The sequence below is a fragment of the Anas acuta genome, chromosome 5, assembly GCF_963932015.1.
Source record: "Anas acuta chromosome 5, bAnaAcu1.1, whole genome shotgun sequence".
Taxonomy (NCBI): domain Eukaryota; kingdom Metazoa; phylum Chordata; class Aves; order Anseriformes; family Anatidae; genus Anas; species Anas acuta.
Genome location: NC_088983.1, coordinates 20,997,311 through 21,069,399, shown reverse-complemented (window position 1 = coordinate 21,069,399; position 72,089 = coordinate 20,997,311). Strand labels below are relative to the sequence as shown.

At 38.5% G+C, this 72,089-nt stretch overlaps 1 long non-coding RNA gene across 2 annotated transcripts; it reads left to right on the top strand.

Annotated features, from left to right (window-relative positions):
• The first annotated feature begins 38,959 nt into the window (after window positions 1-38,959).
• LOC137858163 (uncharacterized) lies at window positions 38,960-68,599 on the top strand. 2 transcript variants are annotated; one of them, XR_011097538.1, is made up of 6 exons: window positions 38,960-39,097; window positions 53,882-54,516; window positions 64,571-64,609; window positions 64,756-65,013; window positions 66,282-66,523; window positions 67,829-68,599. It is a non-coding gene; the product is annotated as an uncharacterized lncRNA (long non-coding RNA). The 2 variants fall into 2 exon arrangements; XR_011097536.1 differs by having other exon boundaries at window positions 64,571-65,013.
• Window positions 68,600-72,089: the final 3,490 nt, after the last annotated feature.

The following is a 72,089-nucleotide window of genomic DNA, read 5'->3' as shown; positions in this document are numbered from 1 at the left end:
CTGGAAAGCTTTAAAAAAGCCATCATCTTTACATTTTATAAATAAAGTTTTAATGTGTGTTTTCTTTTCTGTACTTCTTTAATATCTTTTGTGCTCTGTAGAGAGGATCTTGCTGTAAAGCCATAATACTTCCCTGTGAAAAATGCTGTTGTTTTCATAATGTGTAGTGTGCTTTTTATACCTACATATAATTGTGGCTGCCTGATTAGAAGCTGTATTATGGAAGAGGGACAATATTAAATATATAATTTCTATTTTATGTACTGTAACATAGAAGAAAAAGTGCTGAATTGTAAATGAAATAAAAATGGTTGAATTAACACAGTATCACGCCACCCCAAAAGTGGTTGTTAGATGTACTGCAGAAAGGTGGCTGTCTTGCATAGTCTTCAGAATATCAGATTCCCCTCCACCACCCAATGAGTACCGATTGTTAAATTCATTAAATATAAAATGAAGGTTAAATTGGTCTTTGGCACTCAGATCATAAGCATAAGCCATTATCTTCCTTTCTCACCTAAGAAGTGGATATTTTTGCCCCTAATTAGAGTAGGGGTTAATTCCATATTTTGGGCAGCATAGGGCTAGGAGAGGTAGTAGGGGGGATAGTATGCATTGAATAGAGGTCTCTTAACAAGTCAGGATTAATGAGGGATTTGATTCTTTTAAGTGACTTTTCCGTTAAATAAATGAGGAAAAGGTTAGAGATTTGGTGCTACCAAACCACCATCCTGCTGTCTCCCTTCCCATTTTCCAGTGCATAGACTCACCCAGCTTGTGATTAACGACTGTGAATAGTGTATTCAATAGGCATTTTCTATGCTAGAAGCTATCATACTACAAACTAATTTAAAGCACTTCATGTGCAATATAGCTTTTTTCCCATTGACATGAGAAAGGTCTGAGGGAAAGCAGTGACATGCTCCAGAGAATGGGAAAACCTTTTGAAAAGGTTTGTGATAAAACTAGTTTTAACGTTTTTCAGCTACTGTCTCATGAATATCACATCCAACTAAATAGGCTATAAAACAACACTGAGATGGAAATGAGTATTTCCCTCGTTTGTATGAATTTAGCGTAGCATAGCCATTCAAACACTTCATTTAAAGAATGTATTATCTCAAGCTGAATCTTAAAGCTTCTGAACTAGTTTTTGAGAGCCTTTGAAGTTCTGGGGATGGCTGTGCAAAGAAGGATGCATGGGTTACTCTGGCCTCACTTGGACTGCAGTGGCTACTTTGTTCATGAGAAGGATGTTTGTATTTGACACTGAGTTGGCAGTAGCTGCTCCCTCCTGTTTCCCTGCCTGTTCCTCAGGTAGGTTGTGTTACATTACTGGTATTTGAGTTAATTCTTTTGATTGTAGACACAACAGTGGTAAGAACTGAAGCCTTTATTGGTCTTTTTGGGAGAGAGCCTTTGGGGGGCTACACCGTAAGACACCCTCTGTGGTGAGGCAGCAGTCTCTTCTTTACATGTATTAACAATATTTTCCCATCCCACTTAAGTAAACGCAGGGCTTGATGCACACAGCAGGTATTTGTAAGGCTTCAGCATGACAATGCCACTGTTTTAAAACTAACTTTAGTATTGTTATTGATTTGTCAGCAGGAGAAAGCTGACAAGTGGAGATAGAATATTATTTATGTTGTGATATCATGTTTCCATTTATTTGTCTGCTTTTGTGAGGGATGCTATGATGGAGAATAGAATACAGTATCTATCTTCATTTACCTGAGCATAAAAAGTTGCATTTACAGATTCCACAGCAAGGCAATGCATTCTGTTCACCATCACTCCATAGCAATTTTGGGCTAACTCTAATGATTTCTAGAAGGCTTCTTGAGATGATAACAGAATAAGAGAGCTTAACCTGTCTAAGTAAGATGACAGTGGGATTTTTTCAGCATTCAAAACTTCCTTTAAAACTCAGAACTGTGTACAGTTCACGCTGAATTTGAGAGCGGTTGCATCAAATACAAATTAAATTGGGTAACTCTGTTAAATGTAGTCACATCAATATTTTTGTTGTCTGCAGAATTGGGCAAATAAGATAACCTCCCAATGTCTGCTACACAGACTGATAACAAGATACCAGGGACAACCACAACAAACACCTTGAGAAAAATGCCTAAATGAAAATGTTTATTCAGTTGCAGCCAACTCTTGGGAGCTATCTACAGGTGAGGGAAAACTCTGCCAAAAAGAGGTCACTGACATTTTTCATGGTTGTGTTTCAGACGTTGACAGTTTTATATATTTAACTTTAGAGCTATGACCTGCTTTCAGCCTAGCATGACAAGAGGTCTGAGCAATGTTAATTGCCAACAGAAAAGAGATGATCAATAAGGATCTGTGCCCACAAACTCCCAGTACGTGTGTTTATCTCCATCAGTGGGAGGGTCCATTTAAAATCAATGAACCAGGAGCAACTGTAAACCCAAGCAGATACATGCCTGAGAACCTCTGAGATTCTTCTTTTTGGTCCTACATTTCTGTGAGGCTTATATGATGTTTGGTCCACAGATTCATGATACATAACAGCCTAGACTTTTTTTTTTTTTTTTTTTTCCTTCAGTACTTATATTTAAGTACAGATCCAACTCCCAGGATGAATAGGATTTGGTCAGTAGTGGAATTGCAAGTCTCTAAAGAAGTCTAAGAAGGTATAATGGTGCTGGGCTGTTGTACCTCTTAGCTTAAGGTGACAATAGTGTTCTATCTAGAGTGCAGCTCACCTGTTGGGGAACAGACAGCCCTGAGAGCAAGGTGAAAGCCTAGCCCTTTAAAAGGCATAGATTTGTTTTTCTGTGAGATGCAGAATTGTCAGACTGCCTTTTGCAATGCATTTCTCTTTGTTTTCTTGCCTCTCTGACTTCCCACTCTTTCAGGTCTGTGACAGCTTAGAGGAAACCTTTAACTGATAAAATAGAAGTAATTTTTATAAATAGGAAAGTTTAGGAACAAAGCTACCAATGCTTCTCAGAAGTGGAAAACTGTGGAATGATATTTAGAATAAAGTGAAGCTCAGATAGGTGCTGAGAGGTAAACAGGCTACAGCACAGCTGCGTTTGCAGCAGAGCAAAATAATCACAGAGGTCCAATGGCCATTTTCAGGTCTGAGGAAGCAACATTTTTGGGGGAGAGAGAGCAGGTAATTTCATTTTTGTTTCTATTTTTTTTTGGTGTTAATTTGAACTCACTGTACACCCTTCACTGAAAGTGTTTAAAGTTTTGGCAGTCTTTGTTAACCATTGGAAAGGCAGAAACATTGATTTATAGTATGTGTAAAAGGATCATTTTAGTCATCAATGAATTGCATCCATTTCTGGAGATAAACACAGCAGGTGCTTCTCTGAACACAGCAATTCTAAGCAATAGCATCAGATAAGATCAAGAGCCTGTCATATTGTAGAAGAGCAACAGAAAGAATGGTAGTAAGAAAGAATTAACAATTGGGGATAGCCCTTTATTTCTAAGAAAAGCATCATTGTGAGACACCGTAAGTGCTCAGAATATATCAGCAGAGTGCACCTTACAATCAAACTGTTAGTAACTTGGAAGAGTGTGACCTTTGTTGAATTTATGAATTCATAAATTCATTGAACCTGAAACCAATTCATATTAGAGGTAGCTTTGAAAATGTCAAAATTGAATACCAGGAGAGAGGCAGAAGTAGATGGCTATATGACATCGGCCTTCCTCTTTTTTTCTGTATTCTTTTATAAGTGCATTCACTTTTATGTAAATGCGGTGGGGAAAATAAATAAAAATACCCAGTACACACACAAACATAAGCTGATAAATGAAACAGCAGAGGCAGAGCAAAAAAATCACTTCAAAATTCGGAATGCCCTAAATATCTTGATTATAGTCCAGCACAGTAACATTTTCTTTCACCACAGCTTGAAGTGGATCGCCAAGGGTTTTTGATCACCCTGAATTGCCCTGTGTGTCATAGTTCCAGAAACACCTGCAAGAATCCCTCTTTGCTGATTTTTTGTTACAATTCACAGTGTTCAATGGTCCTTGATTTGTTTCATTCCTCATGGCAGATGTGATGGTCTAGTGGTTGTGCATGGGGTAACAGTATACAGCATGTAAGCATAAAACACATTTTTTCCTGCAACTGTAACTGTCGGATTTTAAAAGGGGAAAAAAAAGGCTTTTTTTTACCTTTTTTTTTTTTTTTTTAATTATCTGAAATAAGTGATGAACACTTATTTCAGATCTCAGATGCAAGCAAATACAAAAACTCAAACTGTGCAGAAAAGGAAATCCACAGAGATACTTCCATGGTGATGTAAAACATCTAGTGAACTGTCCAAAAGGCTTTCTATGACACATACTGTACAGGTATACACTGTGAATAGTCATCAGTGCAAGAAGGGATACTTTATAGTAGCTGGTTAATTCTGTTGGCAATTTTATTTGTGTAGATGGTTCATTTCTGTGTGGTAGCTCATTGCTACACAGTATTTTTTTCATTATTAAGTATCTGCATTAATTCTTTGGGATTGCATGTATTATGATCTGTCAGGCATTGCAGGTGTTACTAAGGAATGACAGAGGACCAAATTGTGTTCCTTTCTTACCTGTAAAATGGGACTAACAGTACTTTGCCCATCTTAATTCAAATTTCACATCTTTTGGGACATAGCCTCTCTTACACTGGATTTATTCTGCCTGCTGCAGGGAAGCATTGACTTGGACTTCAGATTCTGAGTGCTTCACTATTGTGGCTGCATTTGGCCCACCATCTTTCATTAATATGTTTTCTCTACAAAAAGAATTAATGGAAAAAAAATGCCATAGTTCATCTAGAAGACCACAACCATTTGGAACAAAACTGAGTTTAGTATCAAAACCTGTGCTTTAGCTGGAAGACTGCTCATTTTGAGAAACACTACTGCAATTATTCAAGGCTTATAGCAGTATAAATGATAACAAAATCATATCTCACATTGGGTATATCCCCCTTGGGAAGGGAAGGTTCCACGGTCATTTTGTTAAATCATCCTTGTATATCATCCCTGTAACCACGGGTGGCAATAGTTTTGCCAACCGTGTTAGGTGGAGAGGCAAATCTGGTATCTCCTGGAGGAGATGAAAGAAGAGAGAATGACATCCTGGGAATGCTCTGCCAATGTGGAAAGCATTTTGACTTCAATCACATTGCTATTATGAATTATTATAGTGTCATATTTATAGTGGCAATAGTTATAGTGTCAGGGCATAGTGTCAGCGTTACTATAAATTATCTTGAAGTATTTCTTTACATAATAGATTTTTGTGTAGAATAAAGATGATCACATTCCTAGATATGACATTCTGATGGAGTCATAGTACCAGAAATGTATGTTAGTCATACCGAAGACAGGATTTAATTGTATTTGAAATGATGTAGAAAAGTGCCCACATAGTGTAGCATAGCTATCAAAGATAAATGGTAAAATGAACAAAAAAATTATCTTAGCACTGTGCTTAGTTAAATCAGCTGAAAATTATTTAACCGTGCATTACAGGACAGGTAGTAAAGACAAGTTAGAGACTGCTAAACTACGCTGGCTTAAACACTGAGAACAGTCTAACAGGAGCTGCACAGAGAAGGGGAAAGGGTAATTTATTTTGTTTCTCAGCCCCTTGCAACTACTGTGTAGATTGGTAGTGCTAATAAAGACTGCTATATAGCATTAATAGGGAAGAAATACAAACTGATCAGGAAATCTGGGTCTGGCTTTTGCTGCCACCTGCAATGAGGAGTGTGAAATTCAGAGGTTATGAAATCCAGCACATCTCATGCTGGGTTGTAACAGACATGCTATCGTTCCACTGCCAACACTTGTCCTTTTCTTTCCAAAGTCAACCTTTCAAAACACATTCTGAAAACATGGTTTCCTTCTGATTTTCTTTGGAAATACCTGCAATAACTGAAGGCTTCTCTATTATCCAAGTCTTCCTCCACATGAATGGGATCAGGTGCAGGATTTCCATCATCAGCATCTGAAGCTATCTGCTCCTAAAACAGCTGTAACAGAGGTGAATGAATTAGGCAGCTTGGTCTTACCCCAGGATTCTTTTAATTCCTTAAGTTTCCTGCTGTGCAGGTCATTTCACCGTGTAATGGGAGCTGACCACAGCTGTCAGTCATGTCACTTAAACTAATAACCTTAAAGGCCTTAAAGGCCCTGGGAATAGGGTTAGGTCACTGCATGATAGAAAACTGGATCTAGGCGTGGGTTTCCCTTTTCCTTTGAAAGAAAGACCATTTTCATTTAGGACTCCCTCCTCAGAGTGTGGCTTTTTTTTTTTTTTTTTTTTTTTTAGTATATCTTCAATAGATAAATCTGTACTTGGGTTATAATCTTGTCTGTGACGCTTTCTCCCATCCCTTTCTCTCCTTGGAGCTATTTTTCCTTCACTGTCCAAAAATATTTCATGTCCTGACATCCCCTCCCACCCCCAGTCGCTTTGCCAGGACCCAGGAGGGGAGCTCAGCTCCTGGCAGTGCAGGTGACAGTAGGTGGCAGCAGCAGTCCACGATGGGAGCCCTGAGTGGCAAAAAAGTGATGGGAAGCAGAGGGGATCACAGAAGGCTGGCGTGTTAAATAGCATTTTTTTTTTTAATTTTTTTTTTCCCCTGGCATATCTCTGGTTCTGATTTTTCCCCCAGATCGCCTACGTGTTCTATAACAATTATCCAGAAGGGCTTTTCATTTTATTTGCTGTTACACTTCCACACATGGGTGATCGATAGAAGCCTTGGCCGCATACCCCTCAAAACATAAGCAAGAAGCGAATTTGGGAGGCTCAGATGATTTCTCTGCAAAATGCAGCACTCAGATTTATTCTTGGTTTTCCTAACGCTTCACTCCCCACATCCTTGCTTACAAAACAAGGTGCTTCTAAATGATTTATTTGGATCCTTGTGCCTCTGAAACTGCCATTGTGTACTGCAGCACAGAAGCCTGCTGAAACTGCTTTCTTCCTTCTGAACACTCTAGTTTTAATTGCTACCTCAGTAGCATGTCTTATAATGAAGGGAAAAAGTATTTTTTTTTCATTATGCCAGGAAGTAGGGTCCCACAGGACAAAATGATGGCCTTCTTCTAATCTTACATGCTAATATAAGGTTTTATATTTATTTAAGTGTGGTGGGTTTGCCCTTGTGAGTGACCTCAGTGGGCAGGGATTCAGCCGTACAACCTGCTGAGAGGATATTTCCTCCAGAAATAAGTTCCAGCATTGCTTCAGGCTTCAGGCCTGTAGGGAACTGCCTGAGGTGCAAACCCATGAGCATGGAGCTCACAGTGCCCTTTTTCCCAGCAGTAATGGTGATTTCTTCACACTCCTCTGTCACATCAAACACCTCCTTCCAAAAAGCAGCCTGTAGATTAACAGCTTCACAAGTCAGACATATGCAACAGCTACAACCAGACTGTCAGAGACACAGTAGATAGGATCAGAAGTCTAGAAAGTAACAGCATTTAGCCTACCAAACAAAACCAAATAGAGAGAGCATGTAACAAAGAGCAAAGTAACTGCAATCCCCTTCACTCCTGATGGATTCCGAGTGCTGTCTGAGTCCATGAGGGCAGGGTTATCCCTGCTTCATCAAACTAATTCTCTTGCCACTAGCATCTGCACAGCATTGAGCTTGTGAAAATAACTCCTTAGAACAGGATAGTTCCTGTCCTCCAGGCAGCGGCTCTTGCATCACTTGCCTCATACAATCATAGACCTTTGCTGCTGACTTTGTCAAAAATGACCCCTCCCTCACAAATTACTCTTTTGGGTGAGATCCAGCCTGCTCACTAGGGCTTGTATGCTTAAAAAGAGAGCTGCACAAATTACTGACACTTGCTTGTTAAGCTTTAGAAATGTTTGTTTCAGGGAGAAGCAGTGAGACAGAGGACAGCACTGCATATGCAAAATGGAGTCTGCAGGTTTTTGAGGAAACAGAAAGAGAGTTCATTATTTCGTATAGAAATCATAAATGGCATAAACATATTTCCTGTGGCTCTACCTGCCATATCATTACCTTTCAAGCTCTGTATTCTCCTGTTGTTTTCACCACTTGTCACAGGCTATCTTACACCTGGGGCAGGCAGCAGGGTTAAATGCAAACATCACTCGAAGAACTATTCAAATGATAATCAAATGATAATGTATATGTTGTTGTAACTGGTATGTCCCTTCCCCGTGTTTATGATTAGAAAAAAAAAAAAAACACTGTTTTTGGCTCTGGAGGGTAATTACATGCTGCCCTTAGGAGGCATATTTGAATGCTGAGCTGTGATATAGAAGAGAAAGAGCAAGCTGAGTATGTTTTGCCATTTTTGTGACTTATGTTGTATGCAAGATTAGAAGTGTTTCCAAGAACTGGATAATAATCTAGGAGATTATAAGGAACTGTTAGGTGACAACAGGAGTTGATGGCTTGAGTTTTCATTGAGTTACATAGTAAAAAAGAGCTAAAGCAAACCCCTTGGTTTTAGACTATTTGCATAACTTATAGTCTAAACACTACATGTAGTCTAAAATGGCATTAATTGTTTGGTAAGACATCTGCCACCTTGGATGTTGGAAGTCTGACTTCATGGCTTACTTCTGAAAGGCAGCATTTTCCTTTTACAGTTTGATTTGACTGGGATCCAGAACTGAGGAAATTAGTGTCCAGGCTTTCATTTTTTTGTTTTGAGATCATTTCTCTTGACTTGAAAAGAAATGTATACCTGATGTATGGATGGCAATAGAAGTGACGAGAGTAACTCAGGATTGCATTTGATGGTTCCAAAGGTTGGCAGGAACCTGGAGTTGTTCAGTTTCTGAACATTAACACCAGTTCTGTACTCAGTAGAAATTATGGTCCTCACAAACTTACTGTGATGAATGAAGACACACAGCTTGGTGTAAGTTTCTAACACTGTTCGCAGCAAGTTAGCAGTTGGAGACACTTATCTATTGTCTACTGCCAGGTGGTAAAGCATTTCAGTTACAGTAAAAGTTTCCAGAAGGATTATTAGGAACAACTTTGAAGGGGATTTGAAAGTAACATTAAACATTAAAAGGAGTCTAAAGTATTCCTTAAGGCAGAATAATCAGCATATCCCACTGCATTGTCCTAAGAATGGTGGCTGGACAGCCATCATTACTAGCCACACATCTTCATTATCGTGACTGTCTCTTACAGGTGAAAAGGTCTATTAAAACCCACTTTGAAGAAGTTTGTGAGAAGCAATAGTAATATCTGTGAAGGTTCTACTGGCCAGCTTGAGTGTAAAGAACAAAATTAGCCTCCCAGCAATGGCAATTTCCATCCTAAGACATTACTCCAGATAATTCATCCACAGAATTCTTCATTTACATAATTAAAAGGATAGCAGCCCCTAGTATTGAGTTTTCTTGCTGCATAGCAATTTGGAAAAAAAAGGGTTAAGAAGTGTTTTAAAATACACAAAAAGTCTGGAACTTTCCTTGGTATATCTGAAGTTGGTTCACAGATGTATAATGTTAACTATATTGTGCTGTCCTGGGAAGGAATTTTAGAAAATGATAAACACAAACAAGCATAAATGAGAGTGACAAAGAGATAGTTGAATCTGGAAGGAAAATGGAAGATAGAGTCTCCTTAGGTGATAAAAACTGCATTGAAGAAATCTTTAAATCTGCACAGGAATGGCTCAGCTACATTCACTGCAAAAATAAAAAAATAGTTTGCTTCTCTTAGATAATCTCTTCCTTTACACAAAGTAAAGATCTCTTTAGATAACTAGAGAATCTGTCCCTTTCAATAGCAATAGCAGTTCTATTTTTTAGACATGAAAAATAGGACTTAGATGTAGATGTTGGCTAAAACTGTGGTCAACATGAGTATTCTGGTGTGTATTTTAAAATTCTGAATATTTTGTGTCAACGAAGAGAGAGTGGGTTAGGATGAGAAGACATGGGGAGAATATAGGTAAATGTGTATTTGAGTTTCTAGAAGTGAGTGAAAAAAGCATTTATTGGCAAAACAAGCTGGTAAGTGCAGGAAAAAACAGGAATTGAAATCAAACTGAGCTAGGTCTTGCACAGGGCAGCAATGTGTTCTTCAAATATTTTTTAAAGAAAATGAGAAGACAGAACTCAAATCATTCTTCACTGAGGATGAGACTAAACTAATAATATAGCTAAATCTCTAAACAAAATTCTTTGCAGTATTTTTTGATAATGATGGTGATGTCAATATTAAGGGTACAGACAAAGACTAGTATAGGTGAATAAATGAAAGTGGAGAAGATTGTAGTGATTTAAAAGCAAAACTCAGGAGCATTATATGGTTTAGTTGAGGTATTGTACTCATATATTCTGAAGACTATGTTTCAAGTCCAGGATCAGAAAAGGTACGATTAACAGGGGTGGGGGGTGGGGGTGGGGGTAAGAATGCTGTATGAGCAATATATACAGCCTGTTAGTAAAAATATTATCCAAAACCATAATTAAATGCATGTAGGCAAGTGTGAGATGAGATAAAATGAGAGATGATTTTTATCACATGTATCTCATGCTGTTCTAAGCTAGATTTCTTTTTCTTTCCTTCTTTTTCTTTTTGGCAACAGAGGATTTGGGATTTTTGCTTTATGATGGCAGCAGTTTCAACTGAAGAAGAAACATGTTGGACATAGATACTTAGCAGACTTCCTCAAAGATTGGTCTTACAGCTAATCTTCTTTGATATCTATTTAATAGCTGCAAGAAAAATACAAGAATTTTTCTGATGAAACAATGCTTGTAGGAATATATTAGAGTAACATTTTTGGTCAGAACATCCCCAAAATGAGCGCATGACTAGAAGCAGGAAGAAACATGGAAATAAACTCATGGTCAAATGTGAGGATCAGTTAAGCTAGTGATATTGCTCAACCCATTTCCAAAAGAAGACGGAAAGCATTACTGCCATTGGAAAAGTTACTGATAAGAATTTGTATGGAGATGGTTGTGTAAGTTTCTGGCTCCCTCCTACAAGATTATATAAACTGGAACAAGGATTGAGCAAGCTGTTACAGTTAAAACAAAGGAAATGAAAAATAGGGAGAATAACACTGATGCTAGAAAGCAGATGCTGAAGGAGCCATTTAAGTTCTTAGAGGGGAAGTACAGTGGTTGGGCCTCCTAGGAGAAAAATCTTACAGAATGCCTGTTCATCTTTAGTTAAGATATTTAAAAGCAGTATCAATTCCCTCTCTGTCAAGCTGGCTAGTAATAATAGTGTAATAGGAAAAAAGGTTTCTCATGGAGACATTACTGAGTAGTGGTGTGTTCCGACATGTAACATGTTCTGCAGAAATTGTTGGTTCAAGGGACTGGTACCAGAATCATGGTACTGGTGAATGTGTGCATACAACAATCTGCTTGTATGCAAGGTAGGCCTACATAGCCCAGAGAATGGCTTGTTATGAATCATATTTGCTTAATAGTAGAAATACAGCAGTAATTCTGAAAGCACTCATACTTGAGCAACTACATGGATATTCTGGTGCTGATCTGCATCAAGAACACTGGACAACAAACAAACAAACAAAGACCAACCAACCAACCAACCAACCAAAACCACAAATGGGTTATGATGCTTTTCATTATCTATAATATTGAGAGGCAAAAAACTGGCATTCAAATGGGGCATGCCAGCTTCTCTGGTCTGTCCTTCAAGTGATTCTGCATGTTTTGATTGAGCCCACTGCTTGCACTTGATATTTAGAAGTATCAAATAGTAAAACAACAGAAAAATATAACAACAACATGGAAATAAGGCAAAGGTATAAAACCAGATCGAAGAGGGGAGGGTTCAGTGTCAACACGTGCTGGGCAGTTTCCAGACCTTGGAAGCAGAGGTGGCAGTAGGGGGCATGAGAGGAAAATGCTGTGACATTTAAAACAGACAGAAAAAGTTGAATTCACAAGGGAATCTTTTTCTCCTGAAGGCAATTATATTTTGTGAAGTCTTCATTCCTCTCAGTGCCTCACTTCCTTGAGATTATCTTAATTAGATATGAGCTTGCAGGGTAATATAGCAGCAAAGTAAATTTTGGAGCAGACAAGAGTGGAGCTGGCAAGTAGCTCTACTGAGACTGCACCTGGTGCATGGTGTTCAGTCAGGTTATACCTGAAAGACATTAAAAAACAGGAATATTCCGATTTCATGCCTCATGATACTTAACTTTATCCAAAAGGATCCTCATTATGTCAGGAAGCTTGCAAATATGTAGAAGGTATAGATTCTGACTTGGGTAGCAGCAGTCTAAGTGAAGAAGGCAGAAAAAGGAGTGGAGGGATTAAAAGTAAAAAAATATAAATCCTTAAGGTCACAGAAAAAATTCAGTGATTAAGCTAAAAAATGTAACCCACATTTTCCAACTTCTTAATCTCTAAAATACAAAAGGAGATTTTTTTTTGTGTGTGTGTGTGTGTGTGTGTGTGTGTGTGTGTGTGTGTGGTGTTTGGCCTGCAGGCTGCTTTGGGGTCAGTCTTGTCCCACTGCGAGGCTGGAAATGCCCACTGCCATGGCTGCTGCTGACTGTGGCAGCTCAGGAAGCATGTTGCTGCCCTGGAGTTGTGTCCCTTACAAGGGTCTTCCTGTTCAAGCCTTCTTTCTCTTCTGCTCGTTGTCTGCAATACCTGAAGACATCTGAAAAGTGAGGGGCAGTGGTGGGACAAGAGAGGTTGCTTAAAGCCAAAAGTTAAGGCCTCTTCCACTTAGCCTTACTTATTCCAGTCCACTTAACATTTCCCATTAACTACTGAACAAATTTACATTACTGATTTACATTACTGATTATTGTTGACTATGACATTATTTTCAGCTAAAATAATTTTTGAAGGGTATCGTGTGTTACGTATGTTCAGGTAATTATCCTAGCCATCCTGTAGTCTTGCAAATGAGAAACCTTTGACTGACTTGTTATGAAGGCCAGACAAGACAAATCTGCCAAAATGTTATGAGATGGTTGATTGCATGCTCAGACTGAGGATGTACAGCCACGTGCCCTGTGCCCTCTGTAATGAAGCCATGCATGTTTTTTTTTTTTTTTTTTTTTTTTTTTTTTTTTTTTTTTTTTTTTCCCGGCTGCATTTACTGTTTGGAAAGGCAGGGTCTGCACTCAGAATACCCTATGGTTGCACAGGTACCACTAGCATGCCTGCTACAGGCAAAAAGCTGGCTGTGGTAAAAGTGCAGTAAGAGCATCGTCTTTTTTGCTGCCCTTTAACTTAGTTACACTCACCGTGTCATTAAATCATGAGCATATAGTATCCATAACTGAAACATGTTTTGCTGCAAAGTGCCCTCATTACTGTCCGTTATTAGGCTGCTAGATTATTTGGGTGAAACCAGGAAGATCTGTCCAGTGTGACACCTGGGTTCAAAGTCCTGTGATGTTGCATGTTTTCTGGTGCATTAGGGAAACACTGGAGTTGCTGTAAAGGGAAATAAACAATCTCTGACTTCTGCCCCACTTTGAATTCTCAGCTCCCTGTGCTGCCTTTGTGTTGTGTTGCCTTCCCGCTTCATAGTGGTTCATAAGGTCTTGTAACACTGCAGAAACAGGGATGATGCAGGCTTCATGATAGATAATTTCCCTGGAAACTTTCACTTTGCTGAGGATTTCTCCCTAGCTGAACAGGGAAGGATCAGGAGAGTTGTTAAACCTTGCAGTTTTCACTTCAAAATCAATGAGAGATGTGAAATTTCTCTGCAAGTAAGAGGAGATCTACTGAAAACTCTCTCCCTTTTCAGCTGAATTCCCTGGAAGGAGCAACCTTCTCCAGGATTCAACCTTTCCTCATCTCCCATCCCCTGGAATACAGCCTTGATACTTCCTTTTCCTATGCCTTTGAGGTTTTGTAGCTGTCTGAGTACCTCAGTACCCAGCATTCATGCAGCGTTTTAGCATGTCGTGAAGATTAACAAATGTCTCCTCAGTGTGTCTGTGGTAAAGGGAAGCTCTATAACTTCATCTCATAAGTAAGCAACTAAGTTTTAAAGAGGTTAACACTGTGGCTGGACTGGGAATTGAGGCTCCATCCACTGAGTTTCAAATCCAGTGAATTAATTAAAAATTGATTCAGGCCTTGACAGTACTTTCTATCTTGACAGGAAGAAAACAAAACAAAACAAGAAACGAAACAAAACTGCACCCAAAGTAGAGTGAGATCTTGCCTGACAGTGCAGGTTACATTCTCATCTCACTCTGCAAAAAACCTGTAGCTAGGTGCTGTGCATTGTCTAGGTGCTTGTTTGCCATTCTGTGGCTGTAAAAACAGATGACATGTCAGATCAATAATCTTGTATCCTTGAGGTATTTATATCTCATCTAATCTCCATGTAACGGATTATACACTGTACTTGCACTAGGGGTTTGAATTTCATTATTCTTATTAAGATGTCATTTCCATAGCTGCTTCATTCATTTTCATTTTACAAAGGCCCGTGCTGAAACTTTGGTGGCTTTGCTAACCAATTACAATAATGTCTTTCAATTATGTTACAAATAGAAGACTCCGGTAGCTAATATTTAGAATGTGAAATGTTCGTCTTTTATTTGGCCTGACACTTGAGATATGCAAACATCCTCTGGTACTATTGTTATTCTAAAACATTTATAGAGTGGAATCAAATCACACACATTTTAGACACATAGAAAGAGACATGTTACCTGCCCCAAGGAGCTTATATTTTAAGATAAGGGAAGACAAATATAAAACAAGACACTTGACAACAGATCAGTTCAGAAAGTGTCTGGAGGAGGATGGAGAGAGGCAGGTTGGCAGATAAGCTCCAGAAAAATGTTTTAAATGTAAAGCAGCATGTGAGAAGGCACAACACCCGCAGTGGGAAGTGAAATCAGGTGCAAGAATTAGGACCTGTGACTGGAAGCAAGGGATAAAGGGACAGCAGCACTTTGCAACAAACTCCTATGTGGCCATCCTGTCAGGTACTGCTGCCAGGGTAGCTTACTTCACGAGTGAAAAGCAGCTGCATTGTCAGACAGGCAGGACATGGGGTAAGCCCAACTTTGTCAAGGCATTGAACCCAAAGTTCTTATGTCACCTTTCATTCCACGTGAATTTTCCTCCTATTACTTCTGCATTGGTTATGTAACCCAGGGACAAGTCCAGCAGGAGCTAGGAGTCGATACTGAGCCGACTTCTCTTTGTAGCTCATGACTTGATCGTGTCCACTTAGACCTGGAAAGCTGAAATCCCTGAGGCCCCTTGTTTGTTTTTGTGAGATAAAGAGAGGTCTAAGACAGCAACCATGGACTTTTATTCATTAGCTGCTTTGTGGCATGAGTATTACTAGTTTGAAGAATGAAATGGAGAGACAGACAGTAGTCAGAATCAGATCTGTGACCTTTGTGAGTCTTTGGGATGAATCTGTCTCTTTTTGATGCCATTTTTGAGTGAACAGCTCACCCAGGTGAACTCTCCAACCATATTATTGTTTCAAGAGTGCCATAGGTGTGACTGACAGTTAAAAGGCACAAGATGAGAACTGTATCCTCATGAGCTTGCAAGCTGTTGTTTCACTGCAAGTTTCTGCTCAGAAGCGACAACTCTCTAAGGAGAACTAGCTTATATTTTTGCATTATCTTTTATTAATTTGGCATGAGAGGATGACCTTTGTCTCAATTAAATGGGATCTGGGGAAAGAAAAGCTGCAGCAGGCTCAGCAACGCTTGCAGTCATAACAACTCTGCTGTGCTTATCCCACCTGCTGTCTTAAGGTCTGAGACCCTTACCTGTCATGGAAAGAAATGCTGGGTTTGGTTTTAACAGTCTCAGAGAACTTTATAAATGTTAGTAGTTCATGCTAAATGTCTCCTACCACTGAAGCTTGCAAGGGGGCTTACATTAAAGCTCATGGTGGCAGGGCTGTTAGGACAGTATGATTTGTGTTTGGGCCCTGTCAACTCCTCTTGTGCTGTTGGTGTAAGAAGACAACCCTGTTCTTTGATCATGGTGGAGAGTGTGACATTGAGCGTGGAGTGGGCTTTCTCTTTTTAGCTGAGGATGGATGGCTATTTAATTTTGGCTGGGGCTGCCCTCATAAGTGGTATGGCTCATGCTTCTGAATTTTAAACTGATTGGTTGAAGCAAAGGGAAAAGCATAAGTGGATTTATTAGCTACAGATCTGTGAAAGACAAGCTGCCCTTGCCTTCATTAATCATCTGCTGTCAGGTTACCTGCAGTGATTATTTTGCTAACCAAAAGCAGAGGAAGGAGAGGAAAGATGAGGAAGTTTTCCACATTGCATGTACAGGGAGAATGCTACATGGATAGACAAAATTGCAAGTGCTAGTGATACAGACAGGTACCAAATATTTCCCTGAGGACATCCGGATTATCAGAACGAGTACAATTACTGATGTTTTCATATGCCAGAGGTGCATGTTGGTTTCAGTGTGACGGTGAAGTTATAAAACGTACCATAACAGTGAGAGAGAAGTCAGATAAAGGCTATCACTTAAGAGATCTGGTTTCAAGTGTCTGCTTAGCAGCTTTCTAGAGCAAATTGCTAGAGCAAAATGCACCTGACCTACCTGTGAAACACAGATAACATTTGCAGTGATAGTAGGTGCATTAGAAATTGAACAGCCCTCCAGTGCTATGCTTGATAAGGGTTCATAAAATTAAGTCTGTTGGCCCAGGTGAGGTAACAGAACCCTGAAGGGATTCTTGTTTCACGAAAAACATAGCCTCCAAAAAAAAAACAACCAAATCTCTAATACATCATGAGGAGGAAATAAACAACATCTGATGTGAATTTGGAGCACATCATTGAGAATGATGAGATAACAGCTACCTCTAGCTAGGAATAGTAATTATCAGGGAATATTCAGCTATTACTACTTCTGCCACAAATATGCCACAGATAAAGACAAAGTTTTTTCTTCTGTTCTGGAAGCTTGTGGTTTTATGAGTCTCTGTTCTCTTTTGAAAACAGTACACTTCATTGTCTAGGAGAGAAAAGCCTGAGTTATTTTTCTGTATTTAAGACAACAGCCTTTAAGTATAAAGATATATATTTTTTGAGGAATGTGTATGCTACTTCAAAGAAGGAAAAAAACTGCAATTTCATAGCAAAATACACTTACAGGGGTGATGGGAGGTGTTAGTCAGATCTACCATCAGATCAGAGAACATTTCTGGGACTTTTCACATTTTCACACTGTTTGCAGTATGACTTGATTTACTTTAGAATAAGAAAATGCCTCCTTTAAATTTACCTACTTTCTCCTGCCTGCAAATCTCCCCAAATGGCTGCTGCAGTACTGGAGTACTGGTTATAACTGCTTTTACAATTACAGTTATATGTGTTCAGATAGAAAAATTGTATATACCTACCCTCACTAATCATTGTTTATATCTTGCTTTAAGGCTTTTCTCTCTAGTGGTGGAAGAAAGGAATCCTTAAGTAATTCATGAGGCAAGGTAAAATTGCCTTTAGCAATGCTACAGTTAATATTTTGTAATACTTTTCTCTGGAAAAGTATGCAGCTTGGAAGTATCAGTGTCATTTATTGCATTTCTCATATGTGACACCATACTAGCATTTTATTTGCTCATTAATCAAAAAACACAGAGTTTCTTTTCTGGAATGCCAAGGACCACCTGTGACTAAGACTGGAGTAGGAAGAAAAATTGCGAAAAACTTGCAGAAGAATCTTTAGAGGTTGTGTGTTTGTAGCCCTTGTGCTAACGCTGCATTTTTTGTTTGTTTGTTTTCTCTGCTATTTTATCTCAGTTAGCTCTGAATATTATAAAAATCAATAAATATTCAAGACAAATGCTAACCATATTGTACATCTTACAGTTTACAAGTCTATTTTAGTTGTGTAATAAAAGTGTAATAGTAACAGTTCTGGCAAAAACAGAACACCCTCAGGGTGCTGATAAGCTCAGAAGAAATAGAATAAGACATCAAAAAGGGAGAAGTCTCAAGTTTTGTGGACAAACATTGAAAAGACATGAAGTGAATATATTTTAGATATACTTGATTTTGAGCTTTCATTTTAAGATATTTCAGGACTTGATAACAAGCAATAGATATTTTTGCATGTGTGTGTTAAGTTTTTCAGGATTTCCAGTTTCTGTGCATACATTTAAGGGCTGAGGATAAGATTCCCATGACTCCCAGCTTAGCAGCTACTGCAAAATAGAAGGTTATATACAGCATGGTATTTGCTGTAATACTTGAGATATATCCTGATAAGCATTTGGAAAAAAAGAAAAAGATGATCAGGGTCATCAAACCTTATTCATAGTAGCAGTAAAGCGTCAGCAAGCCAGACGGTACAGCTTGTGCTTTGTGCAAAAGATATGAGATATGCTAAGTAAAGGGTGAAGGATGAGAAATGAAAATGGATGTTTTTTTTGACAAAATATTAACTTTGAGGAGGTATAAATAAATGGAGGCATCCTACCTGTTAAGCAGAACGAAGTCTAGAAGATTCAAATTGACACACAATTCATCTTTTAAACAGAGTAAATGCTTTGGTGATAGCCTCAGGAGGCAAACACTTTTCTAGAAAAAATAAAAGAGCAGGAGCTTGGCCATGAGGGACAGTAAAGCTAAGGAGTATTTGCTGACCAGAGCAAACAAACAAATGCACAAAAAACAAACAAACCAAAACAACCAAAAAAACAAAACCAAACAAACAAACAGGGAAGGCTCAGATGACATGTTAGAATAACATATCCGGGGAGAAGCTGAGGAGGGGATGCTCTGAAAATCCCTCAAAATGTCTCCCTAGTTGGTAATAATGGCAGAGAGCCTGATGAAGAGGGGAGAGGAGGTTTTTTTCCCCAGGGGAGATCCAGTTCCTCATGGAGACAGGAAAGTTTTGACAAAGTTGGTGAAGGTTTGTCTGGATGGCAGAGCTCAGAGGGCTTTGCTTAGAGGTGCGGTCTACTTGGAGGCCTGTAGCTAGTGGTGTCCCCCAGGGGTCAGTACGGGGTCCAGTGTTGTTCAACTTATTCATCATGACCTGGATGATGGATCAAAGCGCACTCTCAGCAAGTTTGCTGATGACACAAAGCTGGGAGGAGTGGCTGATAACCAGAGGGCCCTGCTGCCATTCAGAGGGACTTCAACAGGCTGCAGGATTGGGCCAAGAGGAACCTCGTGGAGTTCAACAAAGGCAAGTGCAGGGTCCTGAACCTAGTGAGGAATAACCCCAAGCACCAGGACAGGCTGGGGGCTGACCTGCTGGAGGGCGGTGCTGCAGAGAGGGACCTGGGAGTCCTGGTGGACAGCAGGCTGACCATGAGCCACCAATGTGCTCTTGTGGCCAAGAACGCCAAAGGTATCCTGGGCTGCACTCAGAAGAGTGTTGCCAGCAGGTCAAGGGAGGTGATCCTGCCCCTCTACTGGGCCTGGTGGGGCCTCACCTGGAGTACTGTGTCCTGGGCATATTGTGACTTGGGGCAAGAGGTTGGATATAATATGAAGAATATGGCTTTGTTGGTGTGAGGCATATACCGAACCAACTCCTTTTTGAAGCCCTAGACAAGGTGATATAACAATTTGTTATTGAATGATTGCAAGGTTATTTTCGACCATTTTATTTACCATTTGATAGTTTGATCTTTTCATTGAAAATAAATGAAGGGGGATTTTCTGACATTGATTTCTTCAGCTGGACCAGTAAACTGCTTTAGTAGAATAGAGGAATTCAACTCAGTCTGAAATTACATCTGCTTGTAGTTGAGGTTGCAGAGTTGTAAATCGTGTTCCCTCTAGCACATTCATCCACAAAAGGAGGTAGCATATAGCAGATCTAAATAACTTTCTTAGTGACCTGTGACTTTTGTGCTGTCCTGTCTCTTTCTGTTGGTGTCCCAATGGATGCAGAAATAGCAGCAAAATAGTGGTGGCAAAAAAGCTTCAGGAGTAGTCAGGACACTGGAACAGTCAGACTAAAAAGGCTAGCAATCAGCAGTGTGGCTGCATTTGGAAAATATTAACAGATTCAACACTGTGGTGGTTCTGTAAAAGGGGGATTTTTTACACCCTAAGACTTGTTCCAGTTCCGTACACGACAATCATAATTATAGATGTCTGGATGGGAATAAAGTTGTTTGGAGTAAAATGTGTTTGAGAGTCATGCCAACCACACAAGACTGTGTAGCCATAACTACATGTGCAGATTACAGTGCCATCTGTTTGAGCACAGCACATGCAAGCACCATAGATCTGCTTCAGCATGCTCTGTTGGTAGTTCGTTAGGTTATACATGTGAGTTTAAGTATCTGATAACCAGAGTAAAAGTTTTTGTTTTTTCCCTTATGGAGCAAGCAGCCATAACTGCCAAGGGAAGCATTATGAGCAGTTACAATTCACATGAGTGGATTCTTTGACGTAGTTCAGTGGAAAGGAATATTCTTGATGGCTTGATTATGGACAGAAGACAGGCAACATGTTTTAGCCTTTCTGAAGATCTTCATGGATCTGGAGCTCCAGAGATGCCCACTTTCATAGTGCATATGTTAGAGGCTCACCTGGCTCCTTCACTGCTGGAAAGCTGCTGAAGAATTTCACCTGTCAGAAGATCTGGCATACACAGAAGTACAGCTTCTCAGTGCTCTGTTTAGAAACTCTGAATTCCACCTGTGAAACTGTGCAGACTCCCCTACTTCTGGGATTTCAGAGGTAAATGAGTTGTTACTGTGTAGGAATGACAGATAGTAAAGTAAGCCAGTGGTAGGTTGGTTCTTTACCCTGTCTGAGGTATGGTGGAGCTGCTGTCAGTGTGTTTGGAATGATTCTGAGCTACCGTAGAATTGGCATCAATGTGCTGGAGAGGAAAAGTGGATTTCTTGAATGTGTTGGAATAAGACTTCTGGCTTGCATAATGAACTGGCCTTATAGTATGTAAGTTCTTTGTAAAAAGGAGCTAGAAATTTACACTGGTAAGATGATATAATAATCCTTTTCAGTTTGTCTTCATGGCTACTTAGAGTTTGGTCATGGAGCAACATAGTGCTTCTTCCTCAAAGCAGGAATATCAGACAAGGTATTCATTGCCATCTATTCACTGGTCACTGTGTGTTGAAGACAAAGAAAATATTAAGATATGGGTGTCAGGGTGAGTGATTGAAAGTGAGTATTTTTAGATGGTTATGCTGTAAGTAGACTGGAGATACAGAGCATTCCATTTAATATTGCTTATTTTCCAAGGCTGTGTCTCCTATTACTTGAAAACAGAGTGAAAACTTATAAGGGAGGTGAGATAATGCCCTTTTTTATTACAAGATACAGAAAAAGACAAGAATCAAAAGATGAGAATGTGCAGAAGAACAGCACAAGCATGGCTGGAACTGGGCTTGTAGATGGGGGATTTCGTGAAAAGACACTTCCTTGTTACAGGTACCTTAGTGCCCAGGTATGTACTGTCTGCAGAAAGGAATAATTATATCTTTCTGTGCTACAGAGATAAGCCTGGTGATGTCTTCTATTTGTAATTGTTTTGGTCCTCCATTTTTTTCTGTAAGCAAAATCAAGCAATATTATATTGGACATCTCCAAACTTTTAATGACATTTTCCCTTTCCTCTGTTATTTTGGGAATCAACAGCATTAAAATGTGAAGCATCTCTTTCCACTTGCATGATGAGAATGGCAGATGAATTTAATCAAAAAACTTAATCAGTGAGCCCCACTAAATGCCAGATTACTAAATTGTTCTAAAATTCTTCGTATAGTATAAGCATAAGCCTTTTCTTTTTCAGAACTGTCATTGATCCCAGTAAATGCTTTTACTGTTCTTCCTCCCAGTAATTACCAGGGTTCATTATGCCACTGTAGATATGATGAAATGGTTTGCCTGTCTTTGAAGCATGCCAAAGACAGTTACACATTAGTAATAAAAACATTTTCATAGCCCATTTCACCCCTGCTTACAATCACTTAGCACTTTTTTTATATAAAAGCAAGATCATTGCCAGTACCTTGACAGATGATTTGACATTCATGAATCACAAGGGAGACTGGAACCATCCAGTGGGTGATTATTATAAGGGAACTCATAAATGAGATCCCAGAAAATCAACACATCATGCAGCATGTGTCAAAGACCAAAAAAGTATGGGTAAATGTCAGGTAGAAAGGCCTGTGTAAAAGACAGAGGGGTTTCTCTGAATCAAGAAAGATCAATTTCAGCACTTTTGGATGGTTCAGTCTCAGGTTATGGTGCAGCTGTTAAGGGAAACAACTTTAAAAATGCTAGAGACTCTGCAGGTGTCCAATGTTAAGAAGAGCACTACCAGGCAGTAGAAACAAAAACACCTTAAGAAAAATCCTTAGTTCAGCAGTCTTCATAGGAGGCTTAAAACCAAAAAGATAAATCATAGTCTGATGGCTTTTGGAAGTTGGCAAACATTGGAAATACCCCTCTTCTGGAAATTGTCAGGGACCACCAACTTTGGTAAAAGATATTTCATTAAAAAAAAATAAAATATGGAATAATGCCAAGAGAACATTGCTAGGACTGAGAATAGAATAAAATAGAATAGAATATTGTAACAGTTGGCGACCTCTGTATAAAGACATGCTTTATAAATATCCTTTTATTAATACTATAGTGGACTTATCTTTTGTTCTGATTAGTCAGTTGTTCTTCAGCCATGAAATAAATATGAGTTACTGTAGATGATTTGCTGTAGTCTGCTTGTGAAAGTAATGAAATGAAGAATATCTTTATCAAGTATGTACACCACAGGAAACTGAATAGCAGGTGGGTAGGCAAGAACATTGTCCCTGGGAGAAAAAAAAAAGAGATAAAGTTTTCAGCATTAACTTGAACACAAGCTATATATTTATCTTTAAAAATTCCTGGGGTGAGGTGCAAATAACAGTTTCAAGCAAATTGAAGTATGCTGGTAGCATTTAGTTCTTTTTTGAAGATTTAAAAAATGCTCACCGAAACATTAAACATTGTGGTTAATTGCTTCTGGATATAGATGCCCTTGTACCAGAAGCTCATAGAATAAGAACAGAGCTCTTCCTTCAGATTAGCCAGTGGTCTGTATATTGAAAAGAACTACTGCTGGGTATAAAATGAACGTGTGGGAATAGAATCTTTTAAAGCCTGAGTCTGCTGAAGGAAAACATGTCCAGCTGTGTCAAGAGGAATATACCTCCCTTAAAACAACTCATCCAGTCTTTTTTTCCCCAAAGAGAAAGCTAAACACAGTTTGCTCTCAGATGATTGAATAGCAACCATTTCAGAAAGGTCCTGTAATATCTTAACAAGAAACATTCTTTTGATGGGACACAAAATTGGGGGTCCTTAAAAAAGGGTGACAACGATACAAAAAACCTGAAGAATAGAAAGCTCTCTCTTGAAAGAAGCAATGGCTGCTGAAACAGCTGGGGGGAAGTTTAAAACAGACTGTTACTAAATTTTGTTGTATTTTCTGCTTATTGGTTTTAATCTGAGACAGTAAAATGAGTACAGAGAACAAAACAGATCTGGAGTTCAGAGAGATCAAAGAAGGGATTTTTTTGCAAAGGGAGAAAATAGAACTACAGCAGCTCAGGTCCTGGCTGTGGAGGTGCAGGCTGTTTTCTAAGGACTAGGTTTAAGTGAATTTGATAAAGCAACACCTTCCTTCTTTATGCTTCAGAGATATCTGATGTTTGAATTAGGATTATATGGATAAAAGAAAGTTCAATATGTTTCCTCTAAAACAGGCATAAAGTAGGCATCCATACAGCTTCAGTATCTACCTTGTAAGTCAGAAAGCCTTGTATTTTTTAAAGAAAAAAAAAAAAAGGAAAAAATGTCTATTCAGGAAGATGCCCTGGCAGATGCGTTTTATCTCTGCATAATAAAGGGTTCTCTTGTTAATGGTTATAATATGCACAATTTAGTTTGTTGTGCCCTGCAGACTTGAGTCTGTGCCATTAAAACCTACCTAATTCTGGTGAGGCTTTTATGAAGCATGTGGGTATTGGCATGAAAGCAGTGCTCTGGCTGAGGAACTCATCTTCTGCCACAAGCAGCAGTGCTGAGAGGGTCATATTGGAACACCTGGAATGTCAACTGCATACTAAAATTCTCTGATATAGCAACTTCAAAGGTGAAAATTGGTTAAAATAATTGTCTTTTGTTGTTCTTTTTTTTTTATTTTATAATGATGTTTGTATTTACATAAACCTTTCCACTTTTCCTTAACATGTTCTCTGTTACAGAGGATTTCTGTGAGCATCTAAATACAAAACTGTTTTCCTAAGCAGCAGTGATTCTTCATTAAGGAGTGTGATAATCATAACCTTGCAAAGGCATGACTGGATTTGTTGAAATGTATTTTGAAATGACTGTCAAAAACTCACTCTCTGTAGTACATAGTGTATATATAGCATATGAAGTGTACATAATAGAAGCATTTACTGCAGATAGATTTTCTATCTCCATAGTATATGTATATATATGTATATATATGAGTAGCATCATTATTTTTTTATAATAATGGTCAGATTTGCATTGAAATGTGTTTAGAAGATAACCGTATTTTCTTGTGGTAGGAAAAATATGCAGGTAAAAATACACATTTTGTAATCTAGGCTGAAATATGGAACTCCCAGTATTCCTGTGTAAGCATTTCATAATCTTTCTAGAAAGCAGAACACTGAGAACAGGGTTGGGGGCAAAGGAAGTTGCTACTATCAGTCAAAAACATTTTGAAATAATGACTTTCGTATTAGAATTTGCCTGTGAAGTTTGAATTAGGTGGAACCCATTTTCACATGTCATCAAAAGGCATTTTCTTCTTTATACCATTATTAGAAACTTCATACATGACAACATAAAGCAGAGATTGATAAAGTTCTTAAGAAGTGTGTTTCTGCTCTAAAGTTCCACTTTTTAATAAGTGAATATGGCACACTGCTGATGGGCAGGCAAGACAGATATGATATGTCGTTTGGCAGACTCTTGCCAGTCAGTGAGCACAGTCAGATCTTGCAGTTATTTATATGTATAAATGCCACATGCCAGTTGCCTGTATCTTGTAGGACTGCCATCAGTCTCAGTCTGTGGAAGCGCTGAAGTGGTTGTTCTCCACCAATGTGACCAAATCTGTCACTGATGTGAAGAATATAATAGCATCTGTCAGAAGTTGAATGGATTTATAACAGAGTTTGTTCTAAAGCAATAATTCTCTGTGAATCTAGGAAAAACTCTTTTAAGCAACTGTCCCGAGAGTAAGTTTTCCCAATTACTGACATGACATACTTGCCAAATGGTTTCATCATTCTTCATCCATGAGATAGCTATTTAAGCAGCACCTGTACCTTCTTCATGTTTTTTGAAGAGAGGGAGGTGGGTATTGTTGCAGTTGACACGGACTAGCTGCAAGGTCACTCCTTTATAAAGTAGGTGTTTTAATGTGGGGTAGTTCGCTTTTCCCTGTCTTCCTGCTGTGTCTAGGCTGTCAGGTTGGCATGTTCCTCTAGAACCTTGCTTCTGCCCATCCTTCAGGGGGTTGTCAACCATTTACAAGGAGGCTAGTCAGAAGTTGGGTGACCAGGGTGTAACGGCTATAATTAAGCAGCAGCTTCTACAGAGGCTCTGTGGGCCTGCTGACAGGTGACTGGAGCTTCTGAAATGGCAGTTGATATCCTGCTGGCAGGAAAGCACGTGGGGAAGATTAATTTAATTTAATGCCAATTAAAGTGAAATGGTGAGAAGCAGAGACAAAACTAAAAACTTCCAAATGCCTTTCTTCCCAGACTCAACTAACTTCACTCCATTCCAACTCCTCTTCCTCCTTCGGCCCAAGCAGCACAGAGGGGTGGGTAATGGGGGTTGCAGTCAGTCCATAACACTTCATCTCTGCTGCTCTTTCCTCCTTATGCTCTTCCTCTGCTCCAGCGTAGGGTCCCTCCCATGGGATATAGTCCTTCATGACCTGCTCCAGTGGGTCACTGCCACAGGCTTTTGTTCTTTGGGAACAAACTGCACAAGCACAGGTCCCTGATATTTTGGTATCAGAGGAAAATGATAATCACTACCAGAAGACAGTTCCCAGGCAACTTTTCTGCTTGACAAACTTTATCAGGAACACTTCAGGAAATGTAGAGTGATTCATCTGTAATTGCTGAAGGGTTGAAAATAGCCTCATCACATGAATATATTCTTTTTCCTGTTCGAAAAAGAGATTTGAAAAGAAATTAGTTTACTTATACCCTTTCATCTGTAGGTGTGGGATATTTCTATCAAAACTTTCTTCAGGACTTTGGATTGCCAAAGATTTAACTGTAGAGGGAAATCACATCATAAAAGTCTTACAACAAAAGAGCAATGGGATTTTTTTGCAGCTGCATTTTGAAGTGTCATCTCTGAGATGTTTTTTTTTCGGTTGATAAGTTAAGCAAACCATGAAAGACCCTTAACTAGTTTGTCTTCTGTCAAGAGGACTTCAGTATGTTTATATGTTACATCAGTTTTAGGATAGGTGGGGTGTAGTACGGGATGGGTAATATGCCACACCTTTCTTCCAGTCTGAAGGCTTCTTCTGAACTAACAAAAGTGCTGTGCAGGCAGTAGGGGATATACATTACTATAATCTGTACAGTAAGGGATGGCATCAGGCTGGGAAGTCCAGGAATGGGATTTCTCTTATTGGTCTTACACTCATGTCACTTTTGTAATACTGAATAAAAATACTGATGTGAAATAGATACATTAACTATGCCTTTCCAGGCAGTTGGAGAGCTTAAAACTGGAAGTTGAACGCAGTCAGATCAAGTAAAGGCTTTAACTTAAGAATCAATGATTTAGAATATTTGGAAACAGTAGCTCTACTGTGTATTTTAAAAACTAAACTCCTCCCTCTTTGTGGTATCAAAACCATGCAGCTTGAATATGAAACACTCAGAATTCAGAAGTAGATTGCTTGTCAGTACCCTTTATAAATAAAGTGAGAAATAAGAACTTTTTAGTAATCGTAAGCATCTTAACTCATAGAATCATAGAATGTGTTGGGTTGGAAGAGACCTTTAATAATCATCATCAACTCATCAAAATTAATGAATTTAGAGCAAAGATTACTTGGACTCTGAGTTTATATATTCATTTGTCATTGGAAATGGGCTCAAAGTAGAGCCAGACATGAGGCATTGCAATATAGAACAGTTGAGTGCTGCCTTATGAGCTTACCTAAGAAATTTGTCTTTAGTTATGTTTTATTATTGTATGCGAAGTTCAATAATCAATGGTTTAGAGGAAGAAAGAATCACTCCTTGATGTGGCTTTTCAAAGGAGATATATTCTCTCTTACTCAGTGCCAGATCTAGGAGATTTACCATGGAGCAGGGATGAAGACAAGCATCACTAGGACTGAAGAGGGATGTCAGAGTCTTCAGGGTATATGGTATTTGCAAAAAAAGGGTAGAAGTTCAGGGGGCATTTATGTATTCATTTCAAAACCATTATGATACCAAAAAGTAATGTATGCTTTCATTTGGTAAGGGGCTGATAAGGGCCTTAGTTCAGCTTCTTGAGAGTTGTTTTCTCTTCATTTCCCATTCTTGATCAAAAATCTTGATTGAATGGAAGTTAAATTCCTTTTAGCTTCAGTGAGATCAGGACTTCCCTTATGATTGCCAAGTTTTATGTAAATTATAGTTCTCAGGCACAAAAGCTAGAAATTTTCTCTAATTGTGAGTGTACACCAGAATAGCCACAAATAAAAGAAGGAAAACTATCCCACTTATGTGAAGAGATCAGCTCTCCTCTCTGATGAAAAGACATTTTTCCTGCCTGCTACTGGAATCTCTTCAGTCTTAGAGACTACATCGACTGAAAATACATTCATCTTTCCACACCATTTAGGCCATTGCCTACTTAATGGAACATATAATGGGTTGAAATTGCCACCTGGTGGTTGAGACATGGGATGGTTCCCAAGGGTATAATTATATAGGCTGTTTTTTAATATTCCAATGGTATTGGTTATATAAAGATGTATTCCTGACTCTGAATTTAGTTAATATTATGGCTTGCAAAAATCAGTGGCATTATTTTGCTGTACATTTTCCATAACTGTTGGCCTGAAAAGTCTATTTCAAACTTGAATTAAATGTATGTATGAGCTCTGGGCTATGGAGCTCTGAATTGAAGTGTGGTTGAAGAAGCAGAGAACAGAGGGTAGTAATGAACAGTAACATATGAAGTTGGAAACAGCTAGTGTCAAATGAAGTGTTGCACTAACTTGGTTTTACACAAGACACACGAGCTGAATAACAGGTTTTTATTGAAATCTGTGGGTGCTGCCAACACATAGTATTAAAATAAACCCAGGTATTTGACAGTCAAAAAGCCCATCCCTCTTTATTTTTTGATAGACTACTAGGGCAAGAAAGACAAAATCTTAAGTGTTGAAGGAAAAATGAGAAAGAGGTGGAACAACACCTTCAGTTGTCTTTGTTGAACTAGTAGAGTAAAATTTGCAAGGCTGGTAAGATGATTAGGCATGAAGTCAATTACTAGGCATGAAACAGTAGGTCCATTTAAAAGGCACCTCAAGAGAGGCCATCACTTTCATAGATACATATCTTGACAGCATGAGTGGAGAAATGAATGGAGTTATCATGTAAGAGGAAAAAGAATCTGATGCACATAGTAGGAAAGAATCAAGCACATTATCTTAGAGATTCAAATCCCTGGGAAGGTGCAATGCGAAAAGATATGTCTAGTAGTAAGGTGCATCTGAAATTGCATCTGCGTATGATATGGCAGGATGTAGAAATGTTCATGCTGAATCATCTTGTCACAGAACAGAGAGGGTAACAGGCCAGACATCTGTAACCTGATTTTTGTTTAAGCACTGCTCTGAGAACTTCCACTGGTTTTAGGTTGATGCAACGGCTATTTGCATGGAGATGAATCATGGTGTATATGGGGACTGCAATGAAGTATGATGTTTCCTTTTTGTGGTCAGGAAGATGTGATCCTCAGAAGGATGAGAGGCTGGGAGAAGGTTACGGCTGAGCTGCTCCTATCATCAGGAAACTAGGGAGATGGAGGAAAAATAAAACTGCTGTGCTGTGCTGGGAAGACAGCTGTGAAGGGTCAGGTTTGCTGTTCTGGTGAGTGATTGATGGTGGGGATCTATCTTGTATTGACTGCTACTCCAAAACTTCTGTTCATATATCCTTAATTTTTTTGCAATTGGTGGTGGCAGCAGCAGCAGCTGGCCTGGGTAAAATAAGCAGAGTGGCTATTTGATCTTTGGCTGCTTCCTGACTACTCTGGGTAATAGTTTACTTTGCTTAGTTCTTACAGAAGATTGTAATTAAATTATATGCACTGATTTTTTAAGAAGGATTAGAGTCTTGATGCAAGGCCATGACAGAAACTTACTCCATATAATAAATGATAGCCCTTCTGGAGCTTCTTCCTTGCCAGCAGTAGACACAAAATATCCTCACAGAACTTGACAGAATCCTCCCCATATCAGATTCCTTAACAGGCTTTGTTCTTTAGTACTGTGTGTAATAAATTCAGTCTCCATCCCTTCTGTGTTACTTTTCCTAACCTCCCCTTCCTTTCCATTTCTATTTCTTCTTGAAATTGCTGGGTTAGAGAACATCCTTAGAGATTATATTTGTGTAGCATTCATGATACAGCAGCAGTGTTTCAAAAATAGCTAACGGCAATGAGAATCATTCCTGTGGCAAATGTGAAACTGCAAACACCAGCAAGGAGTGTAGGAGAGGGATGACTTTGAATTATCTGATGAAGTGGATCTTACGTGCAATAATTGTGAATAAAACTCAGAAAAGGTTAGACTGAATAGCACTGAGAGGAAAAAAACCCACTGTTAGTAGCAGTGAAGTCTGCTAGGTTCTGGAATTGTCTCCTGAGGAACTGCTCCAGTCACTTTAAAGTGTACTGAACACAGCCCTAAAGAATATACTGTTTTGTACTCGTCTCCAGGGAGACAGGCTAAGTGTAATCTAACAGGCCATTTTTATCTCTTCCTTATGTGTCTCTAGCAGCTCTAGCCATGCGCTTCATTACTTCGCTAGCTGAGTTCACAGAGTGCTATCAGCAATCAGCATTTCTCCTGCCAATCTGTGGGTTTAAGCACTCTGTTCACCGTCCTGCTCCCTCTTTTCTGAGGAGCAGAAATGTGAGGAAGGAGGGAGGGACGGGACAGGGAAGCTGCTGAGTTGAAGGCTTGTGGTTAGTATGCTGTGCAGACAGACAAATCAATCGGCCCCTGCCCAGGCATCTTAATCAGAAGCGTGTGGTTCACTGCAGTGGTTAAGTGCTACCGTGCTGCTGATGGCATCTTCTTCAGAGACACTATTGATTGCTCTTCTCTCTCTTCTGAGCAGAGATTCCAACTGTGTAGACAGCACCAGGGAGAGAGCTGGTGGAGAAGTGGCCTCTTACAGCTCTACAGGATTAGGATCGACGGTTTAATTTCCCGGGGGCAGGCAAACTGTCACTCTAATTCAGCCAGACTAGCGTGGGAAAGAGGAAGGAGGTGACTGATTGAAAGGTCCATTGATTATCTGAATAAGCCTGGTGTAAGGCCAAAGATGATGCAGTGCAAGAACCATGCAAACTGAGGCAAGTGAGCATGTGTTTGGGTAATCTCTTTTGAGGGAAAACCACTTTCAGAATGAAATGGAAGCGTGTTTCAGAGAGACCTTTTCTTGGACTGGAAGAGAAACCCAGAATTGGATGATGTTGAGGTGGGGATGTCATAATGCTCTTGCAATGCTAAAGTACAAGTGTGTTACCAAAAAAAAACAACCATACCATACCATACCAAACCAACCAACCAACCAGCCAAACAAACAAAAACACACACACAAAAAAAGCAACAAGCAAAACTCCAAAAAACAACCCAAACACATGAACCAGAACATGCAAACAAACATATATGATATTCAGTGTGGGAGTATCTTCTGGTGACTGCGTGTTTGACTGTATGTGCAAACATCTACTTATGTGTACTTCATTTTTGAAATACAAGTGTGCTATAACGAAGTGTGTGAAGCAGTGTTGACAATGTATTTTCAAGAAAGGAGGAAATGCAATGTGACCACACATGCCATTATACTGTTATGAGAAATTTCTTTAGACATTAAGTAAAGCCAAAACTTGCTTGTACAAAAACATTATATGCTGATAAGAAATGAAGTCTGCTCAATTACTTGTCTAATTTGGGCTATCCAATGTGTCTTCGACATCAGTATCCAGACTGCAAATCTTCTGGGAAGCAGATAGTATAGTCTTCTCTGCTGTGTTTCATTGTATGTTATCATCAAAGATGAAGACCGCAAGGGGGGCTTTATAGTTTCTGTTTTGAAGAGACTGCCCATGAACGCACTAATTAGTTGCCAGCTCTATGCAGATTTAGACCTGAGTTCTTGTTGCCAGTCACATTGCTGTGCTGAGACTGACCTTGTTATAATGTAGAAATCTCTCCCTGGTTTGTTTAGTTGCGAAATACTTGTTGTTTTCCTTTGGTAGCTATTGAGAGAGTTAGTTAGCCAGCTACATCTTTCCTGGGAATAGGAATTTTACCCAACATAGATCCCCAAAAATGCAGCTGGTGTTTCTAAACCTGTGCCCCCCACAAAGAAACCAGCATGGTGTGTCATGTAATATAAAAACAGGAGAAGCTAGGGTTTTAATTGGCAGACAGATGCAGTAAGTCACATTTATCAATGATTATCATGATGCAAGAGAATTGGGAAGGCTAGCTAGCAAGCACTCAAGTGAGCAGAACAATTGGCTGCCTCTTCACCAAACAGATTTGGTTCAAATTGAAGACATATCAGGAAATCTATATTTATCAAAACTACAGATAATTCTACACAGCTAAATTGTACCCATGTTCATTAAAACACTTCCACAAAGATACTGCTGATTTGCACTCATGTGAAGAGCAGCAATGTGTTAACTGTGGATGTACGTGTGAATATGTAAGTGAAAGGGAGTGCTATTTTCTTCACATTTATCGCTTTGTTAGCTTTTGTTTCATCCTCCACACCCGTAAATCAGCTGCCAGTCCTTGCTTTCATTGCTGGGTCCCTGTTGCCTCTGCAATGGCTAGCATGCACATGTCTGTGGGAGATCTCAGAGTATAAAATGCTGAGCTTGTCCTACCTAAATAACTTCTTGTTGAAGCTCTTGCTGTTTTAATGCAAGTGCAGAACAGTGAGGAAGCTGAAAAACAGAACTGCTTTTTGATAACTGATTGACTCTGATAAATGTGACTCCAAAGCGCAGCTCTTAGAGAATCCCAGTACTGGCACAGACACTGGTAGAATAAAAAGGTGGGAGTGGGGGAAGCTAGGGGAAGAAGCCCTTGTCCCAGCCTGTTTAGCTGAAGCTGCAGTGCATGATGATGTAAAAAATTAGAATTGTTCAGTAGTGGTCAAGCATGGTAATATATTAATTCACATGAGCTTAGTGAGAGGAGACATGATTGACCATTTTTCATAAGACTCTTTTAACTTCTAGGTGAAAAACAGCCTTTTAACAATTTGTTTCACTTAGCATCTTTATGGCCAGCATCTCTTTTTAGTGAAGCCTTTTCCAAATATATATCTGTGATTCAACCTCAGCAGTAGTTCCAGACCTCAGCACAACCATGTTGTTCGGAATGAAGAGGTGCAGATAGCTGTACCCAGCAACAAAATTAAACTAAACCAGGGAACAGCATGTGGAACAGGGAAAAACTTTTGAATACTGTCCAGATGTATGATGTTGATACTAAAGCACATTATTGCTGAGTGCTGATAGGTTTAAAGTATGTTTTTTTTTTCTTTTTTTCTTTTTTTTTTCTTTTTTTCTGTGTGTGTGTTCTGTTTTGTTTCTAAGTCTATACCACGTTGACAAGATGTGTGTAGTTTGAGAAGTCAAATGCTCTCTGAAATTAGAGATGGGAAAGCCCACCATAACAGTTCTGTGTTTTCTGTACTGTTGTGACCTACCCTACAGGCCCTAAGGTGCTTTTGGAGTCTTGTTATCCAGTACTTGTGGAAAGGAAGTTGTCACATCAGCCTGGGTCTGACTGGGAGCTCGACAGGGCTTTGTTGATGCATCCCACTGCTCATGCATCATGCTCATCACTCTCACTGCATCATAGCTCTCACGCTCATGAAATGGGGCTGCCGCCGGGTAAGCTAGTCAGTCTTTCTTGTCACATACTGGCAGAGTAAAGTACGGCTCATATCACAGAAAGGTCTAGGGTAGAGACCAGAGAAAGTCTGCGGATAATTTGCTAGGAGTGTTGAATTAACCCAGCAAAACTCACCCAAGTCAGCCCAGTAGTTTGTGCTAGACTAAGCATTTCAGCATTCAGAGACTAAACAGTTGTAACTCTTGGAAAAGAAACACATTACTGCAAGTTTTCCTGCAAGCAGAGTCTGTAGGGTATTACAACATGTCAGTCCATCTAAAGGTGGTGAATATTTTAGTTACAGCTCAGGTTGCAGCCAGTGGGCTTGCCAGCAGGGCTGGACCTGACCTGAAGGGTGAGAGGCTTGTCCCTTCTCCAGTGCTGTCGCAGGGCAGCACGTGTATTCCCTGAGTGTCGGTCACTGTAGGGCAGTGGTGCTGTCCTCCTGCTGTCAGTGGGCTCTACTGGGGCAAGGTGGATCAGGCTGCTGGGCTTGGAAAGGTGAAAATGCTCCAGGCTCTTGAACATCAGACTCGGGAATTTACTTGTTTCTTGCTCAGAGGAGGTAGCTTTTTGGAGTGTACAGAGGTTAAGCACAGTGTGATGTTTTATTCATTTGTGTATTCAGGGAGGAAGAAAATGTGGTAGGTGTTGAGCTATACAAATGAGTGGACCCTAGGGTGATGGCTCTGCCGTGATCTTGTCTAGCATGCCCTGCAAGACAAGCTAATCTCCATGAAACTGAATCTTTGCAAAGCTGTGAGGATGAACTAAGTGTGTTTTGCAATGCACCGAGAAACAAAATCTAGGTATTTTTTTTATCTCATTGTTCTTAACCTGTGGAATTTGGGACAAAGCTAGCTATCTCTGCACTACAATACTCTTCAGTCAGTTCTAACCTCGTTTCTTTTCTTCTTTCTTCCTTTTTTTTCCCCCACCCCCTCTTTTTTTTTCCCCTGAACTGCTGGAGCTCAATTACACAGCAGGATTTGGCCCTCATTTGCCTGAAGCTGACAGGAAAATGAACATCTGATGAAGTCTGAATCAGTGTAAATGCATAGTGAAAAATAGGTTCTTTCTGTGGACAAGGTGGAAATAAGCGCCAGCCCTGCTGCAGAACATTTTTGTAAGCCAAGGAGTTTTCAGTGTGTTACAATGTGACCTCCCATTCCCCCTCATTATATTCCTCTTATTAACCCTGATCTAACTGTTATTGATAGCTCCATTATTCTGCTTGGGACAGCAGCGATGGTCTCACTGACCTTGCCCTGGGTGATCAGAAACTCATTTAATGCTCAGCATACTCTTTGCAAAAGTATGCTGAGGGAAAAGTATATTCAGCATGAGAAGCAGGCACGTGTTTTTTGCAAGGATCTCTTCTGGCACTATTAATTATCTCAAGAAGTGGACTGTGTTCCACTAAATATATCGAAAACTTGACTAAATACCTCTTTAGTCTTAGAGATAAAGGTTGTTATAAGAACAAGAGAAGAATTGTTAATCCGTGATGCTGTGTGGCGTTAATTGTGGGAAAATGGTCCAGGAAAGCATAACTAAAGGCAAAACCAGGGGTGTAAGACAATGCTTGCTTGCATGGTTCTCTCTTTCTAGACAGTCTATCTTTTTGACACTGTCATTAGCTGCTTTCTAAACACTCACTGTCACAGAGAATAAAATTTCACCTTACACCCACAAACTTTGTTTAGTCAGTTATTGGTGGACAGGCAGCACTTCTGTTTTATAGAGTTACGTAATCCTGAGATCTCACTGTGCCAGGATCCTGAGCACTTGAATGGAGAATAGGTAATCCTTCTTGAGAAAAGGAATGAGCACTGTGGCTGTGTAGTGCCTTCCCTGAGGACTGGAGTTTTATAATACCGCTCAGGTGCCACTGAGGCTCAGATTTCTGCATGTGATGTTGGGACAGTTAGGCTATAAGAAACATTTCTATAAGTTTCATATTGATTCCTCCCTGCTTATATGGTCATATTTAGTTTTTAGGAATTTATAACGTATCTTTTTGTAATGGGAATGGGTTAAAAAATCCTTTTCTCTAGTAATTATTTTCTTCTTCTATATTCCTCAGTTTGGGCAATGGAAGTAGTCAGCTTGTCAATTAATCACAGATTTTAATTTCCAGTTTCTGTTCCCTTGCATGTAGCTCCACTGCTTGCATTGCATGTACCATGCAGGAATATTTAATTGCTTTAAAATGAGATCACTGATGGAATTAAAGTGAGTGCACATTCCATCTGCTCCCACAAGCAACTGGCTTGGTTTAGAAAAATTATATTTTAAAAATCTACTTTCATGATCAAACTACACTTCTTAATCTTAACAGTGGTAATATGTTTGGTGTGCCTCCTACTTGGAGGCAAGAGCTTTTCTCAAAGCACTGGCTAAATTGCGTATGGACAAATGAAGAACCCAGCACGTGTTTTTGTTTCATTGATACTTCATGTCATAACTCCTCCTGTCAGTAGCAGAAAATTTATTAACAGTAAGTCACAGGAGGGTGCAAATTAGCATTTGGTGAAAACGACAGGACCTCTTTTTTTTTTTTTTATAAATAAAAAACATGTCCAAATAGTCTCTCCAAAATGTAAGTGTATATCATAGTGAAAACCTCTGATATTCATTTACCCTGGCTAAAGAACCAGCAGGTCTACGTGAGATGGATCACTGCTAGAACCAGACCCCACGGAAGTGCTTTTTAATGAATCTCGTATTGTTTTGGCTTTGTTTTTGTATTGACGTTCAGGTTCATTCCACTGGCTCCTTATGTTTTTTTGTTGTTGATGCTGTTCTTTCTCGCTTTCTTGTGACTTTTGCAGAATCTACATTGTAAGAGGTTAGCAGCTACTAAATAACTGAGGGTAGAAGCATCAAAATGTATTCCTCTTAGCATTAACATTTCTCCCTGTGGCCTTTCCGGCATTCGTGTTCTAGGATTAATTGGAGACAGACATAGCCAGATTTAGGAAACCATATTTATACAGACAAAATATAACAGCTGGGCACAGCTCAGTAAGTGCTGTCGCTGTTTATGTTGGGACTGAATTTGTCTTTGAAAATTCTGCTAATAAGTAAGCAAGGAAAGGATGGTTATCCTACAAATAAGTAGGAATAAATTCAGACATGAATGATCTGTTTACCTTTTGGAAAAATTGAAAAGACCTGAATATGTTTTTCTGTAGGTATTAATAAGGCTGAGCAGTTAGAACATCACGGTAGGAAAGGAAAGAAATGTGAGGAGAAGAAATATGAACGCAGACATTCTTGTAGAAGAGAAATTGATCAATTATTTAATCTACGATCCCACCTGCTTCTACCTAGCTCTGTATCCTTCCTTCTTCATGAAAATAATTTGGCTCATTGGCTGCTAGATCATATCAGAACTTCCCTATGTCTGACCTGTCAAAGGGTTTTGCTGGAAACCTCATTTTATCCAATGGCCTCTTCTATTAAGTCTATCCTAAAATATTACTAATATCATTTTTCTCTGGAGTATCATGGCACTTTAATTCTGATCTTAGATAAATCCCCCAACAATTGTGGAACCTTTTAAAGCCTTTGAGGTTATGTTTTCTCTTTTGTGGATAAAGAGCTTCCAGGAAGTGAGGCTCTTGCTTCTAAAACAATTCATTCATTTATTGTTTTTGCGGCCAAGCTAGTGCCTTTTCTGGAGAACTCAGTGTTCTGTGCTGACATTTGTTTGCATAGGGTGATTCTAAGGTTAACATGCTGGCTTGTAGGGTCAAAATCCCTAGTCTGGATGTCCCCCTGTCTGAATGTAACCTAGTTCACCTTGCTATCTTCCATAAAGTCTCCCAAATATTTTGAGAACAGCACTGTATTGTTGCTACCTGAGTTCAATGGCATAGTTGACTGACATACCTGAATGAAAGCAGAGCTGCCATAAGTGTGTGTTTTTTGGGGGGGATGACAACTGCAGCCACGTGTCAAGTCTCCTGACTGTGCAGCTAGGAAAACCTTGAAGCTATGAGAATGAAGTTTTGAATTGCATAAGGCACTGTGATCACTTGTCCTCTTGTTAGCTCACTATTACCTCTTCAATGACTACCTCTGGGAAGAGGTGGCAGTTTTGAACTTTGAAGTGTCTTATGAATTATTGATTTCTTCATTGCCTAAAACAAGGTAGTGTGAATTTCAGTAAGGTTCAGAATTCATTATCTTCCATTTGATGCTTGCAATAAAGTTGAATATTAATCTATCAATTCTTTTTTCTTCCCTTTCCTCCTCCTGGTCATCTTCCTCCTCTCTGATCTCTGTAGGCTGTTTCAGAATTGTACTGCCCACATAATTTTCCAGTCACCTGTCTGTTCACCCTCCATGCTATATTTATTCAATTACATTTACAGCCCATTAAATTAAGCTCAAGGTACAATAGCTGACCTTTAAGAGCTTATAAGGCCATGGCTATACCAAGTTAATCAATCTGAGTTTGTGTAAACTCCCTATTGTGCTCATTGTCAGGATTTTTTGGGTGAACTTTCACCACATTCAAAGTATCAGCCAGTAGCATATATACCCTTCCCTCAGCTAAAATCACTTGTCAGTCTCAACCACTATCATTACCTCTAAACCTGAAGGCTCTTTTGGATGAATATTTGAAACACTCATCATGTTAGGGTTACAAGTTCCAAGTCACCAAGTCCCAAGTCCCTTAGTGTCATGCCCACATGTCTCTTAAATACTTCCAGGGATGGGAACTTTACCACTTCCTCGGACAGCCTGTTGCAGTGCTTGGCCACTGTCTCTCTGAAGAAACTCTTCCTAATATCCAATCTAAACCTTCCTTGGTGCATCTTGAGGCCATTTCTGTGTGTCCTATCACTTGTCACCTGAGAAAAGGGACTGTTGCCCCTTTCTCATAGAAAGGGCTGTAGTCTCCTTTCAGGTAGTTATAGAGACTGATGAGAAATGAGAGCATTAGACATGCTAACCTTAGAAGGAATGCAGAGTTCCTATTACAGAGAAGCAGTCTCGTTCCTATATACATGTAAGTATTCACATATATTCCTAAGTACATCATGCTTCGAGGCTCTGACAGGACAAAAAGTTGATAAAAATGAAATCTAGACCTGTGTCCTGAGGGTTGTTTCAAATCTAAGCATGAGTTAGGAACTGGATTTAAATGCAGAATATGTTGTCCCTATACAGATAGTGCCACTTGTGAAGCTAAGAGTACTGAGATGAATCTGCTGTTGCTTTGACTAACCACCAAAATGATTACCAAAGGAACTAATTATTTTGTAGCTCTTTCCCAGGACTGACATACAATTACTTTGTCTCTCTGCACCAGAAATCTGGAATGTTTCTGCAGTGAATCTGTGACACTGTTTTGAGTGCAATGGAATCATTTTATGATTGCCTAAATCATTTTACTTATGCTGATGAAACTCAGAATCAGATCTCAGGACCGATGCTGTTCTGGTTTGGCCATTTAAAGGCATGGACCTAGAAGCAGAAGAGAAGGGGGGAAAAAAGGAAAATACTGGAAAAAAAACAAACTTTCTCAGATAAAATCTATACCTACTAGAATGGTTCATTTTCTAAGAAGATATATATTAATGTATTTGTCTTTTCAGGTCTTCTGTGGTTCCTCAGGTGTCCCTGAACTCCTTTCCTCGTTCTTTATTGTAGTGGTAACTAACTGAGGGAGCATCGAGGTTTTAAGCAGTTTGATTTGCTAACGTTTTTCTAAATTATTATTATTATTTTTTTTTTTTACCTTTCAGGAACCCTGGACATTTCTGGCATTGGGTATCATCTTACTTTACCATGTGACTAGAGAAAAAAGGAGCAGAAGCTAAGTATGTCAAAGGAAATCACTGAAAGATTACAAAGGTAGTGAAGAATGAACATACGGAACCACCATCAGGTATATAAAGTGCATGTGTAGTCTAAACATTCCTTCTTGAAACCCTGCTTACTATGAACCACTGTTGGTGTGTGTGAACAGTGTGGAGACTCTAAGCCCAAGAGCCTCCAAGTGCCTGGAAAATTATCATTAGAACTTTCAAGTTGCTAAAATAAGTCCCTGCTGAGCATGAAAGCTGTGGTTTTTCAAACGCTTATTGGCTAAATGAGGAGAAGTTTTCACAAGGTTCATAAAGACCACCTCTCTGATTGCAAAAGAAACCCCCTGGCTTCCCTGCCAAACTGCAGTGCCTGATTCAAAGCAGGAAGGTAATAATACATTTCAGAGAAAAGAATGCCTCAATAATATTTTAATACAACCAAATATTTTCCTGTGGATATATTCTCAGGAACAGCTGAATGGTTTCAGTCAACTTCTTTTTCTTTGTTAAACAGTAGTAACAGTGATCAGCCTGGCAGATACCTGGCACAGAAACTTAAATTCAGACTGTGTAAGTGCTGTGGCATTGTAGCCTCTAAGATTGCCAAAGAATTTTCATTATAATGACAGGCAGCACTGTCAACTTGGTCTGTAATTAATCCGGTTTATACAGTGAAGCCTGCTATTTCAGGAAAAAATGTAGATGTTCATTTGTTCACAGAAGGGCCATACGTCATTTTCCCTATTCCGTGAGAACAGCTGGAGTTTTGCCTGGGTAAGGATTGCATTATTAAATTGACAGCATAGAATAGAAATAGGAGGGTGGCCTTTTTCAAGGGAAGCTCCAGAAGCTGTGGAATCACAGTCCAGTAATTTAAGTGTTCTGTCTTTGTGAAACTCTGCATTAAATTTTCTTCAAATTAAGAATTTCATTAAAAGACAAAGGAGTCATGTCTTGGGTGAGCTTTTAGGAAGGATGTTGCCTTGAATCCACCCATAATGCTGGAGATAAGGAGTACTCACAGATTTCTTTGGCCAGGAAGGATCATTCAGTCCAGCTTTTTGTATACCATGGGCCAGTTAGATTCACGCAGTTTTTCTTGCACTTTGACTGAAACATATCTTCTCAAAAAATAGTTCATCAAGAAATTGGCAATATTTCTTTGGGTAGTATTTTTTTTTTCCATCCACACTGTTTAAAATTGCTCCCTATTTTGTTAATTTTAGTTTGATTTTAATTTTTTAATTTCCAGCAATTGCTTTTTTTTTTTTTTTTTTGATCAGACCGAAAGAATCTTATTGGAACATACTGTCTTCCTAAAAGGAATCTCTGTGAAACAATCAAATTATTCATATTATTCCAGTGATTAAATTGGTTAATATGTTTAGTTTCATTAAAAATATTGCCGAAAACACTTTTTTCCTGGTTCTGTACTCATTTTTGTAATTCTTCTCTGTGTCCTTACCTGCTAAGGGAAGTCCATCTTCAGCTTCTATTCAAATTATTGTGAGACAAGGGAGAAGTATTGTTGCATTAAATAGTAAATAAAGATGACAACTTTGTTTAGACAAAGAAGGACACTATAGCAAAATGTTTAAGCCTGAATTATACTCAGTGTTTCAGTGGGGAAAAAAAAGAAAATAACTGTAATCTGTACATTTTAAGGAATAGCGGTGGGTGGAGCGTACATTTCTTCTGTATAGTAGCAATCTACTGGCCAAAGCATTGTGAGTGTCTTGCACTTGAATGTAGCAAATGTGGTGTAGAGATACTATTGGGCAAGCTTTGCAGCATTGTGTTGAAAAAGATAAAATAGTGTCCTCTTTCTGCAGAGGAGAAAAGAGGCAAAGACAAAGTGACATTAGGAAGTTGGCATCAGTCAGAGGACAAACTGAACCCCGAAGCCTCCAAATGCAGCTTCTTGGGTTCCCTAGTTGATGCCCACTATGAATTAACCTGTCATACATTTGACAAATGCCACCTGGCATTTTTTTTCTTCGAAAATTGTTACTTTGTGTTAAATGTAGAATTATCACATCAGTTGTGAGATCTTCTCGTATAAGTGAGAAAAGGTGCAAAATTGCCACAATTCTATTCATTGTAATTTCAAGTTTAAACCTTATTACTTTTCTTAGTATGAGTCTGTTCTTGGATGTAGGTGTAATTGATCATTAATGCAAGACACACTGCTGTTAGACAGAAAGGCAGTTCATCTCATGTTAGCTTCTTTATTTCAAAGGCATAAAATACTTCAAGTAAGATGAAAATGAGGTGTTTAAAAATCCCACACTGTGAATCACTGATCATTGCCATACTTTCTCCATTTCCAAGGGTGAAGGATATTATTTATTTTTAAGAACATTCAAAGATTTCAGCTGTGATGAAATAGCCACCTTGTGCTTTGAAAAGAAACCTGGGACAGCTGATGTTCCATCATGTCTTAAAGGCACTGAGACGGCAAGTCAGAAGACCAGTAATTAGTGTTTATGCATGCAGCAGGGAGCCAGATAAGAGAGGAATAGCAGCCGATGAGAAAACAGTGATTTAAGAAACTATCCAGATTAACTGAATTGTTGATACTATGATGATAGCATATAGGTAGAGTGATCTAATCAGACACAGCAGGGACGTTCACATGTCACAGAATTGATACCAATGAATATGAGCCTTCTGCAATTATAAAATACGTGCTCAACAGGTTTTAGTGTAGTGAAGTGTATTGTAACAATAGTTTCTGGCTATAAGATTCCCCAAAGCATTCTATAAACTGACAAATCTGTGCAAGGTATGTAGTCAAATGTATTGTTCGCTGATTAACCTGCAGATGGAATTGAAATCCTGCTTGATGTGGTTACCAGGAATTACCAGAGACTTCTGTCTTTCATTCTAATCTGCATGAATTCAAATTATTCTAACTAACTTTAAGGTATTCATCAGAAAATTTAAACGGGCAGAAGTTTTAAGGACTTTAGAAAGCCCTGTGGAAACACATTCTTAATTTATACATTTAAAACCAGACAAGTGCTGTGGCCTTGAGTTCACTGTTGTTGCTCCTATGGCTTTGTGGATAGGCTGTGAAATGAAAGTGATCACAGTAAGTGTCACTACTGTGACAGAGTTAGGGACACTTTGTTTCAATGGGACCCTTGATCTGGAGAGGTTTTTGGTAGGTGAATTCTTTCTGGAAATCTCTATGTATATGCAAGGACTCCCTGTCTTAATTTCCCTATATAGTGCTCTCTAATATTCAAAGATACAATGAGACTATTTGCTGGACTTGATTATCACAGTGCTTTTAGTAGGTAATTAAGTTACTTATAGCATGGATCCAAACGAGCAAATGGTACAAGTCATTGGTAGTTTTCAGGCTGCAAATCTTCCTATTTAAAAAAAAAGAAAAAGAAGTAATTGAATCAAGCTTTTCAGACAAAAGCATCATTTTCTGTGAGATACTGAGTTGTTTTTTTTTTTATGTCAAGAAATATAAAATGAAGTTTTATGCACCAAATAGAATTTTAATTAAAAAGTACTTGTCATCTTGTTTCAGTGGAAACAGCTGCTTCATTTCTTTTGTTTAAACAATTAAAAACCTCACAAACCAACAACAAAAGTGCTCAAATAAATCTATCTTCTACATACAAATGTCTATAGGAAGTTAAAAGTTTCATTTAGTTTTATCAAGCACATGCAAATTCTTTGACACTCCCTTTCTCACAAATTTCCATGGTGTTTTTGTTTTTTTCTTTAAAACAATGAAGCACTTTTTTTTTTTTTTTTTGTTCTGAATTGAACAGTCTTTGTGGCACTAAAACCCTTCTGCGTCTTATGCTACCTTTCTGAAAGTGCCAGTGATCTTGGAGAAGGGAAAGTCAGGTTTTGGGGGTATACATTCAGCTCATTTTGAAGCTTGTTGCGCAGGCTTGGACAAATCACTTTCATTTCTTGCTCTTCAACTCCCCAAACACAGGAGGGAAATAAATGCTTCCTTCCCTCAAGCAAAAGCTGAGAGGCTCAGGTGGAAACTACTAGAGAAGGGCAAAGCACTGTGTAATATTATTAGCCTCGTTAATCCAGGTCAGCCCATTTGTTTCTCACAAAGACTGCAACTGAACTGAATTTTCTCTGTTCTGCTATTTGTATTTCCTCAGTGTTCTCCATCTTGTCTCCAAATGGAGCAATTTTAACTGTTGCTAAAGGGTTTAAAACTCTTGATTTGCAGCAATAACTCTCACCAAGATGCATTATGGGCACTGAAGTGATTATCTTGAACAGGCAGAAAAAGGAACGCTAACTGGCAATTGCATTCCAGTGTCTGCCCCTCAGCCTAGCACCTGCTTTACACACGCACAGCTCCATCGTGGAGAGCTTTATGCATTAGTAAGGGCCATTCAAGCATTTAATGGAGCTCTTTATATTGAAACAGCTTTGTTTGCTCCCATCTATCTTTTAGGCTTCTTTGCTGAAGACAAGTCCTTTGAAAGGATTCAGTTTTGTTATGACTCCATTCAGTGAGCCCTTCCTTACTGCCCTGGGTAGCTTTGCTGCCCTTCACCTGCCTGCAGATGGAAAAGGTACCCAATAAAGCAAAATTGTAGCTTTTTTTTTTTTTTTCCTAATCTCCCAACAAGACATTAAGTAAGTCCATGTAGTTGTTGCATATACTACAGTGTTGTTGTAAAGGTTTCTTTGATAAACTGCAAAGGGGCTCAAAGAATTTTAGAAGTCTGTGCATTTTTTTCTGCGTATCGTTCCTAGATGTTTAGACCTTATTTATACCTACATGCACGCTCCAATATTAAATATAACCAATTATTATTATTTTTGATAGACTTCTGAAACTCTCAAAAATGCAGCCCCTGAGCATGGAGAATAAGATTGTTCAGAAAATCCTAGAAAATGCATTAGTTTAGAATTAAAGCAGAATCACAAAGCAAATAAAACGTTGGTAGGAACAATGGCAATGATGCATTCAAATTAAGCATAAGCCATTTAATTGAAAAAGGTAAAATGAAAGCACTGTTTATTGAAAATCCACATATAAATTCGCCTCTTTTCAGGCTTAAAAAAAAAAAAAGAGAAAAAAAGAAATTTGTTTAGACTGTATGATTAAATTATGAACTTAATCCTGTTGTAGGGGGAAAAAGGAAATAAATCCTTAATAAGACAGAAGGAACCAGTTGATTACGTAAAGAAGCAACTTAACATTTCAAGACCTAGAGATTACAGTCCATCTGGGTGTAATTGCCTGCATATTTCTTTCATTTTAGACTTGACTCTTATTTCTTTAAAATATTACAGGCAGTCAAACTGTGTATTCAATAGTTCCGTATGTATAGGGATAAGGGTGGAGGATATAGCTTCATTCTGAATCTTCCAGTCAAGGAAGTTCAGAACTTGACTAGCATTCTCCAATTCCATGTTTTTGTTTGTTTGTTTTTGTTTTTTTGCATCCCCTCCTGTTTTCCAAAGTCTGCCCTAAATGGGAGCAAGACATCCTCTCCAAAACACTATGAAAAAATTTATTGATGTGTAATTACTGTGTAATAAGTGCAGTTTGACTTTGTCATTGTTGAATGGTACTAATATATGTCATTCAGACATGGTATTTAATTTTGAAAATCTGTATTTCCTTGCACTTCTTATTGAATTAGGAGTACTTTTTATTAATTTAAAAACAAGTGCCAAAGCAGATATATGGGCCAATAATAGTCTATTAACTTTTGCAACAATATTATAGCTTTCCAACTGGACTGAAATTAAATTAATATTTAAAACACCAAGCAAATGATAGATTATGGTGATGGGCCATTTTTTCCCCCTTAATACAGCATTTACAAAGTCTGTGATGTTACTCAGGGGATGAATTTGGTGGAAAAAGCCAGATCTTTCTCTGGTATAAATCAGCCTGCCACCTCTAGTGGCAAATAAAAGCAAGTTTTACTATACCATCTTTTATGGAAATAACCAAGGAAATAGTGTGGAGGTGGAAAAAATATCTGTTTTAATGGAATTTAAAGTCTTTAAAAGCATGTCATGAACCCATTTTGTGTTTGAAATAGTTGAACAATTTAGTGGCAGCAGCTACTTGTCTCAGATACTTGTGGTAGCCAACTCCTTCTGGTTAAAGCCTTATCAAAAAGCCTGTAGTAAATTGTATAGTTTCTCTCCATTTGAACAGTTTTTCACATTTGGATCTAACTGCAGTCCATAAAACCCATAGATAACATGGAAACATTTTTCTGTTAATCTAGGGCCAGTTTTAGTTTTAAGGATACAAACGGAGGCTTCCAATTACTGCATAGATTCAATTTTACATTCCACTTCCTGTAGTCACTCATCTCTACTAACTACTTAAAACTTCAGGGGGGCCACAATGTTTGCTAGCAGTGTTTATGACCACCTGCAGTAAACATGGGCTTGAAATTACACTCTGGGAGACCAGATCTGCCTGGAAATATGAAAGCCTTGTTTAATTCTATAGCTTTGACTGTCTCAAATTCATAACAAGAGTTGGGCTATGCTTCTGATTGACTGTGATTCATGTTCTGCCAGATGGGTAGAAGCCATCATTTGCCAAGAGAAGCACAACATGTTTGAAATACCGAAAATCACTCCAAACCTGTAAGTCAGAGTGCTTTTGACTGAAAAATAGACAGGTCGATATCTGAGACTTAGGTAGCTGTTTCACTTTGGGTAATCTGTTTAAATCGATGTAATGTTTGGATGGATCAAACGGATCATTTCCATTTGAGTATTGTCAAGGAAATGTTTAGATTGACTCTAAGAGATTATTCTGTTTGTTGGCTTGAAATGGTATCTCTGAGTAGGAATCTGTGCATGTGCACAGGCCAGGAAAGAGATTCCCCTATGTTACATTTGGCTGGTATTGCTTGTTCTATAGTACATAGAAGCTGTTGCTTTCTCTGGTTGTGAAACCAAGGAACTAAATTATTCACAAGATTGAAAGATTGAAAATTATACCTTTCACATTGTCTTTTCAGTTGCCTAAACTTCACCTGGAGAATGAAACTTGAACTCACTGTTGTCTGATATATTTTTACAAAACTGTGAAAAATAGTTAAATAGATAAATAGATATTAAAAATAGATAATGTACCTGGCTCATATTTGTGCCTCTCTTCAAGCTTTTCCTACACTGTAAATTCTTCTGCACTGCTTGTTCAGCAGCTGCCTTTCTTCATAATGGAGTTTTGGCAAAGAAATTGTATCAAGCTAACATACAGTAAAAAACACATATCAAACAAAAAACAACAAACAAAACCAGTTTCTTTGCATTTCTGTTTATGAGTCAAAATCAGATAATAAAGAAGTCTGTTCTTCAAACCAATGAGGCCATTCAATAACTTAGAAGACAGCTCTTGGATATATCTATACACAATCTCTCCCTTGTGGAGTTTTGCATGAAAGCATTTGTCATTTCAGTTCACATAATTATACATCAATGAAATATGAAAATGCCAACAGTTTTTCCCTATTTTCTTGGCACTGCAGCTGATTCACAGGGTAGTGCTTTCCTTCAATGTCATTATTAGGAGAAAAGTGCGAGAAATGAAGTAGAACTTCAGCATTCAGATTTTGGATGTTGAATTTTCCAAGTTTCTCAGAAAGGCTTTTTAAGTTAAGAGGATTTATGGCAATGCTGAATTCTAAACACATAACTCTGCATTTTTTCCCTTTTGGTCCATCCATGATTCTACTGGGGTTCAGCCAACATAATGTATTTTAGAGATTTCCAGAAAAGCCACATGGATGATCATTCCTGGCACATGAAAATGACAGTAGAGACTCTGCTATCCTGAAGAGCCAGGAGACTGCAAATTGACTGGGATGTTGCATTTTTTCATAATCTCTCACACTGGAACAACTACCACCATAAATACCATCTCTCCTCTTTGTACTTCTGTCAGGGAAACAAATAGGCAGTACAAACAACACTAGAATTTACGTTGTGTGTACGTGAAATGCTTAGATGGGATGCAGCATCCAAGGTAGACGTTCCTGCCCTCTCATTTCTTTATCACATTTTTATTCATGATGATTTATTTTCTGAATGCCTGACTAGACTTCTGCTCTCTGTACAGCAGGGCTTGGGTAGTGGTTGGAGCATAATCTTTACCCCCGTAAATCCTGGTCTCCACCCGATAGGATACTCCATGGCTTTCCAAACTGTGTGGAACAATTGGAGCAGATTTAGGTTTCATTTGAACTTGTTTACTGGCTCATCTCGTGGAGAAGCTGAGTAGCATTTTTTTTTTTTTTTTTTTTTTTTTTTTTGTCAGGGAGACGTAAAGTAAGTGCTATGATTAAAAGAGAGGGATTGTTCAGAGGTGCTTCCAAGTGTCTGGGAGAAGTGGCAGCTACTTTGAATGGATTTGAGCCTCAACATTTTTTTTTTCCCAATACTACTGAACATTGTTGCCATGTGGCTTTGATGGTGCTCAATGAAGAAAGCAGTGATTTTCTCCAGGACCAAGCAGCTGCCAGTTTTTCTAGTTTAATACACATTCATCTTTGCTATATTCAGAGGAACAGGTAATGAAAATCACCATATTAGTTATGAGCTGTCTTGAGCGAAGAATTTCAATTACTGTCTTAGAGTGTCAGCTTACTGCAGAGAAGGGATACAGCATGACACATCAGAATAGCAAACTTGTGACAGATCCATTTTAATTGCCTTTCTTATCTTTACTTAACCTCTAGCATTGTAATAAAAAGGAGAAGGGAAGAGAGGATCTAACCTTCCTTTCTTAAAGACAATAGTGGAGGGTAAAGAAGAGGATGGAAAGGCAACCAGCAGTTATTAACCTATGAAACAACACTGTCAGGGAGTTCCTCCACTGAGACTGGCTGGTGTGTGTTCCCTGTCCTGATCAAAACAGTTTCCACATAATCATCTGATCAGATATTCTTGCTGCTAGCCACTGCATTATTCATCAGATGAAGAGGACCAGCTGGTGATCTTTTGTCATAAACAGGGTTTTGAACAAGGTAGTAATAGAAGCTCTGCCAGTGATTCCCCATACTCATATAGGAGTGTGTTTAGGTTGCTGCCTCTAAAGTAGTAAGGTTTGTTTCTTGTCCTCGGTCTGTCCTCCAACTTTTCATCTTCTCTGATCCAGAATTATCTTTACTCAGGTAGGGGAAATGTTTTGTTTGTTCAGTGAGGTTATTACCAGGCTTGCTACCTACCCAGCTTGATTCTGTACAACTCTGTTTCACTGCACAAGTATCTTTCCTATCAAGTATCTTTTGGGCAATGACACAAGTTCTGAACTCTTCAGTACTCATGATCAATGCCATACTGAATATACAGTGATAGGCTTTATTGGTGAATGCTAGAAAACAGGATAAGTCCAGGTGTAAAGAAAAATCAGTAAATCATTGTTTGGGAATAATTTTGCCTTTGGAATAAAAATGACTTTAAAAGTGATAAGACTTCTATAACATATCAGAATTATAATTACTGTGTCAAAAGGATGTCCTAATCACCTCTAATCCATCCCATGTCTACAAAGTATAATTTGAATTTTAGGTGCTGATTCTTGCCATCTGTGCTGTGGGCAGAGCAAGATCAGCCTACTGTTGTATTTCAAAATGACTGAAGGGTGCAAAGTAAACAGTATAAAAGATGAAAAAGCAGCCTGGAACTTTGAATGGGCTCTTGGGATCTGACTCATGATTTCTACTTGACAGTAGCCTTTTATGTTAGACTAAATATGTGACATAAATATTCATGAACAATCCTGATGAAACATGCAACACAATCTTTCAGCTGTGTTTGTAGATTCTTCACCTGATTCCTTAAAGATGCTACTGGTATGCTGTTCACTTAAGTTATTTTATTCATTATGATGTTGTGGATGTAATGTTTCAGGATATAATCAAGAATTTTTTATCATTATGCACCTGTACTTGCCTCCTAAATATCATTCTTTAAAGCCTTAGAGAATTTCTAGAGGTTTTTAAAAAGCACTTGATTTTTACGCACATGAAAAATTATTAATTTATTAACAAAGGTTGGATTTGATAACACTACTTTATGTTTCATGGGAGCGTCCTGAGACTTTTTGGTAATTACTTCAAATTTCTCATTTTTCCAGTGAGACAGGAGATTTAACAGACATTCAGTCCTAAAAGGGAGTTCTTTTCTCTGATGACCAAGGTTTTCTTTTCCAAGTAACGTGTGCAGCTTATTGTGCTGTGCTTCCTTGATTTCCCACTTGGTCTCTGTTGCAAAGTTCTTCCTGTGCCTATGTTGCCAAAATGGTGCTGTACCTTAAAACACTTTATTATGGACCAGGAGGCTGTCTGTGCTGGATAAATTCCAATTCAGGATTCTGTCTGTTTGATCTCTATTATGAGCTCATCTTTCCTTGTGCTGAATCCCCCCAAATAACAAGATCAGTTCTTGAGCTTCCTATGAGTTGCAAAATCTCCTGTACGCTCGTGCTCTTTTTGTAGCCTCTATGTTTCATTTTGCCTGGAATTCATGTTTCTGTATTAGAATTTCATAAATGGCCTCCTGTGCTTGAGATAACTGAAGCTGCTAAGACATATCAAATGATTCAAGGATCACTCATTGTCAGGCACAAGATATGTTGATTTATTTTTTATTTTTATTTTTTTGTATTGCTTGCCAGTATAGCACACACAACCACACAACTATTTGGGTATTTTGCAGTTTTCTGAAGTTCTGGGGAATTTAAGCTCTTGCTTCCTTCATACAGTTGACTCTAACCCCTGGAACATGCAGTTTTCAGTATTGTGTCTGAACAGAGAATTTGGTATCCTCAAAGTTATGTATCTCAGTCCTTGTATCTCAGTTTTGCTATAAAAACTTTAACTTGAGACTACCACTACCTATGTACTTTGTCAAATGCAATTTCACTGTCCTTTTAATGAATTGTAAGACAGTGCTATTAAGATCACTAAAGCTACGTATGGAAGTGTTGATTAACCAAGCCTGAGACTTACCTAGTTGCTGAAATTGTTCCTTGTGTTCATATCGAAACTTGAACTTTCTTTGAACTTTTCAGTAATTAGGATATATTTCCACTTTTGAGAAGTGAGGCTCAACACTGTTTCCAGGTTTAGTTACAGAGAATCCAAAACACCCATTTCCTGTTGGCTGTCCCCTGGTTAAATTTCAAGTCAACCCACATAGTGTAGTTTTGACAAAAATAAAAGCAGGGGGGGATGCGGGAGGAGAGAAAAAGGCTATATCTTTTATTTTCCTTGAAAATGTCACATTAAATTACCAAGTAATAAGGTTCTGCTCTGTATCCTTCACTGATGTGCAGAAAACTACCATGTACTTGTCTGCATGATTAAAGTTGGAATAAGGGTGTAGGCTACAGGTCACACAAGAACCAGGTACTTAACTGTTCAACATATTGTTAACTCCTTGACTATTTTTGATCCACAAGGCAGAAATGGAATTCAGTCCAAATGAATGATAAATTATGTATAAAAATGCAATGCTGTGTTAGTATTTAGTATGACATTTGTGGCTATCCACTACAGAAAAATATATCCCTGTATTTCTGTCCAAAGATTTGAAGTGTGAAATTACTCTGAATAATGATGGCATCGCCCTAAGAGATCTCCTCTCAGTGTACTCAAAATCAGTTTACCTGGCTTCTGAGATGACTCATTAATGCGCTTTGATGGTATGCACAAGGAATTAAGATTATATGGTTCATTTAGTGATGGCAATTGAAAGGCAAAGAATGGGAAGAGTAGGAGAAAAGAGTCTTGTGTATTAGAAATACAGCTGTATTTTATTTGAGGATTACTTTCCGGGGGGGAGAGGTGGAACAACTCTTTGCTGAGACTTGAACTTTAAATCAACACAATTACCAAGCTGCTTTGGCAGGTACAGTCTGTACATCATTTAAAAAGACTTAAATGGGCATACTGGTGTCCTGAAAATCAACTCAGGCAGTTTATTCTATAGACTGGAGACTCTGAAGTAGAACATATGAAGGAGATTATGGCAGATTTAAATGAACAGCTTGATTTACAGGGTAGTGGGAATAACAGAAGAACAAAGATCAAGTCACAGAAGTAAGCTGAAACAGACAATGTGAGTGTGCAGCTTTTATGGAACCTGAAGAAAGATGAGTTTGAATCCATTTTAACACATTTGGCATAGAGCATTCTGCCAACTTCCCCTCAGTCGCCTGTGATCCTCAGAAGGTGACAAAGCAACAGGAGCACCTCAATCATAACCATGGGATCACAACAATGTTATTCAGATGAAGATTAGGCTTTAGCAAGTCTTGATGGGAATGGCATCCTATTACAGAAAACAAAGAAGGAAACAAACTGGCAAACTGGAACTGTCCTTGTCAGCCACTGGGAGAGACTGTAGCTCTGAGGCAACCTCCTTTGCTCCCCTGATTCAGCTTCAGCACCACACAAGGCATCAGGGAGCAGTCCAGACCATCAGGAAGTCCATGACTAGGAGACAGATCCAAGGTCAAGCTGGAAATGCAAATTGGGATCAAGCCTAGTGAAGGGAATGGGAGGTGGATACAGTCCTTGGCTGTGAGAACAATGAAGGTGGCTGCAGTCCTGGTCTGACAGAGCAGCCATGACCTTGTAATATAGCGATGTGCCATGTTTGCACCATTAATTTAGCTTTAACTGCTTTGCATTTAACTTTAATCTCCAGATTGCCTGTTTGCTTTGTGCTGTTTTGGCTCCCACCACGATTCTGTCATTGGAGAAATGAAGTGATTAATGACATTTAAATTAATTAAATCAATCAATTAATTAAATTAATCAATTAAAATTAATTAAGATGATTGGTGAAATTAATTCCCGTAGCTCAGATCCCACTGCCTGCTTTACTTTTGTGTCCTTGGTGCTGGGGCACGTTGTGGTGACTGCCTGGTGGGCACCAAGAGGAAGTCTCCTAAGGCACAGATCTACTGCATTAATCGCCAGAGGGCTGCAGAAGCCTCAAGAACCTCTGACGTGTGATTTGTTTAGTTTCTACTAAACAAGTGATTTGACAAGTGATTTGTTTAGTTTCTACTTCTCCACCCTGTTCCCCATTTATCAGATTTAGGAATGGTTGAAGAGGCTCTGGTTTTATTTTTTTTTGAGGACTGATGGTTATCACCAAGAGATTGTTAGTATCTCTTGTGTTGACGTCCTGGTAAGATCTCTGGGACCTAATCAGAGCAGCTTGCATTTTTAACTGAGTTTCTGTTTAGACTGTAAGTGGTTCTTTTGGCATCAGCACAACTCTAAGAATATTTAATAAATTCAAGTAATTAGCAGTACAAATGTAAGGAAAACTCCTCTAAGATATGCCATAGAGTGGCTGCTAAAAATCCAAGCGGTTGACTGACACCAAAAAATAACATAACAAAAGGAGCATATTTTATAAAATCGTTTAACTTGTAAGGTGGATTGAAAGCATTTTGGAATTGCATCATCCCTGGCAATCCCACAGAATTTTTCTTAGAAAAAGGTTTCTTGATAATTCTGTTGACACACAGGTGAGGAATCTTCATAATAAAATGGTTTCTTAATATAAAGGGCTCCAAATTTGTACAGAAAATATTAAAAGGTAAAGGTAATCAGATTTTTTTTTGCTGAAACTTTGTTGATTTTATTCAGATTATAAGACACTTGTTTGAACAGTTTGTGTAGTCCTAATTACTGTTACTCGTGTGTATACCCTAACAGTTTGCTCATTAAGCATTTTATGCCTATAGTATGTTACAATCTCAATAGTTAAGAACAGGAGAAAAAGAGTTGCTAAAGGCAAGAAATAGAGCTAAAAGTCAATAATGTTCTGTCTACACTGCTAGGTAAGGGAAGTTCTAAGAGGCTGCAAGTGCAGATTGTAAATGGGCAAATGAAGACTATATATGGATCTAGGCTATATTTTCTGAAGCACACGAGGACTAATGTCATCAAATATACTGCTAGTACATGAACACCCTAGGACATACGGCATCTCTCCAATTCATCTCCAAGGCAATGATTTGAAGAGGGAATGGTCTGAAGCTGAACTTCATTATGCCTTTAGAGACTTCTGTTTTATAATGTAGCTGTAACTGATGATCACATGCAGAATTTATGAATCAAGAAGTAATCTCAGATCTTCTAAGTGCTAGTCCAGAGTCCTGATCTTTTCTTTTATAGAAAGTTTTTCTTGTTTTTAGGTTCTTTTAGTCAGTGTTCAAGTCTGTGTCTTACAAGCCTGTTAAATTTCAAAGTACAAGGTAAATACATTCCAAGCAAGTTCTTAAAGCGCATAGCTCAAAACTACAGAATTAAGGAGTTACTTGTTGCTAAGGCATATACATGTGCAGTATTCATATAGCATCATAGACAAGCCTGGAAAACATCAAGAGACTAAGCAGAATACAGGAGTTGCCAAAAACAAGAAACCAAATAAAGCAGAAGAAAGGATGGCGTATCCTGGAGAGGGCTGATTACTGAATCTGTAAGGAGAAACAGCATAACTTTGTCAAATAACACAGTTTGAGAAGAAGTTAAGGGCATTGAAAGGAGCTGGATGATGTTTCCCTGGAGACCTCTGGAGCAATTAGAGAAAGGAGAGGATTGGGAAATTTATTTACAGATAAAAGACAGTAAGAAGGCCTAAGGCTTTGATTGTAGGATTAATTACTTGGATATTGATTTAGGTAACAAGTATGCAAAAGCCAAGGAGGATGTATTTGAAAAAATACTTCTAAGGGTTGTTGCCTTAAAGAAATACATCAAAAACTATGTAATCTGAGGCAATTGGGGGTTGCTAAAATCATGAAATAGATGACAAGATAATACCCAGTATTTTCCCACAATCTTTATTTCTTACAGGTCTCAACAAAACTTCCTGTGGTGAAAAACAGATTTGCCATTTTTGCTTGCATCCACAGTCCTGTATTCTTGTATTCTTAAGTAGTAGCTTGAAATAAATAGAACCATTGGAACTCAGTGAATGAAACATTATTTAATCCTCAGTTTTTACTTATACACTAGCCAAATTCCTTTTCATTTGTGCAAGAGTAAGGACAGAACAAAGCCCTAAAGTTTTGGCAGTACTATTTGTTAAATACAGACTTAACCTCCATGTTTGTACTGCAGTGATGCTTAAATTTCTGTTAACTACAAAGAGAGGAAGAAAGTGGTGGATGCTTGTTTTTATTCAGTCCCTGCAATTAAGCAAAAACTAAACACAGAAGATCTAAGACATCTGGAAAGAGGTGAGGTAATGACTGGACATGTTCTGTGGTGTCTGAAGCAGCAATGCAGGGGATTATTGGTAAGAGCAAACTAAGAGCTGCAAAAGAGAGGTCCTTTAAGAGCCAAACCAATCAACTCTGGGGCAAGAGAGAAGGAAAATATATGAAGGGATAACCAGGATGAAGATTATGGAGATGAAGTGTGAAGTTTCATGCTGTCTAAAGTGAAGATGGACCCAGCCATCTTATTTGAAGCAGAGGCAACACTTGGTAAGTAATATTGACAGTACAGCTTTCTTATCACACATGCAAACAAGCAAACAAAACAACAACAAAAGCTGCTCAGAACAGGTTTTCTGTACAACCTGTACTTCCAGGTGAGAGTTTACATACTGGCATTCTCATTGGTCTACTCTCAGCATTACTGAACTCTGTCTTGCGGCTACCTGTATACCCAACAAAACCTGCTCTACAGGTGTTTTATATGGGTATTGCCCCTCTTTCTATCAGTTAAATGCTTTTTCTGTTGGGGTGGAGTTTATCATTTACCAGTAATGACATTTCATTCTTGTCTTCACTTCCTTGCTTTCAGAGGGAAGCCAGCTCTGACACCATTACTATTTATGTTTTTCTTGTGTTTACCTGATTTACAAATGATTGCCTCTTGTGGAGTATAATTTAGTCTGAAGGCAATGAAAAATCCCTTTATCCTTTTAGAATCTCAAGGGACAAACTGTGAAGGACCAGATCATTGGTGATAATATACTTTGAATCACAAGAACTAGTCATCAATAGAAGTAATTTTCAAGGAAGTGTAGAGTTGTACAAGATACTGACTAAAACCACTAAATATTGCTTAAGAAGCTCTCGATCTCCGTTGCTTGCTAGAGTTGTCTTGCAACACCATATTGCCCCTCCTCTGTGCCAGCCCAACTGTTAGTGCAGTTGCACACTCTGTGTTCTGGATTCAGCTCCTCTTCACCTGAAAAGGGAAACGGTTATCTTCAAGCTGAATTGTTTCAGAGTCAGTTTGTAATGTGATTTCCCAAATAGTTCTATGAACAAAACTGAAGCAAAGGGGGAAATAGGAGACCTTTTAACTATCTTCACCATCAAAGTTACAGCTTAAGCTTATCTTGACACAGAGGAGATGCTACTGTGTGATCTATATGCCCTACTAAAGCTTTGGCAGTTTCAAATGGTGCATTGCCTTGAAATACCAAATGGGCTGTAACCCCAAATGGATTTCAGTGAAAATTGCATTTGCTGTTAAATGCTCATACAGCTATATAGCATTCTGCTTCATCTATGAAATCCAAGACGAAATATTTAAAAGTGAGCTGGATGAGTCTTGAAGATCTTCCTCTAAGAAGTCACCTCCTTTCACGTAGAGGGTGTTCTGCAGTGCAGAAGGCATTACAGCAAAAGGTGGGCATGGATTCATTGTGTGTGGGAGGAATTGAAGGACTGAGGTGTTCTCTATACATAAATATCTGCTAATGTTGCTGTGCATGCTATTATGTGATCTGGTAATACCCCACTGGCTCATCCCACTTTTCTTACATACCTTCAAGACTACATAATGCGGGTCTCTTTCAGCAGATTTAGTGGTATCATTGCATGATAGGTCTGTCCCCTCTCATTTCTAATCTTCCTGTTATGCTTTAATCATCCTTGGATCCAAAGGGCTTGTACAAATGAGGTTTCTGCCACATACAAGGTGCAAGAGAATGGTAAACATAAACAGTAACACAATCTGAAAGTATGTGTATAATAGGGCTGGAAACTGGAAACTGTTCTCATACCCCAAGCTCTGTTTAACAGTTTTCAATAGAGAATAAGATCGGAAAAGACGGTGAGAGTAGAAAATATATATGGCCATATCCAAAGTTGGCACAGATCAAATTTGTTCAACTGCATAACTTGGAGTAGTATCGATTTACCCCAGGTTCTGGCAAAGAGAAAGTTTGTAAATGTCACTGCAGAGGTTGGTCAGGCACAGTAGATTGGGGGTGCTTCCTACCAACACCACCACAATTGTGTGTTGAATTAACAAACAAGACACGTCAGGGCAACTAAACAAACATAATCTGTGACCTGCTCCCTTTAACTGGTACTTCAGTGTGATGAGCTCATTAAGGGTAAATCTGCTAACACTCATTTCATGCTGGCAGAAAACTGGTTTGTGGTGCATGCTGTCATCTCAACAGGAGATCAAGAGATACCCAGCTCTGACATGACCCATTATTACTAAATAGCAAATTTGTGTAGTTACTTGTGTTTCATGAAAATGCCTGATGCACATGAAAGGAAACCTTTTGAACCCTAAGCTCATTATTTTTTTTTAATTCATCAAATTTGCAGGCAGACTGCTGTACAGTCCAGCGCTCAGCATTCTCTTGTCAACTGCCTAATGAATATGGATGTTATTTGTGCTGCTCTTTTGGGGCAAAGGCCCAAATCCTGATGCCTGTGTCTCCCCCTTGGCATTAACTAGATTTGCAGCAATTAGGGCCCAATCTTGTGAAGTGTTGAGAGCCCTTAACTCCGCTGATTATAGCAGACTTGGCATCCTGACCAAAAAGGCCATTATGCCAATGGAAGTAAGCAGAAGATCTTGGCATGGAACCAGTTCTATGCAGTCATTTTTCCAGCTTTTTGTGTACAGTTTCTGTTCCTAAATAAAAAAGAGTTTGTATATTTCCATTCATTCAACACCAGTTCCATTTTAAAATGTTATTTATTTATTTATATATATACTTTTTATTTTTTATTTATTTATTTTTTCTTTGCTTGGGGCTGATTTACTTTCCTGAAGAGCATAGATTTTCTTTGGACTGAAGTCTTAGCACACAGAATTGATCAACCTCTGTAGGTGAATATATACTTGATAGCCCAAACGCTTGATATGTGGAGTTACATATTCCTTACTTTCCTGCTTAAATGTATTCAGCCTTAGCAGTAGTTCACTACCGAGCACTAATCAAATGGTAGCAAAAATTATTATTATTATTTTTTTCCAACACAGATTCAGATTTTTAAAATATAATGCAAAATATGAGCATTTATGATAGGCTTTTTTTTTTTTTTTAAATTGCAGTTTAGTGATAGACACGTATTACCATAGCCTATGGGAAAGATAGTCTTAAAACCTTTTGTAGACAGGGGATTTCAACATCTTTATAAGATGAGTTACAAATCAGAGAATCAGAGGTGTTCCGGATAACAAAGACAAACAGCAAGCAATTAGCACTGTTTCATGTAGCAGTGCTGTGCACAGTGTAGTACGGGCTGTTATGCATGGTTGTAATCAGCAGGTTTCCAGAGAAAACTTTATCAAAACTCAGGTACAAAAAATGTGGTGGCTTCCCTTCGGTTATTCGCCTTTTCCCTCATGAGATCCATCTAGTCTTCTTAAATATGGAGTAGAATCATAGAATCATAGAATATCCTGAGTTGGAAGGGACCCTTAAGGATCATCAAGTCCAACTCTTGACACCGCACAGGTCTACCCAAAAGTTCAGACCATGTGACTAAGTGCACAGTCCAATCTCTTCTTAAATTCAGACAGGCTCGGTGCAGTGACCACTTCCCTGGGGAGCCTGTTCCAGTGTGCAACCACTCTCTCTGTGAAGAACCCCCTCCTGATATCAAGCCTAAACTTCCCCTGCCTCAGCTTAACCCCGTTCCCGCAGGTCCTGTCGCTGGTGTTAATGGAGAAAAGGTCTCCTGCCTCTCGACACCCCCTTACGAGGAAGTTGTAGACTGCGATGAGGTCTCCCCTCAGCCTCCTCTTCTCCAGGCTGAACAGGCCCAGTGCCCTCAGCCATTCCTCGTACGTCTTCCCCTCCAGGCCTTTCACCATCTTCGTAGCCCTCCTCTGGACACTCTCCAACAGTTTCATGTCCTTTTTATACTGTGGTGCCCAGAACTGCACACAGTACTCGAGGTGAGGCCGCACCAGCGCAGAGTAGAGCGGGACAATCACCTCCCTCGACCTACTAGCGATGCTGTGCTTGATGCACCCCAGGACACGGTTGGCCCTCCTGGCTGCCAGGGCACACTGCTGGCTCATATTCAACTTGCTGTCTACCACGACCCCCAGATCCCTCTCTTCTAGGCTGCTCTCCAGCGTCTCATCGCCCAGTCTGTACGTGCAGCCAGGGTTTCCCCGTCCCAGGTGCAGGACCCGGCACTTGCTCTTATTGAACTTCATGCGGTTGGTGATCGCCCAGCTCTCCAACCTATCCAGATCCCTCTGCAAGGCCTTTCCACCCTCATTCGAGTCCACAACTCCTCCAAGTTTGGTGTCATCAGCAAACTTGCTCAAAATACCTTCTATTCCTACATCCAGATCGTTTATAAAAATATTGAAAAGTACTGGCCCTAAAATGGAGCCTGGAGGGACCCCACTGGTGACCGCCCGCCAGCCTAGTAGATTTACTCTTTCCTAGTCTGTTGAGTCACTTAACCAAAAGGTTCTAGTCAAAGACAAAATCCACTTGAGAAAATGAAAGATACTTAGAATTAAAAAAAAAGAAAACAACAAAGAACCAGTCAACTGATGACTAGTGACAGTTATGGTGAGAAGGGACAAAGAAATGAGTCAGTTGTAGAGCCTTCCTACTTAGTAAAAGGAAAGGAAAACGAAGCACTGGAAAAATAATTGTGAAATCTTTATAATTGGAAACATGAGTTGATCCTGCTTTGGATCTCTTCTGGGTTTTCCTTCCAGACCTATTTTCTGCCATTACCATCATTTCACCCACAGAAACAGCCAGAAGATTCCTGCAAGCCCAAAACTGCTGGGTGCTTTATTTGTAGTCTGAGTTTCTGCATCTATGCTTTCCTGTCCCCAAGGCCCAACGCACACTCATATCAATCAACCATGCATGTAATTTGTTACTGAATTTGTTGCTGGGTGTGCTGTCAGGGCTGTCTCTGGAGCAAGCCAGAACAAACTCGGAGGGCATGCCACTCAAGGGTGCACTTGGCTGTTGTACACATAAGCTCCAGGACTCTGCCCAGATGAGCACCTCCCATCTAGTCCATCTGCTCTCACAGAGGTATTGCGTGGCTGATAGCCAGCGGGCCAGATGGTACTGAGTACTTCCCTAGAAGAGTCCCAGCATCAGCTGCAACAAGAGGAGGAGTTTCTAAGCTCTCTGAACACAGGCCAAGTTTCAGTTGCCTCTAACAAAGTGTAAATGCAAAATGTCAGGTTTGGGGAGTTCTCTGGGGCAGGTCAGGTCTAACGCAAGTCAGTTCTACCATATATTGATACAAGGTTGATTTGCCTACGTTCAACTTTCCTTTACATTAAAGAGCTTACACAGGGAAGAGATTCCTTGCAGTGACTGATCTGTGTTTTGCTGGTCTGACTTTCACTGACCTTTTCAGACATCCTCCAGCAAAAACCAGCAATTCTTTCAGTTGCTGTTTTTGAAGTATATGTTCATTCAGGTCAAAAAGCTTTGTTTGTTTGTTTTAAAATGAGAAGAAAAAAATATAATTTCTGCATCTTTGTAGTTCGGCCTGTAGTTCTATTTGACACCTGGTGTTGAACCTTGTTGTCAGTCTCTGTGCTTTGCAAATTCCAAGTGCAATAACCACATCGTTAACAAGCCATTTGGGCCAGCTGAGATACAGACAGAGTTAGCATTGTCTTTTCCATATATGTCATCCAGTATGATTTCAGAAGCCTAGTTCCATGTTTAAAAATCTGAAAACAATTACTTAAGCCTTTTGTTTTGACAAAAGGGAGGGAATAATAGTTATACCTGAGACTGAAAGTGCCATGAAATAAAGGGCTAGCTTAGTGGAAGTGTAAGTAAATGATGCATGTCAGAGGCTACTAGAATTTATAAATAAAGCTGCTCTTATTTAAAATAGACTAGAGCAATGATAACAATAAAAAAGACCAAACTAAAGATTTCCACCTGGTCATTAACATGTAAATCAGTATCTTAATTAGAATTCCATTCAATACTGTTTTTTAGTCCTTATTCCTGTTTGCAGTATTATTGAAAATCATCAATTAGATTTCTTTTCCTGCTTTTAGTTGTTGGAAAGACTGAGCTGGCTTTAATTTTTTTATTTTATTTTATTTTTTTATTTTTTTTTATTCTCTGAATAGCAAGAAGGGATGGAGAACTGAGAGATAAGATCAAATGTTCCCAGTGCTTAACCTATAAAAACTAACAAGGAATATCGATGACTTTGTGTGTGGTATTGAAAACATGATCCAGGGGAGCCGTGTTTTACAGCTAGACAGTGTAAAAACCAAACAAAAAAGAGTTTTCTTTCTTTTTCAAAGCAGACCTGTCAGGTCTCACACTGTTCACAAGCAGCTGCAGTCTCATGCAGAGTCCTAAATCAGGGGCAGAGAGAAGTAGCTCCTGGGCACACTTTGTGCCCTGTTAAACTGTTAGCTCTCATCAGCCTGGTTTCTCCTTGTGTGTTCTTTCTTCCTTATGTCACCCATTGTGGACCATAGAGCCTGGGTAACATGAAGCAGACATTGATTTTTCAGGATTCAGACTTGTTACAGATGGGTGGAGACACAAAATCTAGTTTCCAAAGCATTATATCTCTCTGACAGGTCTTGTTTCTTTTGAGATTGGGTCTGTGATACCACAGGAGTCAGGGTTACTCTGATCAGCTTGCTTGCTGCTGACTACTAATGGATACAGTCAAGGGTGAAATGTGCTGTGGAAGCACAATGAACAATACACTAAAACAGAAATCATGGTAATTCATTGAGAACCGAATTCCACAGATGCAAACTTTCACTACTTGAGCTAAAAAATAAAATAAAATAAATGCCATGTTGGGTTTGCCAGTATGTTATCAGCCCCAGTCAGTTATCCATGTGAGACAATTACAAAAGCTGAACTTGCAATAATTCCCGTCCTTCATCATCCTTTGTAGTCTGGCCACCACTGATCTGCCAAATTCTTGCCTTGAAGTGACAGCCTCTAATCATCCTTCTGAAGCCTCTCTCCTTATGGAGAATTGTATCTTGTGCATGGTAGTAGTGAATTTCCTGAACCTACATTTTCTAAGAACATAACAGAGGCAAGTTTTGTGGTGATAGTGTCTTTTACTAGATCAGCGATGTGGCTGGGAAAAACAGACAAGCTTGCTGAGCTTCTAGTCTCTTCCTTGGGTCATTAGAACTGTATCTTCTTCAGCTAGGAAGCACTCCCTCCTTTTCCTGGCAAGTACTCTTAGAAAGCTACCTAACTTCTCCTTTAATGTACAGTTTTTTCTTTATTATTTGCTGAAGGTATCATTGTCTCCTGCTGACAGCTTCTTTTCAACTGACATTCAGAAGACTTTCTGCCATCTGTTCCAGACCTTTCTGCTTTGGACAGAATTTGCATTTGAATTTTTGCATTCAGAATAAGCTCAGATGAAGAAAGCACGGTTTATCATTTTCCTTCCCCTGAATTAAAAATTGCAAGTGATCAAATTCACTTAGAAAAAAGACAGTTCTTTTTCAGTTCTTTTTTTTGTTCTTTTTTTTTTTTTTTTTTCTCCTTCTTTCAAGGGAAGCATTAGACCTCCAGGCTTCTTCTACCTCTGCTCAAAATAGAATTACTGAATGATCTGAAATACATCTACTTTTTTAAAAAAATCCACATTTAAAAGGTTTTAATGGTTCTTTTGAAAATCTTCCTGTTTTTCCCTTCTTCTTCCAGAAATGTTAGCAGAGAGCAATCAAATCTCATGTCTATTTATACTGTTTATCTCTGCATTTTCATCAGAATTGAGCTGATCCAGAAGTGAAGCTTGAATTAACACACTCAGTTCTTTTTCTTTAGGATTGTTTTAATATATATTAATTTTGCAAGTTAAGTATCTGTTTAAAATTGACTTGTCCTTGATGAGTTATGCTAAATTTATTTTTGAAGACTGAAGTTTTTCATTTGTTCACAGGAATACAGTTTAGTTAACAAGGACATTTTTTTTTTCCTCATTATCATTGCTGTACTGAAATGCAAAAACCTTGAAAACTCACAAGTGAAAAATCCTTAAGTGTCACAGCAGAAGACTGAGAGCTACCTTTTTTTTTTTTTTTATAAACGTTTGTTGACTTCAGCCTTAGGTGATTGTGAGGTTTGTGATCAAATCAAATATGATATTATTAAGCACACTCAGAAATGCTACAGGTGGTGTTATCTGCCAATCAGTCTTTTGAGGCTTTTGTGCTGCTACAGATAGAATAAGATCAGTTGATCATGTTACATGTATGACATTGTTTTTTCAAACCAGTGGAGGAGATCACTGTGAGGAAATGTCATCTGGCAGCATGTTATTCATAAAGCTGACTTATGCTGAAAACTCAGCAGGACTCTACAATCATATTATTCCTTCTTTTCTGCTCTCCCTTAGTTGGCTGGTAATATTTCTCAAGAAGCTCAAGCTGTTATTTCTATTCTGCTTGTTGCAGCCTGAAAAATATTTAGAGAGCAAGCTTAGGAGGATTAGAAAGGAGAAGATGGGGAGCTGGGCACAGATGGCATTGATAATAAAGCAAAGCAGCTGTCAATATTATCTCAGAATGAGTTATTAATGATTAGCACTCAAGTTTGATATGTTGACAAGAGCAAGCTTGCAGTTTGGAGTATGCTAACTTGCATGCCAAGAGCAATATGGCTAAAAGCAGAGAAAAGGGTCTAGCCTTTAAGAGTTTCTGATTGCTAACACTTCCTGCTTTTTTTTTTTTTTTTTCTCCCCACTAGGAGCTGTAATAATTTGCTGTAATGACTTACATAATGAGTTTATGGGTATTTGAAAAATGTAGGAAGAGAAAGCATACAGTAGAACTAGGTCATGAAGTTGGAACGAGTAACACCTGAAACATTTTGAACTTTGCCCTTTAGTCATGCTGAGGTCAGCATGCATCTGCAAGTATGTTGTTTATACAAATCAGAAGAGAATAATCTGTCATACAGTGATGGACTTGTTCAATAGCTTTCCATTCTCTTGAAGTACTAAGTGTGGGCTTTTTTCAGAATCAGAATATTGAACTAGGTAAACTGCTGGTGTGACACAGCTTAGTTCCCCTGCATGACTTTATTTATTGATGGAAAGAATGTGTTTTTTTTTTTTTTTTTTATTCATCTCTATCTCACCTAACAGTGCTATCCATTTCCTACTCTAGATCTCTAACTACAAAACAGTTACTGCAACTAGTCTTATTAGCCTGTGTTTGAGCCTGCATGAGTTATATGATGTGCAAAGAATATATTATGATACTGTGTTGTACAGAGCTGGAGTCTGAATGTCTCAAAGGAGTGTACTGAAACAAATGTCTCAATTGCATGCTTGTGATGAGCATATGCCATCCTGTACTTCAATTTAAAAAAAGAGAATAACACTGAGGTGACTATATCATATGTCCATCTGAAAAACTGTGAAAGAAATGAAAGTGAAAAAGGAAATTGTATCATCTAACAGAAAGAAGGAGGAAAAAAAAAAATTTTCTTAATCAGGGAGCTTTAGCTGAGGTTCTTCATGTCTGTCTGTATGTCTTCTCCACAAATTTTTGCATTTATTTTTTTCTCAAAGATATCAAAGGCAAACCCAACTTTCTTGGGGTAAGATTTTTTACTTAGATTTGTTTTTTTAAGATTATTTAAGTACACTGAACTTCACAATGTTCAGTTTACTTCTGAAAATGATGCTTATAAAATAAAATGTTACATTAGAATTTATTACAATGCTATATAAGTACTGTGGAAAAATCCAAATCAATAAATTCATTTGCCTTTAAACAAGCAACCTAGTAAAAGTTACAGGAAATGGAAGTTTTATCTGACAAGTTCTGTCTGCCTTCCCTGAAACCCATTTTTCATTTCTGTTGAGATATTCTTACATCATAGCATTCTAGTGTTTTGCTGAGGATGTCTGAGGCCACCTTGTCAAGATTTCTCATTGTGATTATTGAGATTTTAGTTGCAATTTAGTTGCAATTCTTTATCCTTTGATATTTCTTTGGCTTTCAGAGATGATTACTAATTGGCATTTACAGTTTAGAAAGCACTTACGCTGATTCTGGTGAGACTGTTGTTAGGTCCTCGAGTGCATCTCCCTTCTAGGAGTTCAGCTGGCTGAGTCCAAGATCAGCTCCTTTGCTGATAAGAGCTGTTGTCAATAAAGCTATAAGTGAGACCCTGCCCCTCCTTTCCCTTGGGAGCTGCTTTTAGTAGAGACTTTACTGCTCTCCCCACCCATGCAACTCCACAACTGTGCAGCAGCTATGTTTGTGCCTGATATCTCTGTGATTCTGACCCAGACCTGCTGTTTTTGCTTCCAGGTTGGCCTTGGATCTGCCTCCCCGCTCCTGGATGTCTGGGTAAGAACTGTGCTGTCTGACCCTGACCAGTCTCTGGACTCGATCCTTACCCAGACTTGCTTTGCATCCTGCTTCTTGGTCAGTGGGCTCACTGATTTCACTGGACCCACGGTCATGTTCAGCTCATAATTCACCTTCCCATGCAGAGCAGCCAGCCCTCACTGTTCCTGAAAACCATCAAGTACAAGCTATCAAAGTCAGTCAGTTTGGAAATGTCTGAGCCAATGATGCCTTTGTTGTTTGAGCTGATGGTGACTTTGTTGTAGATGATAAACATGAAGCTCTGACATCTCTAATATGAGGGATGAACTATCACATCGCTATATCCACCATCAGCTGCATTTGGAAATGGATCCAGGTAGAAGGTTAAAAACCATGATTTGAAACCATGGCTACAAGTACCAGTAAGCATGATTTTTTGTTTTGTTTTTAGAGGGTGTTTTTTAGGTTTCTGTGGTAGATCTGGACTGAAAGGTAAAACAAAATGAATAGTTTGGAAAGACCATTATCCACATGGTAAATGGGTATTTCTGACTTAGTGATTACTCTGAGAAAAGTTTACTCTGCTATATAAGCAGTTGTTATCATCACAGAGCTTCTGTGATGGCATATAATGTGCTGAATAAAGCATGTTACACTGTGGAAGAGCTTTGAGATGGGGGTGAGGTGGGTATGAGAAATGCATTGGAAGGTGTTGCAATTGTTGTTTAGGCACGGTCTGATTCAATTCAGTATGAGTGTGTGTACAGAAATTTGTTTCTGAGCAGTTTGAAAAAGAGGAGCTTTATTTGAAGAGAATTTGAAAGACAGATTCAAGTTAAGGTCTTCTTCCAGAACAATTTATACTCTGAGGACTGACTTGCTGTACAAGTACCTGGCTAGGGCAGTATGTGGTAAGGTCTTTTGCTTATAATATGATTATGTGCACTAAGGAGAACTTTACTCAAAGAAGTAATCTGTTTGTTAGATGAATGGTCTTGGTGGGTAGGAGTTATCTTTAGGTTGTTTGTCTGTGTTGTACACTTCTCCCAACAAGTGCACTGCTGTCTGCAATATTTAGGATGAGCTAGCTTTTTTGTGGAGGCATTGGTTTGTGTATTTTTTATGACACCGTTTTTGTGATGACTGTTAGCTCTGGGATACTGATGATGATGAATTAACCTGTATTTTAGCTTTTTGCATACTAGTAACAGCTTGGGGGGGGAGGAGGGAGGGGAAGTGGTGTTATCCTGTGGTTGTCTGACAATGCAAAGCGCAAAGTGTACAGTCCCTTTTAAGTCTTCCATGTTTTTCCTCTTGAATATTCAGGAACTGGAAAAAAACTTGGCTTACTTCATTTCATCAAGTCAGATTCGATATCCAACTAAATTTACTCAGCTGGATCTATACCAGAATTTAAGAATTTGGGCCCAAATGACAAAAAGTTAAATGCTGAATTAAACATATGGAAAGTTGATGGAGTTGATGGACTTGATCCATTTGTGCAATCTACTTACTGGTTTCCCATTTTCCACTGCATACTGCTTTTCTTGTCACATTCTTTACCACTGCTGCCAAATGTCCCAGCACATTTGGTCTTTTAAAAAAATGTGCCTGTATCTTACAGACTATTTTCAAGACAATGGTTCTTTCTGCGTGTCCTTTTTGGTGTGTTTCTGTTCTTATTTCACAGGTCTTCACCTTCTACACTTGCGAATACAGGAGTTTCAAAGAATTTTCCACGATGTCCAAAATCATGAGATGTCTGGGAAGTTAAAAAAGAGTCACCAAAGCTTGCTTAGTTTTCTGCTTTAAACCAAACTACTTGGAACCCCATGACTGAATGCAATAGCTGTCAAAAGTTGCTGACTATCTCTATATCCCTTGGTGTATCTGAAGGCAATTATATTTTCTACTGATGATGTAGTTTTCCAGGTAGGAACTACTGTATTCTATATGAATGAGTGGTTTGAATTCATTTCTCCAGGAAAGAAGTTGTCACCTAATAAACCTTAAGCCTTTCTTAGGTCTCTGCCTATATTGCCAGGTGAATGTTGTCATGCATGCCACTGATATCCAGAACTGCAGCCAGAAAGAGAAAGGAGAACACAATTGGGCACTGCTTTTTCTCTTGTTCATAGTCTGAGCAGACTGAGGGAATAGAAGAAGGAGCTTCCCTCTCAGTCAAGAAGTGGAGCAGAGATACTGTTCCTACTGACAGATTCTATTAGAAGCTGCTCTGGAAGACATCTGGGATTTTTACAGATGGTTCTACTGAAGTGATTTACTTCCAATATAGACCTCTCAGGTGTCCTATTTCTTCTTTACCCTCTTTTATGTTCACATTGGTCATTTCATGAACATGCCATCTTTTTCTGCATAGAGAGAATAACTTTCACCTTATTTTGACTCTTTATTCCTGAGAATACCAGCCCAGAGCTGTTTTGATTAGAACAGATAGACAGTTCTATGTGCCCAGATCGGATACCAAATTTGCAGCGAGTCTATTAGTTATGTTCATCACTGTGTGTTAGTCCTGCCATGAAATCTGTGTTATTCCTTTACTTTACTCAGTGACTTTTTTTTAGAAAGAAAAAAACACCATACAACAGCAAAATATATACCTGTGCAGATGACATAGAAAAGTACCACAAAAAAGTGCTGATTTAAATAATTCAGGAATGTTCTTTCACTGGGATGAGAGCAGTTCTGATCATTTGGGGAAGATATATTTCAAGTCTAAAAACTGCTCGTAATACATAGATGTAACGGAGTTCAAGATACTTTTCATGAAACACTGTCATCAGAAAAATATTTGCTAGTCAAAACATTCATTTTCACTTAGAATCTTAAGTGGCTGGGTATAAGTTAGATTAGAAGAAGTGTTACAGAGTATAGGATGATTTTTTTGTGGGATAGTGCAAAAAGAAAATGATATTGAAGTCTCATCTCTACTATTGGTTTTGGACAAATAAACTTATTCAGTACTAAGTGACTTTATTCACTGTAGTGACTTCTGAAAACATCTGTTTATTTTATGCTGAAGTTCAAACAAATTATTATGCTGGAGTAGTTCTACACCGTGAAAAAAATACAAAAAGGAGAGATGGACATCTTCAGTATCGTGGCTTAGGAATGAGGGAATTAGCGAGGCTTAAACAGGACAACTTTAAGGAGGTTTGTTCCAAATAAGTAATTAATCAGAATGTGGATAAATGTCTGAAAATGTGTCTTTCTTAGATCAGCAGATGTTGGACTGCATCAGGCTTTTCTTTCTGGAGAGAATTTTGAGGATCCTGATGTCATCAGAACATCCAACTTGAAGTTTACTCAAAAATATCTTACCAAAATTTGTGAGTGGGAAACACAGTTTCCTTTCATTGGAGGCTGAACAGTGACCATGACATGATTCTTCTTACCATGGATGGAATAGCTGGCTCCTTGAGCTTCCTCACAGCCTTGTTTTTCTGTTATTCTCTCTTAAGTCCTACCAAATGTATTAATTTCCTTCCTAATCCCATATTCATATAATTAGCTGATTTTTAACAATGAGTTTATATGTCTTAATATTGACACTGATTAAACTCCTACTTATATACTACCTGTTGATGTAACACTGAATTAAATTCTGGGACGCTAATAAGATACATTTCCAGGTAAATAGGAAAGGGACACTTTAAACTGTGAGAAGCTAGACATGGAACATTATTCAGGCCAATTGCATATTCAGCGTGTTTTGAGGCCACCTCTACAGATTACAATCAGTGGAAAATTTTCACAATTGGTCTCCTGGATTTTTAGATTTCCTACATCTGTTCCGGTCTAGCCGTAAGCATTTAATATACATGTGCATCTTCCTTCTGACCATTAAGCTTATTTCTTAAGGTTATCCTGTTTCTGCCCATCAATGTGGCTCTCCTGCACTTGGCATCTTCTTTTTGCTTGTGCCGCCTCAGACAACAATTTCTCCTTGACTATGTATTTTTTTGCCATATATATATAAGAATAAAATATCACAAGATACTTCTGCCAATATTTGCTCATATTTCAAACACACTCACTTTTCATGTGCTCACACCTTTCACGTGCTCACATCTTGCATAGTTTTCTGTGAATGTCCTAGAGATTCAGCTGACTAGCATGAAGGTACTATGTATGGTATTATATGCATAAGCTTTAAAAGAAAATGAAAATTAAATTTGGCAATATAAGTCTTTAATCCAGAAGTATGTAAACATTTATCCAGACTGGGAATAAAGATCTCATGTAGCTTATTGGAACAATTAGCTAGTCAACAGTTCAGTAAGCCTTCTTAAAGAACTTGCACGTGTGAATAACCCTGAGCACAAAAATCTATCAAGCTCCATCTTTGGTACTTTCCTGATTTGGAACTATAACAAATACCAAAACGCTCACAGAAAACTACTCAGCCCAGTTTAAGGAGCTTGAAAGTTCTGCAGTTATTGATTACACAATTTTTTTTTTGTTTTAGCAGATTCAGGAGAGCTCTGCCATTGTGGTCACTGCTGTTCCACTAGTAAGAGATGTCTGATAGTACTCGTTTCCATTTATCTTTTAGACTTTGGACATGTCCAACTCTTCTAAAGGCAGACAATACAAAGGGCAGCGTAAAGAAAACTGTTTCACTTTTATTGTAATGCAAAGAGGAAAAAGGCCCAAATCAAGTAGAGTACTCACTGAGGCAGGCATGCACAGAAAGGGGAAAGGAAATACCCCAGTATCTTACTCTAGACAGAAAAGTCAATGACAGAAAAGTTGGAGAACAGATGTTTCTTAGGCTTGGGTCATGAGCAGAGCTTATTTTGTGTTGTGCTAGTTTTATAAATGAAGTTTGCTATTTCTGATTCTGCAAGAGATGGACTTGGTCCTATCTACTGAAGATGGTCTGCTTAAAACAGAAGTTGCAGAAGCCTCAGCACCTATTTTTATTTTAAATGGTTGTAGGTACAAATCTTGGTTTCCTATAAATGCATATCTTACTGCTGGCTATTGCTGTTATCTGTTGACGTGGGGTTCACTGAAGCATGAGCATAGATGGAGGGTGACTGTTGCCTCCCTAGCCCTGTTAATACCTGTTAATACAACCCTACACTCAAAAAGTAACTGGCTCCAAATACAGGAAGGACAATGATTAATCAAGTAGATGAACTAAGGCAGAAGTTTCAAATTGCTGCCCAATGGCAGCATTTTGAACATAACAGAATGAGGAATTAAAAAGAAATATTTACCTATCTTATATGAATAGCCTAATTTCTACTTATTTTTCCCCTCAGGAACTGACAGGTGTGGTAACAGAAGAAACCACAGTAAATGGGGTAGGCTGTTGGTCTTTCTTTGTAGCATAGCTCCCATCATTTGAGTTAATTCATTAGAAGGAAAAGGCTGCTGTGAAACGGTTCTGAAACCAGGTCTTCCAATCTACTGTCAGAAATCAGATGCCTAAGCCTTTGTGACAGTAGTAAATATTCATTTTAATTTGCTTGATTCTGATTCATATAGAGTTTTATATTTTATTTTATTATTTATAGGCTTACAGCATGAATCAATATGACATATTGCTGGGTTCTTATAAATAATGTACAAGAGGATTACACAGAGTGATAAAATTATAGTGATTTATTTTCTGCAGCTACATGCAACTACAAGGAGCTCAGAGAGAATTTAAGGCATGCTAAACCTGCTGTACTCTTTTGTGTATTTATCTTCACAATGCTCCTGTAAACTAGTTTAGTATTTTTATGTGTATTTTAGAGAGAAGTAAGGGAAGAAAAGAGATGAAGTTAGCGCTGAAGTCAATAGACATGACGGGAACATTGGCTTCCTAGGTTAAGGCTTTAACTTTCTTCTGTAACTAGGCAAATTCATATTTCATCAGGTTCAGGACAGGTAAGTTACTGAAACTAACATTGGTGAAAAGTTTTATTATTGTTTAATTGAATTATTGTCTAATGGAACTGAATCCCTATCATATTTAATTAAAATAACCTGAGGTATATTTGATATTGAGATAAAATGTCCACTCTAATATCATAGCTGATTTTAAAATCACCTTTGCTTGGGGGTTTATTAGATTAAAATAATCCTCTCTTCCTTCACCTACTCTTCTTTTAATTCCACAGAAACTTGCTTTCTCCATGGACATGTGTCCCATAGCTAGGAGGTAGACCACATTTTCTCTTCATATTATTTTTCAAGTGCTTACTTTATTAGGTAGGTTTTCTGTGAGATCACTGTTAATTATCTCTGGAGGTAATGATTTGGCAAAGGTTAATGACTTGCCTCATATAGGAAAAACTGCAGTTGAGTTCTACCTCTAAATGAAAGTGTTGATTCCTATGGGCAAAGAACCTTTTTGGCTCAACTAAACTTTAAATGGAATAATTTAAAGACTGAGACACCTGCACTCATTTGGAATATTTTGAATACACACCCTTAATGTATTTTCTATTGTATACACACAGAAGAATAGGTCTATATAAATTTATTTTTGACTAGAAGATGTAAATATTTAACTTGCATAAGAACTGTGACAACTTTTATATGTAACAGTCCATTACTCTGCTGCACCAGCTTTCACAGAAAACAGATCTGAGCAGTATGCAGCAAACATTACTAAATTCAGCTTCACTTCACTATCAGAGGAAACTATGGTACCCAATGGTGATTTATGCCACTTGTGTTACAGGTGGGGGCATTTGCCCTATAAAAATGTTACAAACAGAAGTAGATCACAGTTTTTCAGGCAATCTGCTAAAGATATAGAAGGGGAGCATAGAATAATATGCTGAGCTCCTTTCCATTTGGGCAGCCATTCATCAAACCCCCTATTTATTATTTATGGTCCTTTACATAAACAATTTCTGGAAAGTGTGGGCCTAAGGAGGAAGCAATATCATTTTTTCTTGAATGTTCACTTTTTTTTTTTGGCCATGCAATTCAATTATACTGCAAAATCAGAAGTAGAAATTCCTTGATTAATTCTGAACCTAAACACAAGTGAGAATCTCCTTTTTGCTATATTACACAATATTGTATTTACATGTAGTACTGGACAGCATAGAGACATTGTCATATATTTGCCATGCTACAGCAAGATAGTTACAAATGCATCTTACCTTGTTATATGGCTCATATAAAATTTTTAAATGAAGGAATTTAAAGTAAAGACTTTAAAAAAATACAAAACTAAAAAGTTATTTATTTTGCAAGAGGTAATTGTTTCAAAAAGTTCCACTTGTTATACATAGACATAATCACTTCTCATTCCCTCTTGTGATGTTCTGGCGTCCAGTATTACAGGGGAAGTCAACATTAACAAAAGCAAGATTTTCTTAAAGCTTTATTAAAAATAACAAAAAAGCACATCACATCTGGTTGTAACAAATCTTCAGTTTTTCAACAAAATTTAATTTATATCTGACCTCTTCAAGAGTCTATTTATTTTGTTAAGCAAAGTATTTAAAGCAGCTCATCAGTATGA